Source organism: Ammospiza caudacuta, chromosome 8 (assembly GCF_027887145.1).
Source record: "Ammospiza caudacuta isolate bAmmCau1 chromosome 8, bAmmCau1.pri, whole genome shotgun sequence".
NCBI lineage: Eukaryota > Metazoa > Chordata > Aves > Passeriformes > Passerellidae > Ammospiza > Ammospiza caudacuta.
The window spans coordinates 23,256,705-23,328,793 of NC_080600.1; the positions used below are offsets into that span (position 1 = coordinate 23,256,705).

Here is a 72,089-nt window from a genome sequence, read left to right on the forward strand (position 1 = left end):
AGTAATAGTTCTGGTTCCAGGATGACAGACTCTCATACGTTTCACTAGCAACTTCTGATACTGCCAAACAAACTCCAAGTTGTAGACCAGCTGTACAAGTCTTTTTTAAAAAATACTGCATTAGTCAGTCAATTTTGCATTTTCATTTTCTTGCTGAAATGTCCTTATGTATGTATATTGATGGATTTTTAAAGGTTGTGTATATTAGCTTTCACTGACTAAAAATTATTTCTGACACTTTTTAGAAAAACATTGACTTCTGTTCCCAGTTACAGCTTTTTGTTTATTAAAATAAAAAATACAAATTGAAAAAAATTTTCTTTATGGCTGTGTTATCTATCTTGCCAACAACTAACTCTAAAGTAGAATTACACAAGACTATATAAATAAATAACATTTAATAACAGAAGGGGTTTTTTTAACTACCTTGGCAAAAATGAATCGTGACAAAAAGACTGGGGATTAATTTACAACTTATTATTAAGTCACCTCTTGAAGATACTCTCAACACACCAGCAAAAGTAAATGGGTTAGTAATAAGACTATACATCATGCAGTAACAACAATCTGAATCCATCCTAACTTCCTGATATTAAATTCACAATTTCTGAGTGCATTTTTTGCTGTTCTGTAATAGTTTTTAAGTTAAGCTTGGGCAGTTACTGCAAGGTCATAGTGCTGGGACTGATTAAAAAGCACTGTTTATTCTCTGCTCAGAGAGGCTGTTGAAAATCCTGACCATACTTCTGGGTTTCCTAGTCACTAACTTGGCCATGAGCTGGTCTCGGGAGCCTGGGACTCCACACACTCAGCCCAACTGTGGACATACGAGACTGTGCTCACTGTATCATCCTCAGCTCTTATTACATTAAAGATTGTAACAGGAAAGTAGGTTTGAGGTTTTCTGGCCTCATTCAGACTCCTTGGAACACCACACTAAGGGAAACCATGAAAAAGTAATTCCTTGGGAGAATTTACAAGCTAAGGGTCAGAATCAGTGTCTCAAAGTACACACTGTCCCGTGACCCTGCACATGCACTCAGATGTGACGGGAGGCCGAGCCCAAATTGCTCCCCTTTACAGGAACCCTTCACAAGCTAAGTGGTGTTACAGAGAAACAGGCCCACTAATAATCATTCCTGTATCATCATATACTTATGTAACGCTTTAAACATATTTCCTGTCTTAGTTTAACAATCCGAGAGATCCCAGTTTCCTTTGTGTTGCGTAACACGAGACACAGACCAGCAAACTGACGTTGAGGGGAATCTTATTAATTCTCCTTAACACGATGAAAATAAAGCCTGCTGGTACAACGTTCGATCCATGCCAAGGCTCAGGTGCCCAGCTCACGGCAGGTACTCCCGCTGGGAGGACGTGGTGCATTACAATCAAACTCGCGGCCTTATCCGGGACGGGTTTTGTTCTGCCTTAGAGACCGCGGAGGTTCTCGGTTTCCCCGCCCGGCTCGGGCAGGTGCGAGCCCGCCACAGCGCTTATGCAACGGCGGTACGGCGGGGTCGCCCGCCGAGGCGGGCGCTGCTCCCGGCGCTGACCCGGGCTGACCCGGGCGCCCGGTCCCGCGGGGGGGCGGCCAGCGGCAGGTCCCGGGCAGCGCTCGCCCGGCCGGACCGGCTCCCCTGGGGACGCCGCGCCGACATCTTAGCGCCGGAGGGACAAAGCGCGGCGGCGCTGTCCGTCGGCCGGGCGCTGCTCGGCTGCCGCTCTGGAGCCGCGGCTGTCCCGGCCGTGAGTGACAGCCCCGGCGGGGAGAATTCGAAAGATCGCAGCGCTGGCCCGGAGCCCCCCGGCACAACAGCGGCGGGGGCGCGGGGGGAGGGGGGCCGGAGGCATAGCGCCACCGCCGCGCAGCTGTGCCTATGCGCCGACCCCTGCGGGCGGCCGGGCCCCGCAGTGTCAGGGAAGCGCGGCGGCGATACCGCCTCCCGGGACGGCGGGTGCCCGGCCGGCGCGGGCCGCGGCCTCCCGGCGGGTCCCGCTCATTGTTCCCCGCACTAGCCCTGGCAAACAGGAAGCCGCCCCGGCATGGGGCGCCCCCCCCCGCCCCCGGCGGGTGACTGGCAGCCCGGGCGGCCCGTACGAGCGGCGGCGGCGGCGCGGCGCAGCCAATGAGGGCGCGCGCGCGCGGGCGTGGGCGGGAGTTCCGGGCTGGCAGGCGGGCGGGCGGGCGGCGGTGTCGGCCGGGCCCCCTCTCCCGCGGCAAGCCCCACCTTTCGGCTTTCCCGCACCGTCAATCAAAATAGGAAAAAAAACCCGGAGTAGGCTCGGGCCGCCGCCGCCGCTTCAGCCCGCCGTGAGCACAATAAGCATGTCCCCGGCGGCAGCCGCCTAGCCCCAGCCAGCAGGGCCTGTGTGCGAGCCAGCCAGCCTGCCTGCCTGCCTCCCGCCCAGCCAGCCAGCCGGCCGCTCGCACTCACACCATGACCGGTACGTACGCACCGACCGAGCCGCCCCGGGGGCTCCCCGCTCCTGCTCCGGCCCTGCGCGTCCCCGCTCCGGCCCCGGAGCGTCCGTGTGCGAGCGAGGCGAGAGCGGCACTGAGAGCAGCAGCAGGAGGAGCAGGGGGAGGAGGGAGAAGAGGGGCAGGGGCAGCAGCACGGGGAGGAGGAGGAGGAGGAGGAGGAGGGCTCCGTGCGGGAGGGCGGGGGGAGCGCTGGGGTTAGGGGGGGGAGAGGGAGGGAGGGAGGAAGGGAGGGAGGGAGAGAGAGGGAGGGGGGTGATCGCTCCCGTCAGTGACTCTCCCCTCCCCCTCCCCGCTGTGCCCGCAGCTCCCGAGAAGCCCGTGAAACAAGAGGAAATGGCTGCCTTAGACGTGGACAGCAGCAGCCACAGCGAATATCTCCAGCACGGCAACGGCGCCGCCTCGGCCTCTGCCGGGGCGGCCGCCCCCCAGGTGAGCGCAGGCCCGGCTGGGCCCCTTCCCCCCCTCCCCCGGGTGACACGTTGTGAGCGGGGCGCGGAGCCGGTGCCGCCGCCGCCGCTTCCTGTGTGCGCGTCTGCGAGGAGCCCGGTCGCTGTCCCGCACTAACCGCCACCCCCCTTCTCTCCCTGAACCCGCCCATTGTGGGTAGGACGCGCAGCCGTCACCGCTCGCTCTGCTGGCGGCCACCTGCAGCAAGATCGGCCCGCCGTCGCCGGAGGAGGATGAGGCCGCCGCCGCTGCCTCTCACTCTGCCGGAGCGGTGAGTGCCCGCCCCGCCGCTCTCGCACGGCCTGCCGGGGGGAGAGACAGCACAGCCAGCCCGCCCGCCCGGGGGGAGGGACGGGACACACGGCACTGCCCGCCCGGGGGGAGGGACGATAGCAGGGCCGACCTGCCAGGAGAGGGGTCCCCGGGCTCCCCTGCCTCTCCAGGAGGAGCCGGGCTCCCGGGAGGAGGAGGGAGCCAAGCTCCCCCCTCCCCCGCCATTGGGAGCGGCGCCTTCATTTACTTTCAAAAACGGGGGGAGGCGGGAAGCCTCCCTCCCCCGACCCTGGCACCGGAACGGCTCGCTCGGAACCCGGAGAGGCTGGGAGGCAGCTCACCTCCACCTGAGCGCGCCCCCGGTATCCTCGCTCGGCTGTCAGCCTGGAGCCGCGCAGCCAGGCGGGAGCACAAAATGAAGGCTGGCAGTAGGGAAGGATGTAGTGAAGTAAAATGGCTGTTTAGAAGCGAACGCTGCGGTGGAAAGCTGCTTCCTGTATCGCGCTGTTTTTCTAAGGAGAGTTATCATGCGTTCCTCGTAGCGTTTTCTGTCCTTATCTCTCATGCGCCGTTGCCTCTGAAAGGAGCCTTGATGACCTCGGGACCTGGTGTGATGAGATGGATCTTGCAGGCTAGAAATGTATTCTTGCTGAAGCTAGTTTAACAATCCCCATAACAAAAGCCTAATGAAAACTCATCTTCCTTAATTGGTCTAGCTAAATCTCGTGTTGACATATGCTCATAAAATTCAAAGCGATTATGCATTTCTAAATAACTGATACCTAAAAATATTCACATATTTAAAAGAATTGTAAAATATCTTCTAAAATGACGTGATGTCATTTTTTGGCCTTGGCCCTTGGAAAATTGCACATATTACCTCTAATTTTTTTTTTTTTACAAAAACATCTTTAAATTTAGGAAAAAAAGTGCCTTTTATTTTTCTTCTTTTAAAGCAAGTCTTGTTTTTTAAACTTGCTGTGCAACAGCATTGTATGGTGTTAGGATTTTGCAAATAGGAAGAAAAACTGCAAAGCATTGTACTGGTGGATGAAGTGGCTTTGTCAAGGCTTTAACAAGTGTCAAAGTGTTACTGATAGAAGTTTCTAAACACTTGCTAAACTTTAAAATCATTTTCATCTGTACATTACAGCTTACTTTACATAAGGGAAGCTGAAGCAAAATAGCTGTCTGAGGTCATACAGCAGGTTGTAGACTAATGACAGAGCTCAAAAATGTATTAGGATTCCAACCCCTTTTAAGCATCCTTTCTGCCAAACCTATTTGTTTGCTCAACCAGTGTGTTTTAAAAAATGTTTCTAGATGTTCTAAAGTGCCTGATAGCACTAAGATTTGTTTCATAGTACTGGATGCATAGAGTGCTGAAGAGCATAAACATACTGAAAAACAGATGATGGTTAAATGATTGCTTACTTTCCTGTATTGATCTTTGAGATTGTTCTTGCTGTACAGCTGGAATTGTGCATCTTGGGGATGGATTGATTGATGAGGAGGAGCAGTAGGTCTGACAGGATACTAGAATGCTGGTGCAGGGCACGTGGTTCCTGGCAGTTCAAAACGGGCAAAACAGTTTTGATGTGGTACTTCTTTACTCCTATTAAGTTAACATGTTGTTGTCTTAATGTTTAAGAGGCTTTTCAGGGGAAAGCAGATGCAATTCAAGAGAAGCCAAAATCTTAGTTAAAAATCTAAATGAATATAAGCTCACTCACTACTTTCCATACGTGCAGATAGGCCCTTCCTACATATCTTCTGTGAGTTAGGTTATAGCATTCTGGTAATTTTTACACTCCTACAACCTAACTCTTGAATGATTCAGAATATTTTGGGTGGAAACTAAATATAAATTGAAGGAGATACCTAACAGTAGCTGAACTAGACACTGGAGTTAATTAATATGACCTTAATAAAGGGAGGGGAGGGACTAAAGGCCCTGAAATACATTCCTTGTGAAAAACAGAAGAACAAAAGAGATTTGGTGCAATAAAGAGTTTTTTTTCCTGGTCTTCTGTGATTATCATATTGGAGGGTGGAAGAAAGGAGGAAGCTAAAAAGTCTTACATTGTAAATACCTCATAAGTGGTATGGAAAATGAAATCTATATGCACAGACGAATATAATTCTCTTCCTGCAGTTTGTGATGCTCATCCCTTTCCCAGGAGTATAGGTCAATCAGTTTGAGACCTCTGCATGGGTGATGGTGCCTAATGTAGCAGTGAGAGGGCAGCTCTTTCCTGTTATATTCTATCCTTGGACTGCAGTTCTGACTGCTGAACAGCTGGCAAACTCTCAATCTACACTAATGGATAGTAGAAGTCAAACTAGGTATTTCCTCTTAGAAGTGCTTGAAGAGCTTGCATGTCAATGGATAGCGATACTGTTGTTTCAGGGTTGTTTTGTTACTATTTTACTGACATTTGCTTGGTAGAAACTGGCAGGGCTGGAGCCAGCATGCTGGGCTAGCATACTGCTTTCCTGGCTGAAATGGTATGCTGCAGCTGCTCCCCAAGAGACCAGCAGTATGATTTAAAAGCAACAGCAACACTCCCCTAGGAACGCAGGGAATATTGCGTGTTTGGGATCTGGGGAAGAGCTGGAGCAAATGTGATTGTGTTTGTAATGATCTAGCTGGCCCTGCTTTGAGCCCAGGGGTTGGACCAGGTGACCTTCAGAGGTCCGTTCCAGCTGAAATTATCCTGTCATTCTGTATTGGTATCTGAGTCCAGGCCTACAGTTTGAATGCTCATTGCTGTAACACCACTGAAAGGATTAGTGAGGAAGTAAAACGACTAATGGAAATGGCAGCTGCTTGTAATGAAAAGGAAATGAAGAAGGCAATTGAGAGAACTAAACCCAACCCTCTTCTCCTTTCCATCCTGTCAGTGACCTGGCAGGTTGTCTTTAGACAGCAAGGTTTTCAGTTTGGCTGATGATTCTGGTTGGAACTGTATTTCTTTTGGATGAGAGGCACTAGCAGGCATTACTGCTGGTCTTGTCTTTGTGCATTGATGAAGATTGCAGTCTTTCAGCTGTGACACTGTGATTTACTCTGCCTAATGATCAAGCAACCCCAGTATGTTATCTCATGGTGTTTGATATTAATGTAGATGGCCTTGAGTTTGTGGCTTACTTACCTGAGCATCTTTTCCTTGGTTGCCATACTGCTGCATCCATGGCTGGTTCAAACACTTGCCATGGCAGCTTTGCTGTGTATATTGCTGCCTGCTGGTTTGTGTGAGAGCCTTGCTGGGATGCTGTGTGCTACTGCCTGACCTAGAATGACAACTCATGTTTTGGCCTCTAAGGATGTCTTTCTCTCTTGGGAGTTCAGAATCTGAGAAGTTTTAGTTTGGGTCTTGCTTTTTCACTATTTATCTTTGACTAATAATTCCACTTCAAACTTCCATATTTGGGATTCTTTTTTCATTTAGTTATAAATACTCTAGTTTCATTCCAGTTTAAACATCTGCAAAGATTTTAGCATTAGGTGAAAATGAGAAGCAAAGCAGAAGATGGTAAAGCTTTACATAAGGGAGGAAAAAAAATAGCAGACATATTTAGGTCAAGCAGAGCCTTGATGGTCAGCTGTGTGCTTGTACCATGATCAGATGACGGTTTAAGAAGCTGCAAAGCTGAGATGATAACCAGTTGTTTATGTTCTCTTACTTCATTGTAATGCAAAGCTAAAGGCTGTCTTGGGGCTCTCATGCTCCCTAGGGCCATTCTTGTGGTTGTGCTGGGTGAGCAGAGGCTGCAGGACTGCTGGGAGGTTGGATGGGAGGGCTGGAAGGCGAATTGGGAAGAGTGGCAGGCTGGCTGAGAAAAGTGTTGGCTCTGACCGCCGCCAGAGAACGGGAGCTGTCAGAGATGGCTGCCCCAGCTGGGGTGTGTAGATGCATCTTGTGTGAAGTGGGCTGCACTGATCCACTAGTCTTTTTTAAAAAAAACGAGGTTGGGAGGAATTATTTATTTGATTTATTTGTGTTATTGCTTACCAACAAGATGTGGAAAACATTTGGACAGGTTAATAATTTGCATATGTGGGGAAAGATGAGTATAATTCCTCTGCAGTAGACAAAGCATTTCTGTGTATCTTGGACAAGTAATGGCTGGAGTGTTTTAAGACTGCTTTGGCATAGCTTGAGCTTTAGAATTGACTACAGGTGCTTCACAGAATTTATTGAAAGTCTGAAATTATAGTTGGTTTATGTCTCAGAAGATTAATCAACTGAGGTGCACCTAGTTTAAACTCAGTTTAGGAGGAAATAGGGATAGTGCTGACAGGATGGAGAAAGAGGAAGGTGTTTTAAATTTCATGTTTTCCATCCACTAGGCAAAAATATGCCTGAATGCCACGTGTGTCAGAGTAAACCATACTACTTGGGTTTCTGGCCTGTATGGTCATTTTGAGGAAGTTCAGAATTACTCCGACATCCATCTTTGCTTTTGTGGGTGATAAGATAGCTTCCTGATGCTAGGTTTCTGGATGTGAACAGATGCACCAGAACCTGTTCAGCCACTATAGAAAAGTCTGCCTGGAATTGTCTTGCTTCTCTCTGTTCTCTTCTTTTGCAAAACAAAGAAGTTTCACTAGAATGTGATGGCTAACAGTGTATTTGTCCTGCTGCTGTCCAGAAGCTCACCTTTTAAAATGTTCTTTGGTTTTTGTATTGCAATTATGTCTTTCTAATACTGGATCAGAGCCAAGTGTTGAAGTTATTTTAGAAGGTGCTTCAGGGATGTTCTTAAAAATTTTGGTTATTTCTCCTAATAGTTTTGGAGAAAGCAAGAAAATGTATGGTTTAAAACATTTCCATATTTAAAAGCAGCATAGACAAAAAAGTTCTCGAATATTAAACATTAGCAAGAAGTGTAAGATTTCATAGAAAGTGTAGGCTGGTAGGGATGTCTGGAGAATGTCTGGCTGCCCCTCCTAGCTCAAAGTAGAGTCAGTGAGAGGAAGTTGTTCAGAGCTGTGTCCAGTGGGTTTGAATACCTCCAAGGTGAGAGACTCCACTGTCTCTCTGGGCAGCGTGTTCCAGTGTTTGATAAACCCATGTGATATAAATCACATAATGTCAGGCTTCTTCTGACATTATGGGGGACAGAGTCAAAAGCCTGACTAATGTAGTGATGAAGAATATGTCTTGCCTAAGCCCATCTGCCAAGCTAGTCATTGGGCATTGTGAGGTGAGTTATTTCAGCATTATTTCCCCTTCCTAAGTGTAGGCTGACTACTTCTGAACACTACTGGTTTTTTTACCCTCAAGATTATTTTCAATTAAGGTTAATATTTTCAAGGTTATTTTCAAGGTTATTTGCTCCAGTGCCTTCCAAAGATCAAGCTGTAAGGCTGACTGATCCCAGGCCCTCTTTCTTGTTCTCTTTGTGATTTGATGGACCCTTCAGCAGCTGAGTTAAAAGCAGGAAGAAAAACCATTCCATAGAGTGCTAGTTTGGCATGCAATTACACTGAGATTTGTATACATATATAGATTTAATAATTAATAAACAAAAGATAATAACTTATGATCTAGTTAAAAATGTTTACTAGTTTCTTATTACTTCAGCTTCCTTGTTTTTGCTAAGGTCAGGGATATTGTATTGTCTTAATTTGGAAAAGTTCTGAACTTCTGCTGATTGATTAAACTGTTGAAGTTTTAGGTCCGGTTGTCCATGTCAAGCAAAAAGATGTAGATATTCTTTAACTGAGATACAGTTAGATATATTTCACCAGTTGGGAGTTTCTTTTAAAATAAGATTTTAAGCAGCCCCAGATAATGTTTTTTCCTCCAAATGCTCTTTGTTTTTCCAAACATTTGATTTGGGGAGAAGTATTTCTCTAAATTGAGTGGCTTCATTGGCAGAGTGCTCAAACATGCAACAGAATTAATTTCTCTTAACAAACAGCTTTGTGTCAGCTGAACCACAGTGACTGATGTTGAACATGTTTTTAACCTATGGCAAATACAAGATAGAATGTATTAGCTCATACTTTAATGAAAGAGTTGAAGCAAGTGCATTTTATCTTGTATTTGTAATGACCTAAGAATGCACAGATAGTTTACTGTAGCTTGGTAAACACATGGTATTATTAAACCCATGCATTAGAACCCTAACTCTTTCCTAAAACAACAATTTGGATGAGGCAGTGTCCAATCTTCTTCATTAGGTGTGTGATTTTTGAATGTTTAGGAGCTCGTGACTCATTATCTTTCCACCTCTGGTTGTTTGGCTGATGCTTTTGCTCCAGGGCTAAATGGGGCCAAAGGGACTTTGTGAAAAGTGCAGTAAAAAGCTGTCCACCAGCACAGATAAATGTTTGATGGACTTTTGTAATAAAATACTGATGGCTAATGACATGTGCATATTTGACATGTTGAGATGCAGGTTTCTACAACAAATACCAGTTTTTACAGGGGCCTTTCTCTGCTTTCCTACTCTCCATTTTACTTTGATGAAGCATATTTAATTTTTATTAAGTCCTGTCATTCAGTATGGTTTAGATCACTTCTGAAAGGTATTTTATCTTCTTTCTCGTATCTCCTCCCACATTTGACTTAATGTTGCTGCAATTTTATCTAAATATATTGAACAAGACAATTACTAGATTTTTATTTATCATGGCTCATGATTCTTCAGGGATGAGACTTTTCTCTCAGGACATCTCTTTATTTTAGCCACTGGAAATTATACAAGGCCTGTTAAAGAATCAAAAGACAGGCTGAACAGTGGTTGTAGCTTTCACTCTTTGTTGGTACTTGACCTTTCTTCAGGTGGACATATCATTTGATTTAATTCATCCTATGCCTTGTGTCAGCTACTTTCTTTGCTCTGTTCCTGTCTCTTTTTCTTGTTTCCTGATGCTGCTTCCAGTGAATTCCCTGTTGCTTCCTGTTCTCTCCTCCTTGGCTGAGTTGTGCTGAACTTTCCTCAGATCTTTGTCCCTTCCTTTTGAAACATCCTTTGGATTGCAACAGTCCGGCCTTCTCTTAAAGGAGCAGCTGCCAAATAACTGCTGCCTGAGTACCCGTTGATAAGGAAACTGTTGCTTTATCTCTACCCTCTCAATAGTTTCCTCTGAGAAATGCTGGCTGAGACAGCAAACTGGTGTGTTTTGAATGTAAAGCTCAGTAAGTGACTGCGCTGCAGATGTTGCTGCTCCTGTATCAGTGGCAGAACTCCTGAGTTACTACAAAATTGCTTAATTGCCTGAGGACATAAAAAATGGGTATTACTCTTTAGTTAGTAGGAAAAGAAGTCCAAGAAATGTCTTCTTGTGTCAAGAGACTTTGTGAAAGAACATAACAGTCAATCTTGTTATGACAGGCTGATAATGACCATTTGAGATTAGAGATCATCCTCAAATACTCCTTACCATACGGGGTTTTTTCATGCTTTAATGCTAAAAATTTTGATAGCTGCCAGATAGCTTCTTGAAAACCCCACCCTCTTTTTGCTCCTCCCTCCACAAGATTCAGCTGGTGGTGTCTGATACAGCCAGCTGTAAGAGCAATGTGAATAATAGGCATTTTATGTTGTGTGTGTAGCATAGCTTCATATCCTGAACTTCTCCATGGACTGACAAGTGCATCTAATAAAAGATTGGCTCTGTTGTGCTAAAATCCTTGCAGAGCAGGTTTTGAGGGAAGATTTCACTAGATCATGAAAACGTGAGATGTGTGCCCAACATGAAAATGCCAATATGGAAATCAACATATGTTTTGGGAGAAGAATAAAGTAGGTCATTTCCATATCACTAAGGAGACAGGTTCCCTTTGAAGTATTTCTGTGGAGGATATTACATATGAATAGACATTGACATGTTACTGCATATTAGATCAGTCCAGTTTAACCTAAGCTTTCAACATTTGCTTGTACATAGTTTTCAATCAGTGAGAAATTACATCAGACTTGTAATGGTTTATAATGCTTTTCTTTTTTCTTTTGTTCCAACAGCTATCAACACATTATATTATACATTTATTTTATAATGACACACTTTAAACATATAACAGTCAAATTTTTGCTTTTGGTATTGTATGACTGATGTTTACCCCTGATTTTTATAGATCTTCTGATATTTTATGAAACCTTCAGTTAATAGGTATTTATATGCTTGTGAATTGTGTAGTTATGAACTTTCTAGCAGCATTTCATCAACTTTAAGCAACATTAAGCACAAGTCTATAAAGGTAATATGGTAGCAGAGGAAAACAGAACTTGTTGCCTTCTTCTAGGTGAGATACGTGACATGGAATGTTACATGTTTTTCTTCTAGTATTGTAAGTTACAAGCTTGAAAGACCAACATTTTTTTTTAAATTATGTTTTTCCATTGGTTTACTGTAGTATGGTTAAACAGATAAGGACACACTTTACTTCATATTTTTTAGATTGATGGTTACTTACAATACCAGTCTGGTTGACTATGCAAATCTGTGCTAGGCATTGCAGGATGTTAAATCTAAATCTTAATACTCTATTCTGAAAAAGCTTGCTTTGGTAAAGAAAGGTAAGTACAATTTACCTTTTCTTTACTGAATGAAAACCAAATGCATAATAGTTTCTTTAGGCATCTGGGGTCTACTCTGAAACACTGGCCTTTTCTATTGTTCCATCTTAATGAAGCAAGATTTTTTTTTCCCCTCCTAACTGAATGCATATGACTAATACAAATATGATTTCAGTGTAAAAGTTCTTAGTCTAGAAGTCTTCTTCCTTAGCAAAACTAACTCCTACAAGCTTATAAATACTAGAGCTTTGTGTTAAGTGCAGCAAACTGAGGTTGTCCTATCTTTCCAACTGTGTGCCTACATCACTTCTTAACATTCTCTATACTGCTGGGAGTCACAACATGCACAAATAGCAGAGTTGGAAGGCAGGGAGCTCCAGGAGACAGAGGCAGCTCTGGCTTCATGGTGGTTCCTCCACGCGTGTGCAGTAGGTGCCTAGCTGGGCAAAGAGTGTGTCTGAGTCTCAGGTGATGAGAACTCCAGCAGCCCCTGCCAGCTCCCTCCTTCCCACAGCCAGGGGTTTGGGTTACCCAGCAGCCCTGCCACCAGAATAACCCTGCTGCTGGTCACCTGACAAAGCCATGACACAGGAGCTGCATTTGACATGTCTGCGAGCAACGTGCAGCTCATGAGCCACAGGCTGGCTACCCTGACTTAGGCAGCAGATCCTTATAAAAATCTGTATTTCAAGTTTTGATCCAATTGTTGATGGTCATATGAGCTGTACTGCATGTTTTCCAGTAGTGTGTCAATATCTAGTGCTGAATTGCATGACTGGTCTAACACGTAGTCTGTACAGCATTTGTTTTAATTTTTTGTTTTCTTTTTTCTTTTTATTCAGACAGGGGATTTGGCTTCTGTGCAATTAGCTGGAGCTCCAAACAGATGGGAGGTCTTGTCTGCAGCTCCTACCACTATAAAGGACGAAGCTGGTAATATAGTACAGATTCCAGGTGCTGCCACAGTAACTTCAAGTGGGCAGTATGTCCTTCCTATTCAGAGTTTGCAAAATCAACAAATCTTTTCTGTTGCACCAGGATCAGATTCGTCGAATGGTACAGTGTCTAACGTACAATACCAAGTAATACCCCAGATCCAGACAGCGGATGGTCAGCAGGTTCAACTTGGCTTTGCAGCCTCTTCTGATAATAGCAGTATAAATCAAGAAACTGGTCAAATTCAGATCATTCCTGGCTCGAATCAAACCATCATTGCCTCTGGAACATCTTCAGCTAATATTCAGAATATCTTATCTGGTCAGTCTGGTCAAGTCCAGGTTCAGGGAGTTGCAATTGGTGGTTCGTCTTACCCTGGCCAAGCGCAAGTGGTTGCTAACGTCCCTCTTGGACTGCCAGGGAATATTACTTTTGTACCCATTAATAGTGTTGATCTAGATTCTCTGGGACTTGGCAGTGGTTCTCAAACCATGACAGCAGGCATTAATGCAGATGGGCACTTGATAAATACTGGACAGGCCATGGATAGTTCAGATACTTCTGAGAGGACTGGTGAGCAAGTTTCTCCTGAAATTACAGAAACTGCCGCTGATAATGACTTATTTGTGCCAACGTCATCTTCATCACAATTGCCCGTTACCATAGACAGTTCAAGTATATTGGAACAAAATGCAAATGACTTGACCACAACTAGTGGTCAAGTTCATGGTTCTGATCTTCAGGGAAATTACATCCAGACATCAGTCTCTGATGACACGCAGGCTCAGAATATTCAGGTCTCCACAGCACAGCCAATTGTACAACACATACAGCTACAAGAGTCGCAGCAGCCAACCAGTCAAGCCCAGATTGTACAAGGTATTGCGCAACAGACAATCCATGGTGTTCAAGCAAGTCAAAGTATATCTCAACAGGCTCTTCAAAATCTTCAACTGCAGCTGAATCCTGGAACTTTCCTAATTCAGGCACAAACAGTGACCCCTTCTGGGCAGATAACCTGGCAGACATTTCAAGTGCAAGGAGTGCAGAACTTGCAGAACTTGCAAATTCAGAATGCACCTGGTCAACAAATAACTCTGACTCCTGTGCAGACTCTCACTCTTGGTCAAGTTGCAGCAGGTGGTGCGTTGACATCAACTCCAGTTAGTCTAAGCACTGCTCAATTGCCAAATCTACAGACAGTTACAGTAAACTCTATAGATTCTGCTGGTATTCAGCTGCACCAAGGAGAAAATGCTGGCAGTCCTGCAGGTATTTATTTTACTCTTTTACAAAAGATTGTTTTTTATTACTGCATGTTGTTGGTTTAAATGGCGATAATCAGAACATCATTGTCTTGCTGTTGAAGCCTACAAATACAGTGTGTTCAACATCGTGATGATAGATTTTATGTAAAAATGCTGGTCAGTTAGAAACTGTGACTTTAAAACATAGTCCTACCTCACTCCTTTTTAGCATGAGCTCATGTAATTCCCAAATAGTTATATGAGTTAACAGCACTTCAGTGTTTGTACTTAAAGGTTTAAGTACAAGAGAAGATTTGTATACTAAATTGAAAAGGGGGAAATCTGGCTGTCAGCTGCCACTCTTCTAAGGCATCAGTATCGTTAACATACCCGTTCTTCCTAGTCCTGAATGGATGACGTTTCTATGGAAAATACAAATATTTCTGTTGATGCAATTTTTTTTCCTCTTGAAATTTTCAGACCCCCTGAGGTGCTGTTATTCATCTGCTCTTTCATTAAGTTAATTTCCTTCTGATTTACTATCAATGTTACTATGATGTAGGGAACTTGTGTAAGGGTCAGTGAAACAAGCATATATCAAAATGGAGGCTATGCTTAAGAGTATGTGTGAATTTTCAGTACTGCTTACTTGTATTACATTTTATAGTATATGAGTACCACAGTGTTTTATCTTGGTGGAGAAGAAATATTGTTTTCTTAAAATAGGTGTTTCTTAATGTGAAAAGAAATAAACATGTTTGTTTATTTTTGATAAATTTGATACAGTCCATTCCTAATTTCAGGGCATAACTAGCTAAACAAAGAGTAAGAGATTATTGTGGTTCAGGAGGTTTTGCTATACCAGAAGCCACTCAAACACATTATTGGGTTGTGCTTAGGCTAGTTATGAGGGGCAGAGTTGCACAAAGTAGCTTGGGAATCACTGTTTTACTATAGTCATGTGATCTAGCCCTCTGGTTCATCAAGATAGTGAAGCATAAATATTTAAGTGAAGCATGCATGGTTTGTATGTCTATTTTAGCTTGTGAGAAGAATGCAATGTTAAGTGAAACACGCCTGGAAGACCTGCTGAGCTTTGTTTCAAAAGGCTACTGATTATAATACCTATATAGTTTCTGATACTGCTGTATTCTGTGTCAAGAAGCTTGCTTTCCCATTTGAAATCTAAAATTTGAATTGAAAATACTGTGCTGGGATGTTTTTTAGTTAATTTTGTTTTGGAATTTACTTCTGTATTATGAACTTACCATCAAGTAAAGTTATTCAGATCTAGATAAGCCTACTTTTCACTGGCTTGTAGACAGCAGCACCAAAGGGATATGCTCTGCTCACAGCATTTGCTCTTCTGTCTGATCTTGATTCTTAAATTTTCTGTTTACAGTGACCACAGGAAGTCTTGGTTTGTCTCCATCACACATTGTTAGCTCCAAGGACATAGATGTCAGTAACAAAAGGCATATAATCCTGCATGTTAATACAGCTAAACTCAGATGTCAGAATCTAAGTCTCAGAAAAAGAGCCCTTTACTAATTATTATTAGCTCTCTGGTTAATACAAGGAGGATTTTTTCTGAGATTTATATTTAGTATAGGATCATGTAGCTAATGATATTGCTTGTGGACTAATGTAGCAGAATAGCATGTTTATATAGATTTCTTCTTCAACCATTTCATATAATGTAGTGTTTATTTTGGAAAACTTTCAGGAACTGAAATGTACCAACTTGGCCTTCATATTTCTGATCCTGTAAGTTTTGTCAGTTTGGAAGAATTTTAAAGTTACTGGATTTTCCCCCTGCCCTCAAGCCATTGTCCAGCTAAAGGAAACTTAATGATGTTAATAAAATTCTAATTGTAATAGTGTCTCAGCTAATTTATTAATGTAGTGAATCACTTTGGAATTGGTTATTTCCTGGAAAAAATGGCTTGGGATCAAGCCATATATATGCATATATATGCAACCTATATAAGACCTTTACCAGGTCTTGTATAGGTTGCAATAACTTGTAATAGGATGCTGGATAATTTATTTTACATACTTCTTTTGACCAATGCAGTAGCACCTGAAGACACTAGCAAATGACATGAAAGAAGGTAGCATTGGCTTGAGAATGGACTTTACTGCTTATCAACTCAGACACACTCACCTGGAAGATTCATTCATTTTAATAGAAAAAAACTCTAGCCTACAAACAGTTTTCCAGGTCTACAGCTGGAATCGAGTCAAATGGATTCCTTTCAAGAGTTGACTGAAGTGTCACTCCAACACTGAGGTCTTCATTCCTACATCTCTCTTCCCAGCTGCTGTTCTGCAGGAGTGTACACAGCTCCTGAAGGACTCATCTTGCTGCTATTGACCCTAGAGTCAGGGCTGTAGCTGGCTTGCCCAGCTGGTATGAGTGGGAGTGGCTGCCTGTGTGTGGTGGCAGCTCCATCCCATCCCATCCCATCCCATCCCATCCCATCCCATCCCATCCCATCCCATCCCATCCCATCCCATCCCATCCCATCCCATCCCATCCCATCCCATCCCATTCCTGCCGCATCTGACGGCTTTGGCATGCCGGAGTAATTCAGCTATTCTAAATTTGACCAAAAAATTGGCTGACAGTTTTCAAGGTAAATAGTTGCCCAAGAGACAATTTATTATGTGTCTGCTGATATCTGGTGAGGCTTTGGTCTAATATCTGTTTCCTAAAACAGTCTAAATGCTGAAACAAACAAAATAAAAAATGAAGTATTCACAGTTTTACTTGCTGGGATGGTTGTTTCAATGTTTTAGTGTTTCTGATGAAGTAGTGCAGAGTGCTACTTAAAGCATAGCTTTCTTCCAGCATCTAGAACTTTTCAAACAGTTTTGATTGGTTTTCAGTGTTTCACAGCTTAGTTTTTTTCTTTATAACTTTCAGTTTTTAACCTTATTAATTTTAATTTGAATTATGCAGTTTTTCCTTCTAAGGCATTCTTTATAACAAGACTTTGAGACAAGGGCATGGTATAATTTTGAAATAGAATCTGATTTACAAAAGAGAAAAGTCTTATGAAATGCATGAAGTAAACTGAAGTAGTGATGTTTAGTAAATATTTTTATCTGTCAAAGTCTCTCTCTGGCTATCCAATTTTCATTTGAGGCATTTAGTTTATTTAGTTTTTATGTTAGAAAATCAAAACAGTTGAAACAATTCTTCCCACTATTTTCTTAATATGAAAATTAAATTGGAAACGGATGAGTTTAAGTTAGTGTGGGAATTAGAGCTATTTATGTACCAATCTTGTGTAAATAATTTGCTGTCAGCATGCTTAAATTACATTCCTTATTTTAGCATCATTTTCAAAGGAAATTAATAAATTGTGGAAGAATTAGATGATCATGCTTTTTGTGTTTCGCAGTTGTGCTTATAACAGCACATAGTAAATTATCTCACTTAAAGTTTGCAGAACTTCAGTTAGTCTGGTTAATTTTTTAGTGCAATATCTATTGTGGAATAGAATGAACTTTTTTCTTCAAATTCTTGAAAATATTGAATTGTTGCGTCCTTCCTCTACATTAGTACTTCATGGGCTTTTCTCCTCTTTGTTCCAAAACTGCTTATTAATGAATTTTCTTCACAGCTGGTGGTGGGAAGGTGAAAGTTTTTTGCATGTATGTTACTCCTAAGTAAATATATGTCATGTGTGCTGAGTGTCTGGGAGTGCAGTATAGATCTAAGAGCTAAGGGGGTTAGCTTGAGTTACCTTAGTCTCAGATATGCTCAGGATGTTCACAAAAGAGTATATTACCAGTTTCAGGTACACATTCCTTTTGCAAGATACCCTGGCACAAAATGAATACTCTCATATACCTGTGGGGATCTCTGGCAAGTATCCATGGAGTGAAAGAGGGAAGAGATTTTATTTCCAGTACTGCTACAATGTAAGAAGAAGGCTGGAAACTTGTCTTCTGTCTTTTTTCGGTCTCAGCACTTTAGGGCCATTGTTTCAGGTCCTGTGCAGTTTTCTTGCCTCTTGAACCTCCTGGCAGGATCACATATTTTGTTCTGATGTCTGAGATCAGAACCAAACTTGTCGCTGCATCTGGCTTATAGAAGGTATCTGAAGTTTCTTGCAAGGACAATGACAGTCTTTTTATAATGCTAGGAGTACTCACCCGGACCCTAGTTGTGATTGCCCTCTTGAAGATCAGGCTGGGTTGTAGGTGGGTTGTCTTTTACTGCTTGTAGAAGACTCATATTTTTTCAAAAGGCAGTAATTTCAAGAGTAAAAGATAATAAAAATGCACATTGTCAATGGCATTGTCATAATTTATCATAGAGAAATAATAGTTCTCAACCTGCATCTAAAATTCATGCCAGTATTTAATTCATGTATTCCAAGTATGTCTTGTACTTCATTTAATCAAAGTGTTTTCCTGTATCCTAGTAAGACACTTGCTGTGCAGAACTCTCAAGTATATTATATCAACAACAGTGTCATCATTGATTTAAATAAAAAAATTAGTTTTTAATCTAATTGTTCATATAATTGCATTTTGAGTGCACTAATTCTGTCCCTACTTCTTTGAGTCTTTGTTTACTCTTTTTCAGTGTTATCTCAGTATTAACTTTTTTCAAACTCACTGGAGCATTCGCATGGCCAAAGGCTCACAGCATTAAAACTGGAGAGCTCTTCAGCCTTCTCTTAAAAAGAGTCAAATGAAAATTATCATTCTGTTGATTTATTAAGTGTTTACTTCTGTAGCTGTTTTTACTGTCAGTGGGAAGCTTTTCATTGTCATCTAGTAGTAGGACAATTATTTGGCTTTTACTTAAATACAGGACAGAAACACTTAGTGAACAGTTTTGTCTTCCTGAATTACTGCTGACAATTCTGTTGTTTGACCCTAGTAGCAGTCAGATACTCTTCTATGTGGAAACATTTCATCCTCCTGGTCAGAGAATTCGCTGTCCTCTTGCTTTCCTTACATATTTCTGGAGTTAGCGGCTTCTTCAGTATTAAGCATGGTCAACTCTTCTTCCTCTATTTAGTTAGACCTTCTTAAATTTTCAGCTTTGAGGAGAATAGAAAAAGTAAGTGCATGCTGGATCAGGCATTACTGTCTATAAGAATCCAGAATCTGTAGACATCTCAAGTGAGTACAGTTACTGTAGGGCAAGTAACTGTTCCTTGATGCATAGTGTGTTCCTTGAGGTAGCACTGCCTGAAGAACTTTAATCATTTAAATACTTAAATATTTGCTTTAGAGTAATGTATAGGATCAGTTGGCAATACACTGTGTGGCATTTCTTGCAAGGAAACAAATCTGTTACTGTATTTTTAATAATTTTGCTGGTACTGCTTGAGTACTGTAAGGTCCTGCTCTTAGGCTTGCACACCACAGTTATTTTTCCTCAGAAACTTAAAATCTGATTTAGAGCTGTTGAATCTAGATGACAGTCTTTTTTCTGAGTTGAGGTTCACCAGTATTTCAAGATGATGCTTTGCAGTGTACCTCATGTTGCCTTGTAATTTATTGTGTAATAAAAATGTCTAAATTCACACTTAAGATTTGGGGGCAAATCAGAGTAGAAATCATTATTTCTGTTGAGTTTCCTGTCTGAAAGGCTTGAACAACTGGTCAGCTAGTAGAGGAAGTTTAATTTAGATAGTTCAGTTTAGATGGGGAAGAACAAGAACAGTGTCTTAGGAAATTTAAATTCCAAGGGAATGTGGGTTGAACTGTAGAGAAAACAGAAAACAACACGAGAAGATGGAAAGGAAATGGAAATTAACATCTCTTTTACATATCTTTTCTTGGGAAAGGTAGGAAGGGAAGCCCCTATTTGGAAAAATAAACAATCAGAAACAATTGAAATGGCAGTCAAATTGTGATTTTATGAGGAAATTTGTGGGAAGGTATGTGCAGTGCTGCTGAAAATCTTTTTTCACTTCAAACCATATTTCTGCTTCTCTGATCAGGAACTTGTAAAGCTTGGCTGAGTGAAAGCGCAGGGTGGCTTTCAGCATCTAGGAAGAGCAGCTGAACTGGAAGCTCACAATTTGCAGACTGTTATAATGTAATAAAGTGTGCCTTTGTGACATTCTGCAAAGGCAGATATATTAAAAAATCTGTGTCCTCTTCCCTTTTCAGTTTACCCCTGTTTCTGTGGCTCTTGGGCAAACTAAAACTTTTACCATAGATGAAGAAATTCTTAAGTTCTGTTTGAAACAGACCAAGACATAATGTGAAGATTAGTTGATGCATTCATCTGATACCTGGAGAAGTAGGTAAATGACCTGGGTATAGCAGTGGACAACAGTATTTCTCTCCACCTAGATTATAGTTCACGTGTACTCAAGAATAGTTTAAACTGTGTTTCCATCTGCATTGTTTCATCCTGTCAGTTCAGTTACCCTTCTCTGAAACACTTTAAACAAATCTCTTGCTTATTGGTTTTATTTGCCAAATGTACTCAATCTTGTTCCGTATTGTAGCCAGCTCTGGACCTTCTGTGACTATGAAATACTACCTTTGGATCAGAATTATTCACCAAGATCCCAATTTCCATCTTGGAAAAGCCAAACCTAAACCAAATCTAGCACACTAGACAGGAAGCAGAGCTTGAACACAATATATGTTTTTCAGAATCTATTGGCAGTTTGAAACAATAACTTTGTCTAAAATTCCCCTTCATGCTTACCTAGAACTAAGTCTCGAATTTAAAAGTAAGGACATATAGAGATTTGAAAGCATGGAAATAAAAGACTAATGAAGAAAATGTAACCTTTGTTTAGCCTTGGTAGAAGACAAAAATAGCCTCAAATTTTCTAGTGTTTGCATCATCTTGTCATGACTTTATGGATTATATAAATTATTTTAGGCCTCTTTTTTTGCAGAGTTTATGTGAATTCTCTCAGTTGAGGCTGAATTAGAATAGAGCACATCTAGAAGGGCACTGGGGAGACATGTAGTCTCTGGTATCTACATGAATTTTCATCTCAGATACTATTGCATTGGAGAACACTTAATCTCCAGCTCTTCTCCATAGTTTGCCCTTTCAACAGCTTCATGAGTGGCCCTCCTCCTCCTTCCAAAAAATACTGGTGGAATTTTAACCTTATCTCTTGAAATAATGTAAAAACCTATTTGGAGGGCAACAGACTCATTGGTTCTGAGGACCTCATATAAGGCAATCACATTCATTGTGAGTTTTGATGCAGTTCACTCTCTGCTATACTACTCCTGGAGAGGTTATATAAACACTTTATCTATTGATATTTCTTCTAGTTTTGTTTTGTTTCAAGTATAGTCTACACAGATAAGTATTAAAAAGTCCTGTCAGTAAATTGCCAGTTTATGTTGTACTTTTCTGTGTGCCAGGAGTAAAAGATATTCCTTCTGATGAATAACTAAAGCAATAGCTACACTTTCTGCCTTACCAAGATAACCAGAAAGCACAGCACAAAATTAAAAACACAGTACTACTTTGTCTTCATTTCAGTTTTGCATTTTTTAGAATAATGCTATAAATTATTGTATATCTATGCAAATTGTTGTCTTCTGCAGTATCCTCAACTGTTAGGTGTGTTTTTCTGTCCTTTTTTTTGTCCAAGTAAGTTTCCCAATTATGCATCAATCATTATAGAACTATTATAAGTCTCTGTGCTGCTGAAGGAATGGTGGTGACTGGGAGAAACTGGGAATAAACAGAGAGATACTAATGAAAAAATGAAAGGAGCTCATGACAAAACCTTGTAAAGTGGAACAGACATTGCATAGAAGGTAGAAAGTCATGGATACTGGCATGCAGTAATAGACTTTTTGGACATGCTTCTACTCTTATGTGTATCTCTATTATTAGAGTGTGACTTTGGGAGGTCAGTGTAATAGGAGAAATCATACGGAATGTTTGACTTCACTAGTGGAGTTGGGTCTTGGGAGCACAGATCCATACCCTAATTTGTTCCATTCAGCTTTGCATATCTCTTTGGAAGTATATCAATTCAGTCTTAACTGGATTCAGCTACTGACTTTGCAGGCACACTGTGTAATGTTAGGGAGATCATAATGAAATTACCTTTTAAAAACTGTATGTTATTTTATTAACAGTACTTTAATTGTTATTTTAAATAAAACAAGAATTTATACAGTGTATACTTTGTGTTACTTGATTGGTAAGAGAATTTGGAGTATAATGTGTAACACACAGTCCTAAAGAACTGGTTGGAGACTTGCATTGGCCTGTGCTGGCAGCCTTGCTGTACTTAAATTCCTATTATGTGTCCTTTTGTGCAAGAGTGAATCAGGCTTCTGCTTTTTTCTAAAGTTGCTCTAAAATGCATTAGTATACTTAGTAGTTATTTGAAAGATAATTCTGTAAACTTTGTTTTATCGTGGTTTAATGTTTGCTTATATAAAACCAATTTTATTTATAACATACAGATAATAAAGTTATTTTTTAGCCAAGTCTCAGAGAATAGCTTAATTTGTTAGCAAAGTAGTTTGGTGGCTCATGTAGAAGACCAGAAGTCACCACAGGTCTTCACATGAAAGATATTTATTATGGTGCTGTCTGAAATTGTGAACTTGTGATGGTAACAGTGAGGGTGTGCAGGTGACTTTGGGCAAGCTTATCACAGTTGTACCCCATGTGTAAAAAATCAGCAGATGTGACTGCTTGCTCCTGGATTCCCACAGCTCAGAGCCTGTCCCATTCATGCAAACTTAATTTCTAACACTGACTTTTGCAGCCAAACTAGATAAATATTCTAGACTTCCCTGGTTTTGACCTGTAATTCTCTTCTGAATGCAGTGGTTTCGTAGAGAATTACTTTAACTGTAGTTACATCAGTGATGAGGGTGCAGGGCAGTCCTGTGTATGGTTGTATGTGTGCAAAAGAAAGGCAGACTGTGCTGTTGGGGGTGACTAGGCTGAGACTCTATTATCATCAAGCAAATTTTTGTGTGGCAATATCCTTTATCTCTAAGCAGATGAATACTGGACATGACTTTGAAGGTAGACCAGGTAACTATTACTCTTTACATATTTCATTATTGGTTTATTTCCTGATCTCTGCTGGGACAGGATGCTCTTCATCCTATGACCCAGCACAGTTTTTCTTATGTTTTAGCAGGTAATCTGCAGCTTTGTCTTCATTACAAAGATATGATGGCTGATGCACTGACTCCCAGAAAGAACTCAAGAGTGGCCACAAAGCTCAAATGCTTAAGCTTTCAGTGTTTAAGGATAAAAGTCTACATGATAATTGGGTTTGTTTTGTTGGAAAAGCAGTCTCTTGAATGTGTCCAGAAAGATAGACAGATGTTAATTTGAAGCTTAAAAACAAACAAACAAACAAACCAAACACTACATTATGTTTGTTTGCTTATTAGTTTGTGCTAATAAGTGGCTAATCATTTTCACAGAAAAAATTCAAAGTAGACTACTCTGCTGAACCATGGAAGGGGCATTCTAAAATAATACATACAAACTGTCTTTTTTTGGAATTCAGACTTTGAGTCCTCTGGGAATGCAGAATAGTGTTTGAGGGGAAGATGTTCCTATTAAAATGTAAATTTGTTAAAACAGTTGTTGTTATGACACTGTAATTAATTCTTGGATTAGATTGAATGAATGATCTGTAGGGAGAGGGTACACATATTTGCAAATGTCCATCCTATAAGGAATAATTAGGAGGCCTTTTTGCATACAAAAAACTGCTAAGACCTACTTTGGCTGCTGGTATATCAAAACATTGATGTGGCTTATCTGTTACTTATCTCTGTCTAATGCTGCTGAATAACATTCTTCTCTAAATGTTTTCTATGTATTGTGCAGAAGACATAAATTTCAGATGAAAAGGGGAAATGGAACAAAAACATTAATTTATTTGTTTTCCTTAGGTATCTCAGTCTTTCTCAGGTGAAAACCTTTTATTAGATTGATTTCTCACATTACTGTATGTATCTCTGTGCATGCTAAAACCTTCTGAAGACCATTGAGGAAGGCTGTTGCTACTACATGTGATGCTAATTCAGAAATGCTGTGGAAACAGAAATGGCTACTCAGGATCATTTGAAACATGTGTTTACATTTTCTTCAACCTCTGTCCAGCCTCTTGTTCCTCAGTTTTTCCCAAGTTTCAAGCAAGCAGTAGTCTCCTGGTGACAGCATTCCTCACCAAGAACAGTTCAAACTTAAACTATAATACTTTGTGATAGCTTATCTTCAACTTTGAAATGTATAGTAAGATAAACTTTTAACTACAGGTTACAAGGGCACAGAAGCAATGTCAGAATGCACTTAAGGTTGTTGACTTTTGACTGGCATAGTGCTCTCAAGAATAAAAACATTTGATCACTATGGTTTCCTTTCTGTCTATTTAATGGGTTACTTACAGATCTGTGTTTGTTCTTTTCCCAGATATTAGGATTAAAGAAGAGGATCCTGATCCAGAAGAGTGGCAGCTCAGTGGTGATTCTACACTGAATACTAATGATCTAACACATTTGAGAGTACAGGTTGTAGATGAGGAAGGGGACCAACCACATCAGGAGGGGAAAAGACTGCGACGAGTGGCATGTACATGTCCCAACTGCAAAGAAGGTGGTGGAAGGTATGTAAAGTTCAGTGTCACATCACACATTTAATGATGAAAAATGAATAATGGGCAAGAAAAAATGAGCTTTTGTTAACAGCAGTTATCTGCAGTGAGAGGAAATTACAGGCTTATGCAAAGGAGACTATGCAATAAAGGACTACCACTTCCATTTTGGGGTTTGCAGATGAAAAAGCAGATTATTCCATCCTTTCTGAGTTACTCCTATGAGATCAGTTGAAAAAATCTGGAGTTAGATGTCACCTAGTACAAGTAAGGGGGATAGAATATTGCCCTAAAAATATGAAAATTAAATATTTTGGAATATGCACATCTGTAATTAGCTTCCTATCATATGTCAAGAACTTGATTAAATCCTGTGTTCCTGAATTTCCTCGGTGATTGAGCAGTTTTCCACAGTTTAATTGCTTTGGAGTGTTACAAAAATACAGTTTTCCTGGTTTTCTTATTCACTGGGTTCCTAGGAAAAACAAGGTTTGTATAGTATAGCAAGGTTTGTATAATATTTCTAAATAAAAAATTTTGAACTGTTTTCAGTCAAAATAAGTGAGACTTGAATAACAAAGAGGTACTAAGTTCCAATTCATTAAACTTCAGTGTTGCATTGGAACCTATGCTTTATTATTGTGCATCTCATTAAAATATTACTATTTTTTTGTTCTGAAGATTTTATTTTACTTCCAAACACTTATTTTGAATGCCTTGATTATGGATATGAAAGAGATAGGGTAATAAGCTGCCTTTTACGAGTGAAAATATTTAGTTGTGTTTGTGCTTGAGATAATTGTGCAGGGGCTTCTTTCCAATATGCTAAAATTTGTCCATTTTGATAACAGTTTCTTCACTAAAATGGAGATCTTTATTTATTTGGGAACTATGGTGTAAATTACTAAAATGTCTTTGAAGAGCCTCTCAGTGTCCAGTGGCGCTAAGAGTTCTAATAGCACTGGCTGAGTTATTTCTCTTGTCAAGTCTCTTGTCAGTTCCTGCTGCACATTCTAAATACCCGCCTTGCAAGCACAGGGAGGTGATATCTCAGGTAGCCGTGCTGAGTGAGCATTAAGTGTGTTGAAGAGAAAAAGACTCTGATACATTTACATCACCAGCAAAGGTGGTGATAATATCTGTGGGTTATGCAGCATCTTTGTCCATCAGATTCCTCTTGTTAAATTTCTATGTGTAGTTCACTGCAACATGGCACAGACATTTCTAAGTTGTTGGTGAACTCTGGCTCTGCTGTGAAAATCTGCCCAAAGTACACCCTGGGTTGAGATTTGTTTCATTTCAGGAGAAACTCTGGGAATGTGATTTGCACTGCATGTGCTCTTAGGAAACAGAGATTCCAGGTGTTTAATCTTCCTCATGCTCTATTCCAAACTACAGTGGTTTAATTTATAAATCTATACTGTAAAATCCTCTTCCTTCTGAGTGGAGTTGCTATAAAATGAAATTTGAAAGTTTCAGGCCATGAGAGAATCTTTTTGAGAGATGGTTTGGGAAGTCTGGAGAAGGGTGTAGTCTGTCTGAAAACTCAGATATGTGATTTTTGGGAAAGAGTTGAAGTAAGAGCTACGACAGAGTTAAGATAGATGAGAATCTGAAATCCCCTGTAAAGGAAGGCCTGGACACATCAAACATATAAAGTAACGAGGAAAAGTAGGACAAGAAGTCAGGATGTGAGAAGAATTAGAACTGGAAGAGAAACAGGATAATGAAGGAGACAATGGTGGGGAAACAGAAAAGAGTGAAAGTGCTTACAGTTGCTAGAGCAACTTTTCCACCAGAATGCAGAATTCCTTCAGAGTTTGGGAGAAAGGAATAAGCCCACTTGAAAAAATATTTGAGTGTTAATATTCCATAGCTGCTAGAGTTACCTGTTTATCCCTAGTGCTGGAATTCTGAATTTTGATTAGTCTTTCAACTCTGCTCGTGATTTGCAGAGTTTCAGATGGTAAAACATTTGCTTTTGTAAATTCTTTCAGATAGCATTCGTAATTCTTAAAGTGTTGTTAAAGTTGCAAAATTTAAAATCGGGCAAATGCTTAGTTAAGATATTTTGGGCAACTTTAACTTAATTCCTTGTGCATATACATTATCACTTGGTTTCAAATTACTTGATTGCATACTATTATTTTCAAATGGCATTGGTGCCGTTTGATGGATGGGATGGCTGACAGAGAATGAATCAGGGCTGTCTAATGATTATCACCTGCTTCACTTGTTGCAGCAGCTGGGAGGTGTTTAGGGAACAAGACACAGGACTGCAGCAACAGGGCTCTGAAATTTTGGAGGTGTAGATCTATATACCCCACTTTTTCCACTGCAGAAGTACTGAGTTCATTGCTGTGAAGAACTTGATTGAGCAGACTATGAACATGTAGAGTACTCTGAGAAAATATGCTTCTACTACATTAACCTTGACGCCTCAAGCTGGTGCATGTTTGACAATTTTGGCCTTTATCTCTTTCTGCCTCATAGCTGGAGATACAAAGTGATTGCACTAGTTGAGGTTCACCATACCAAAATGTTAAGATGATAAGATAAAGCCATTAATGTTTTCTTAGAGACTGTGAGTGTTGTCTGTACCTATGATGAGGAATAAAAAAGCCCTGGAGAAATGAATGATTTTGTATTTAGCGTAGTACAGAAATAACATGTAACTATTAAAACAAGAAAAGTACTTTAAATCAGTGTGGAAAAGCTGAATAATGTTTCACTCAATTAATACTATTGCTCCTATGCTCTGAATGGAGAAGGAAAAGGAAAATGGCTTCACATATGCAGACTTCATCATAATTTCATTTATCATATAGTGTTTGTTTTGGTGTTTCTTGCTGCTTGCTCTGGATTCAGAGGCCAGTTGAGAAGTTCTTTCTGGTTTTTGTTGTTGGCTTTTGGAATTGAACTACATTGCAGTCTTCAAATTTGTACCAGTTTTGTGAAGTGGGAAGCCACTATCATCTTGGCCTTACTTGGTGGGAAGGGAAGAAGATGATGTATTAGATTTGTAAATTTATATCTTTTAGCCCCAAGCTTATATAATAAATGGGGAATAAGCAAGTGGACAGAGACACACTTGCCTCAAAGGATGACTCTGTTTCCAAATAGAATGTATTAGGCTTCTAGTTAAGGTGTCTGAAGTTAAGTAGAAAGTTTAGTTTCCTCTCAGTAGCACCTAGAGATTTCACCCTCCTAACAATTACATCTGGAATTGCATTGAGATATAGCTACTACTGTCTGATATATAGAGGAGCTGTGCTTCTGAGTACCACTGCAACTCTGTAACTCTAAAAACCACATTCTTCAAATAATTAATGAGTGTGTGTTTTAACCTTGAAATACTTAATGTTATTGCTGGAAATACTCTGAATATAAAGTCCAGTTTCTCAGTGGATGAAGGTGTTTCCTGCTGAAACTCTGGCAGTCTGCCTGGTTATTGAGAAACGTCATATCCAGTCTTCATAAAGCTAAAATGTACTATGGAAATACTTTAATATTTTTAGTTTTTAAACTCCACTCAAGGAGTAGGCTGGATTCACATACATCTATTCAGTGATGGTGGCTATTGGCCAGCAAGAAAGGCCTCTCAGCATCATGTGTTAGGGCATAGTGCCAGACTGTCACAGCTGCAAAGTGTCCAGAAAGAATTTGGCTTGTATCCTGTTAGTTTTAGAGTACACATGAAGCAAACATGCAGGTGCCCATATGAAGTTGTATAGAATAAATACACTTAGTTGCTAATTCACAGTAGTCTTATGAGTTTCATTCTGTGGACTCTTAACTTTCCCCTCACTTGGAACTTCAGAGTGTGCTAAGGAATTCTGTCAGCAGTTAGGCGAGGTGCTTACAATTGTGTCTTCTGTAACGGCTATGCACAGTAATGACCATGAGTTGAACCTTGGTTTCCTTCAGTCTAGACTTGAGGTGCAATGAAGCCATTTCAAATGATTGACCTAGAAATATTAACATTATTATGAGGGAATTTTGATGTCAAAATTGAATTTTGATGAAAAATTGATTCCATCCAATTTTTGTACTATATCATGCCAAGTTACAAAATATTTGTACTAATTTATGTGGAGGGGAAGACATTAGGGTTTGTTTGGAGAAGACGTGAGGATAAAGTTCTTAGATGATTCTCCTGCTGCAACAGGATCAAAAGCCTTCTGGACTCTGCTTCTATTGAATTTTTCTGAAATCAAACCTTGTATTTGTCATGACAAATAATTAGTAGGTACAGGTGATGTTTTTATCTTTTGAGATAAAATGACTAATGAAACACTATGAAGATTGCTCTATATTAAGAATTTGTAGAAACATTTCCAAGGACTTAATGGGATTTTATCTCCTTTCTTTTCTGGACTGTCTGTAATGTTTTGGGTACATATGTGATTAGGTTGGAATCCCCTTTAGATACTGTGAGTTTCTAGAGTGAGTTCATTTTTGTGCATGTTCAGAAATGCTTGTGGCAATTGCTAGCTCCTTGAAGTATGTACACACTTTATCCTGAACCTTTGTTAGATGTAAATCAGAAGCTAAAGCACCCAGTTTAAAGAAAAAAATTGCCATGAGGAAGCAGCTGAAAATTGTATAATCAGTCATGGAGGATGGAGCACCCAAGACTGTAATTTCAGAGTCCACTTACGGTGTTCTAAGTTAATGTTGCTGATGAATAAGGTGGCCTGATGCCTGGCTGCATTTTTCAATCTCCTCCCTTGTACCAGCATTTACCATTCATATAGCTATGTTGTCAGCCAGACCTATTCCCTCAAGTGCCCCTTTCAGCAGTAGCAAACTCTTAAATTGGCTAAAATCAATCATGATGCCCTGCACTGGCCAGACTGATCTCTTTCTCTGGGTCTATCGCTTGTGATTTGATTAAAAAAATAAATTAGGCTGTCGTATCAGGTGCTTCCCCTGGTCACCTGCCATTTCAGTGAGACAGCATCTTAAAATAAGCATCAAGCTTAGTCTGGATTATATGATCTGTGAATTCTGTGTTCATTGTGATGGATTTCTGTTTTTTAACTGGAAAACCAAGGAATTCATTTAAACGTCAGTAAGAACAGCTTTCACCTCTTTTAGTGAAAGCATTCAGGTTAGTCTGCTTGCCTTCAAATCCCAAACTGATTCTCAGGTTTCCCCGAGATGCCAGAAGTCCCATCTGTTCTCTACTCAGTTGCCAGAATCTCCAGTGTCCATTTTGGCAGTTGCAGTACTTTGTGTTTTTCTTTGCCAAAACTATCTTTGATATGGTAAAAGCCTGAAACTCTGAGAAGTGTAAAATAGGGACACTTCAGCATCAAAGTGGTACAAACTGCTGTAATAACTGTATTTCCAACTTCATGTACATGCATGCTTCTTAAAGATTATGCTTCTATCACATACATTTCACACACAGCTGAATTTATCATTTTCTGTGGAGCTGGGATGGCCTTATAGAATTTGTTTCCAGCTCCTTATGAAGTGTTCTGGAATCCAGTTGTATTGGAAACAAGAACATGAAGTTTCTTGGGTTGGTTTGCAGATCTGTTGTGGTATATGTAGCCCCATGTATGTATATGACCAGTATTTTGGAGGAATGTATTAGAATTAATAACTTCTCTCTCTCTCTCTCTCTCTTTTTTTCTTCTTTTTTAAACAGAGGCTCCAACTTGGGAAAAAAGAAGCAACACATTTGTCACATACCAGGATGTGGCAAAGTATATGGGAAGACCTCACATTTGAGAGCTCATCTCCGCTGGCATTCTGGAGAGCGTCCATTTGTTTGTAATTGGATGTTCTGTGGCAAAAGGTTCACTCGCAGCGATGAGCTCCAGCGACACCGAAGAACGCACACAGGTTTCCAGTCTTTGATTCTGGTGTATTTAGCTAAAGGAGTGATATGGACTGAGCTTGGATAAATAACTTTTAAGAGGAGAACAAATCTTTGAATTGGATTGATTTTAAGGCAGTGTGATTTTTCTAAAATCAGCTAAATCTTATTTATACACTTGGGAATCTCTGGTAGGTCTGAGGAGAAAACACACGCCTCTTGATTCAGAACTGACATTTAAGCTGATGTTTAATGTAGCTTAATCAGAATACTTTGATTCAGGCTCAGAAATGCATTTCATTTGTTTGAACCAAATTATAACTCTTTTCCTATCTTAAAACTTCAGTAAGAACAAAAGAGAACTAGGTGGCCTGGGGATTAGATATCATTCCTATAATCAATGAAGGGCATATGATGGTGCAGCATTCTACACCTTTTAGTTTCATGGTCAGACCACTGATTAGGAACTTCAGGTTCACATTTCTCCTTCTGTCTAATACAAAGAAAAGGAATTAATGTAGATACTCCACCTTATCAAGGAGCACTTAGTTTAAAATCTGTTGTTTGTTTTATCTGTTTTCTTACAAACTATATTCATATTTGCATTCAACAGGGCGTTTACCTTTTAAAATCATATTGGAAAAACCTGTAGATAGATAATTTTTGTGTTTATCAGCATTTACGTTGCTTAGAAAAATGTATTTGGATGTCTGCGAAAAATATTCCATGTTGTTCTTAGTGGTGTGCTTTTGTGTAGACATTTTGGATGCTAAATCCAAGCTGGTTACAGTTTGTCTGGACGGACAGACTGATGGTTTTTAAAAATGGCAAGTTGAATGATCCAGTTCAGAGGATGTGGTTAATCCTAGTGTACCTGCCTGCCAGTAAAATGTAGGGAACTGCAGGGATCTATCCTTTGACTTCTTATAAGATTTTTATCATTGACCTGGAGGAATCAACAGAATTCTTCTGTTAACCTTCTTAGGTTTGTGGATGACCCCAAACTGGGGTGACCAGTCAATGCACTTGATGGCAAGGCTGCTATTCAGAGAGATGGAGACTGAAGGAATGGGTTGACAGGAATCCTAGGAAATTCAGCAAGAACAGTGACAAAGTACTGCACCTGGGATGGAATTAACACTTAGGATAACGCAGGCTAAGCATGGAGAGGTTGGAAACAGCTCTTCTGAAAAGTACCTGGGAGTCTTGATAGACAAGTAGAACATGGTCAAAGGCCAGCAGCAATGATACCCAGAGCTGTATCAACAGAAACAAGTACCCTGATCACAGGGATTGTTCCCTTCTTCTGTTAGTCTGCATCTAGAATATGGCATCTAGTTTTCAGCACCCACTATAAGAAAGACATTGATGACAGGATTGAGTCTTCTCTGTCCACCATTTGGTAGGTTTTGTTCTCCTAGAAGTTATTTATTGGTAATAATTGCAGTGAGACTTAGTAGCCTGAGGATATGAGATGGCTATATTCTCTAGCATGCCTGAAAGATCTCTCCAAGCTCAGTGACACACAGAAAATTAAATCAGTTCTTATATAAATTGTATGGGATTTGTATGGGTGTCAAGAAATGTAACACACAAGTTTATGATGTTCAATCACTTTCTCCCTCAGTATAATTCTTGTTAGAATTCTGACTCTAAAAAGCATTAAGTTTAATTTTAAGTGTTCTTGATTATTTTTTTTTCTTTCTTTGATAGGTGAGAAGAAATTTGTCTGTCCAGAATGTTCAAAACGCTTTATGAGAAGTGACCATCTTGCCAAACACATTAAAACACATCAGAATAAAAAAGGTATTCACTCTAGCAGTACAGTGCTGGCATCAGTAGAAGCAACATCTGATGATACTTTGATTACTGCAGGAGGAACAACACTTATCCTTGCAAATATTCAACAAGGTTCTGTTTCAGGAATAGGAACTGTTAACACATCTGGCACCAGCAATCAGGATATTCTTACCAACACTGAAATACCTTTACAGCTTGTCACAGTTTCGGGAAACGAGACAATGGAGTAAATATTACACAAGATACCTATTAATTGTGGTTATTTTTATACAGTAGTGAGAAGAATATTGTTCCTAAGTTCTTAGATATCTTTTTATTGATGTGCAAAAATTTTTGGATTGACAGTAACTTGGTTATACATGACACTGAAATGCCTTACTTTGTATGATATTCCATAGTATATTAAAATGGTAAAATTGCATGGGTTTTGTAGGTACTTTTGGAATCTAGAAGAGAAGAAATTTTACCAAGTTATATTAAAAAAAAAAAAAAAGAATTTAACGATGGAAATGGTAGTCTAACCAAATGCATCAATCCTGTGTGGTTTAGTGTAAAAAAAATGAGAACATGTTGGTATTTATCTATTGTAAGATAAAAGAAGTTGATGGGTGAAAAGAAATCACATTATGATAAAAGAAATTTTGTAATTTTCTTGATGACTGGAATTTTTATTATGCATAACTGACAAATCAAGTTTCCAAGCAAATGTTACATAGTGTAGGCTTTACTTAGCTCATCAACTTGTCATTTTGAAGCTAATTATTTTAATTAGGTTAACTATGTACAATATTTTAAGCATTACTCTTGTAAGATTTTGCAAACTACATTTTAACATGGAACTCTAGGGATAGTCACCTTTTAAATCCTATTGAAAAGCCATGTTTAAGATTTAATTTGCCAAAATGATGTCTTGTTAATATTCTTTCAATAACCAAGGTGGGCAATATAACCAATGTTTAAAAAGCTTAAAATGTTAAGAAAAATAAATATGTATAGGTTGAAGCATTTGGGTGGTAAGGCAGATGTTATAGTGAAGTATATCCCTTCTTTTGAACATTGGAGGACCAAAAATAAGGTGTATTGCGTCTCAGCAGTGATTTTTATCGAATCTTTTTCCAAAAAAACCATCTGTATGGCAGGGCCTTAAAAGCCATCATGTAAATTACCAGTAAAATATAACATATGCAAATACAAAAGAAAAATCACTTCCATATTGACAGTACTCCCAAACATATGGGTATAGTCATAGTGAACTAGGGGGGTTATGAGGTTTTTGTTTGTTTGTTGTTTAGTTTTTGGTTAGTCAATCTGCATTTAAATATCAGCCATCTTTCCTTCTTTGCTTCTTCCCTTAAAAATTGTATGTATCCAGTACATTTAACTGATAAACATATATGTTTTTTATTATGCTGAATTTTCTTTTTATTTTTTAATTACTGTTTATATTTTCAATTATAGAAAATGTACAAAATGAAGTTATATAGCCAGTCTGTAAGTGCTATACCATTTTCAAAAAATGTACAACAATAATTACTGCAGTTCACCTATTTACAAACATTTGGAAATCTGTTCATTTGTTATTCTTAAAACCACCTCAAATTTAAAGGCTACCTTATTGTACGTTTAAAGTGTATTATAACAGTGTGGTAGTTAATAAAACACTATTTTTTTTTCTTTTGACTTGAGTTTACTGTGCTTCTTGTTAACTAACAAGGTGTAATTTAATAATGTGTCTTAAAAGCCTGAGATGTTTTATTATTTTGCAGTAGGTGGTGGGAAGCAGAAACGTGTTTTCTTTCCCTATGGACACAGAGATGGTAATTTTCCACCTCCTCGCTCACAAACCCCCATGTGTACGTGCATGGACACAAATGTGCTGTGTTGGTGTAGTGGGGATGTTTTGCTCTCATGTTGAGCAGGGCATGAAGAATATGTAGGCCCCATCCTATAGGCTGTGTTAAAGTCCTCTGACACATGGAGTGTTAATGAGGAGCTGTGACTAAGTGAGAACTATGAGATTAAGGAGAGTAATGGGTGTATATAATGCTCTAATGACAGTGAAAAGCTTTTATTTCTGAGATCTAAAGTTTTGGAGTATCAAATGACAGAGGACAGACCAGGATAATTTAGGATAAACCAGGCACAGTTCAGCCTAGAAAAATGAAAACTGGAAGTCATGTAGGAAAGATTTTCTGAATTTGCAATTAGGTGGAAAAAAAATTAATGCAAATCTTTTAGAGATTCAGAGCAACAGGAATTGACAGGTACAGAGAAAAGGGAGTTAATTCAGCATCAGTTTAATTGTCTGTTTAATAAAATGAAAGGATGAAATTGGTTGGGATGAGAGCAGCAGCTTTAGGGAAGACAGTTCTGCTTAGACTTGCAGTGTTCCGTGGATGTTGTCAATATATTAACATGCTCTGAATCCGCTTCCTTTAGGCAGGTGGATGGGCTTGGTTTTCAAAAGCTGTTGTAGTGTACAGAGCATATTAATATGTTTCTAATACTTGGGTTCTGTTTCTCATCTCTTAGCCATAAGTGGCTGCATTAATGCATTATTTTATGTGGGAGGGAAGAGGGCTATTTCCTTATTCAAACTGCTTTTCACAAGTTTTATGGAATGACACTTTTACTGATGTTCATATGTGGATGAAGCTGTTTTGGTGTCAAGGGTTTTGATGCCTCATTACTGAAGATGAGACTGCTTTATTTCTCAGAGTTTTTATGTTCACTAAATCAAGTGGTTACTTAGTGTTTAGGTAGCACATTTTATAAAAAGCTATGTTGTTGTTAAGCTTCAGAAGGTAGATGTTTTGGTAGAAACTAACTCTGGAAGTCTCATGGAAAGCCTGCAGGTAAAGGACCTAATGGCTCACAGCCATAGTGTTTGTGTTGTGGGATAGTATTTTCTGAAAGCTCCCTGCTCACCTCTAGGGCAAAGATTCATGAGCCCAAGATCTTTGGTGTATCTAGGATTGTTGCTACCTCCTGGCCTTTTTTCTGGTCCTCTAGGCATTCACGTGATACTAAGACAAAAGTGTGCATTTTGTAGAATGCTTTCCAGTTCTTCATGAGTTCCTGACAATGGTTGCTTGGTGTGCTTCTTGCTTCTTACTGGTACAGTCTTACATTTTACATACTTATTTTCATGTCAGGCTTCTCGCTTGTTTGGTTTCTTGGTAAGGTAGCCTTTAGATCCTTGGTTGGTTTTTATCTCTTACAGTCTTCTGTAATCACTAAATAAGAAGATCTTAAAACTGTGTCTGCCAGAGAGCATGAGTATGAGAGCATCCTGTATTACCAATTTCAGTGATTCAACTTTCAGTAAGTACAAGGCCTGTACATACACTTGCTATAATCTCAGTATTTTGTTCATTCCTGAATGAACTAATGGTTTGATCCTTGCAAGTTGCAAACTAACACTGATTCTTGCAGAAAACAAGAGCTTTTAATCATTGTTAATTACCAGGTCAAGGAGCAATAATGACTAAGGACAGTATCATCATCACTGAAAGGCTTGTGAGGAGCCAGATTTCTGGCTGATTATGCAGATTATGCAGATTTTCTTCTGACAAGGGACTCTGCAGAGCACTTTTTTGGGCTTTTCTAAAAAAGAAATATCAGGCCTTAGTTTTAGGCATTTTGGGCAGCTGGAATCAGGAAGATAAGCCTTGCCAATGGCTTCAGGAAAGCTCTGATATGTTCTCTCAAAGTTGCTCTGAGTGCTGGGGAATGAAGGAATGGAGTTAATAGTCACCTGTCAAGAGTGGGTCTTGCTTTCTTTAGGTAAGAGCTAATGAACAGCCGGCTGTCTTTCCTCAGATTTTTACCACTACCATTAACACCAGGTGTGTAGGGCATGTACTGTAAAAAAGGACAGAGGATGACATGGCTGACTTAACTAGACAGGAATAGAGCCATTTTTCACAACAGGAGTACTAGTGGTTGGCATCAGGTTGTTCTGTGCTCTAGTTTCTAAAAGATTGTATCAAAAGGAAGCATTTTTTACAAGCCATTTTACATATAATTCCTTCTTTCATCTTGGAACTAAGGAAAAAGAAAGCCATTTCTGACTCAAAACAGCGTGTCTGTAATTCCAGAGCTCACTTTGTCATCTTGACATTGTACAAGCCTCTATTTGGACCAGTTGGTACCCTTCTCAAGCCTTATTATTGTGGAGCTGGCAGAAAATGCTATGGAAATTACCTGCAAGGAAATAACCTTCCCTCCCCAGCTATACCTTCTCTTGTGTCAGAAGACTCAGTTACACAGATTCTGAGCTCAACATGAGATGGACACCACCAGGAAAAGGTTCCAAAGCAAGATTTAGAACTATTGGTTGCTTGAGCACTGCTTTTCTTATGGCCTCCAAAAGTTCAAGTCTTGACCATGCTCCTGGCATGCCTACAGATATAACAAAATTTACTTCTGTATATACCTTGCAACATAGCTGCATTTGCTACAAAATTTGTTGAAGAACAATAGCTTCACAAGGATTATAGGATGACAGATGACCATAGCAAATAATTTTCAAACAGCAAAAATTTGTTCATAAGTGGTATCACATAATCCAACACAGCTTTCTCTGTAAAGGTCTTTCAGGTAAGAATCATGTGGCCCCTGACAAGAAAAGAACCATTGAGTTGAGTAACAGACATGGACAAAATATTGCTGAAATTTCATGTTATCTAAAGGAGTTCCTGACTTTCACGTATACTGGGTAACCCACCTATGCACGTTCTTAAGTTCTATGTTTCTGTGGAACCTACTCCTCTATGTAAAGTAATCACAGAATTTTATTTATCATTTATGCACAAACACTACAAATGGCTACTTCATCACAGTTGCTTTCTAATTGGATGTTTTTCTTCCATCAGGATTTTTGATTTGACAGACAAACACCAGAAAATGTAACAGAGGAAAAGACACCAGATTTGCAGGGAAAATCAATGGGATTCTGTTAATGTAATTACCCTGTGATGGAGGGATCATGATGATGTTAGGTGGGACTGTTCTATTTACTGCTTAAATTGATTTTTGATTTCTGTCCTCTGTCTAGGCCATTGCATGAGTCATTATCAGTATCTCAAGAAAGTAGTAGAATACAAAAAAGATTGCTTCTGCCATTGTTGTTTTGGAGAGTTTAATTCTGTCAGCCATTCTTCACTCTAGAAGAAGGTACTAGACTGTGATTCTAGTACTACAAATGGCACTGCTGGAGGGTTTAGTGGTGAAAACTATGGATCTGAAAGGGTAGTAGCCATGTCTTATATTGTTAGCTTGGCTGCAACCTGCACTGGGACCTACTTTTCTGAGCTTCTGCTATTTCTATTGTACTCTTTGCCTGTTTCTGAGGTGTTGAGCACAAGCTAATCTGGCACAGCTGTATCCCCGAGTATGTAAACACTGGCTCTCTGTTGGGACCTCAGCTATAGCCTTGCATAAAGAAACATGTAATATACAAGTGTGGTTGAAAGAAGCAGACACAGGGCTGTCACACTTTTCAAGAGCAGCATGGGGGAGCAGCATAAGAAGACCTGAGGTATGTGACTTGGTAAAAAGCAGCTTCTGCCAGACACCGAACAAGCAGGTAAGAAAAGAGTGTTCTTGTGGGCTGGTAGGAAGATTTGTGAGCATGAGGACAAAGTGAGGATGGTGGGAACAGTTGGGTTGGATAAGTTACTTGGAGTATGGTTGCAGAACGCTGTGGAGACAAACAATAGTAAGAATTAATATAGTTTATGGATCCTAATCTCTGGTATTCTAGTGAAACCTTCTGGAGTATGGGTTCCAGACAAGTGTGACTGCAGCCATTTGGGGGGGCTGTTAATGAGTCAGACAAGATGCAATAAAGCAAGGAAAGGGGACTCAAAAAAATTAATTGAGAGCTGCATAAATTTTTTTTACATTCATGATGCTTTCATAGCAGACCTTAATGGTTTTTGATTCTTTACTGACCTGTGCACTTGTCTGTCTTGTAATTTTCCTGCTAAGTCATAGATACCATAATCCAGCAGAAGCCCACATGCTAGACTGAGATTTGCCATAGTATGCACTATTTCTTGAGGGCTAATGAAACTTGTACCTGGAAATGTGCACTACTATAGGTGATTTATGATGGAGAAAACCAGATATGCATTGAAGCTTGAACTGCGCTGCTTCAGCCACATTTTGGCTGGATCCTTTTATTTGGGGTACAAGGATATTGTGTCTATCTTAGGAACTAAGTACAGGAGAATGGGTAGAGCCTGTGGCAGCATTAGGCTTGTTTGCCTCACTTCTGTGGCTCTTTTGCATGTTGGTTTTATTTATTGTCTGAGGAAAAGGTCGTTTCTCGGTTACCCAGGCCCACAGGCCTTGTTTCTCTGCTATGGTGAGGGCCCTGGCAGCCGCCCTGGCACGCTCCAGGCCCCACAGGACGCTGGTGGCGAGCACAGGGCCCACAGCCCCACAGACTCCCCAGACCTCATGGCCCCACAGCCCCTCAGACCCCACAGTTCCACAGACCCCATTGTCCCTCAGATCCTATGGCCTCAAAGCCCCACAGACCCCATGGCCCCTCAGTCCCTCAGACCCCACGGTCCCACAGACCCCATGGCCCCTCAGACCCTATGGCCTCGAAGCCCCACAAGTCCCACAGGCTCCACAGCCCTATAGCACTGCGGCTGCCGCAGGCCTGTGCACACAAACAGCACATGCAGCACACCTTGAGTATCATTATGGCTTTTGGGGAGCATCCCAAGGGCTGCCCAGGTCCTGCTGAGAAGGAAAAGGACAAACAGGAGCAGGCATGGGCAGGGTGTAACCGTGTGGTGTCGGTGGCCTTTGTTTTTAGTGGTGTTTGGCCATTGTGCTGCCATGCCAGTGAGACATGAGGCAGTGCCATAGGCAGCCTCGTGTTCCTGACGTACATCCAGAGCTCTGTGTGGGGATATTTGTGCCAAAGCTGCCATCTGAGGTAATGGGATTTCATCGTAATTTTTCCATGTACATTTTTACTGTTTTTACTGCTGTTTTTACTACATGTAATGTGTCCTAAACACATAATTATTTAATAGCTTCCAAAGGAGCTATTCAAGTTTTTTTTTCTGTAAAAAAGACACCTTTTAAAATGATATGAATTCTTAATGTAATTTTGGGTCTTTCCTTACATTTCTTACAACCAAAAAGGCCTCCCCAGTCAGTATTTACTTGAAGAATTAAAATAGTTCAATTTTCAGCTGCACTAATTAGCTTTTTATGGGACAATTTTGTATTTGCTTGTCAGAGATTTGGAGTGAGGGGTGTTTTCCAGCTTCCCTGAAAGTCTTAACAAGTCTTCAGAGGTAGAAGTAGCTATAAAAAATATTTCAAATGCAGGAGGATTGAAGAATGTGGCAAATTTTACAGTTTTCCTGTTCAGTACACGTACAATACTGAAAACTAGTGAGTGGAAGTAATCATGGTCAGCTCAAACTTCAGGAGCAGAGTGAGGGAGGTGAGCTGTCACCTTCCAGTGTTAATCCCCTCACTGCCTTAGTTTTCAGCCTCCTTTAATGCTTGTCTCTTCTGCAGCTCTCCAAATTTCTTAGAAGCCTCTTTGTTCCTCTTGCCTTCTCAAGCAAGAGCAACAGATGTTTCCTGTCTGTTTCTGGAAGGCAGAGAGCTTTGTGGTAGAAATGGTCAAAACTTTGTTCTGTCCTGCTTATGAGTGAGACTGTGGGTTAAAAAACAAACTGAGCACCCTGTTCTTGAATGCTGAATGTGTAAAAAGGGGGCAGAAGTAACTGGCCTGATGTCACTTCAAGGGATCTTTACATCTGGGAATGTTAAGGTAAAAAAAGCTATTTGTGAATTTCTCTTGTCCAGTCATTGCATAGGTTTCAAAATTTGTTCAAGACTGCATTATCCCATCTGTGTAATTTCATGCAATAAAACCTATACAAGTAAAGTCTCACTTCTATGAAAATATGTAATTAAGTTTAGAAATTTGTAAATAATTTATTGCTTAAACACAAGTTATATCTTTTTGTTTTGGTATGTTTTATGACAAAAGTCATAAAGGGTTTGCCACATTAAAGCTTAGTTCAGCATTACACCACAAAAAGTAAGTCAGGTGAAACACTCTTATTATTTTGAGTGAGGGCTCTAAATTTTTGCTCAATGTTCATGACTTTTCTCATACTTTAGAAACAGACTAGTTTTAAAATTGAGCACCAAACATTGTAAGAAGATTGTAGATTTCAGAACCAGAGCATGAAAGCAGTTGTGAAGGATTACAACAATTTTTTAAAAATTAATAGTTATCTAAGTTATTAAAAAATTACCACCAACCCTCCCCCCGACTTGGCATGTCAAATATAAACAGTTTGCAATCTGAATGTTTAAAGACTGGTGTGTGCATGCAAAATGTGATTTGTTTTTTAAGTGCAGTGTTCAGTACATATTAGTGATCCCTGCAATTTAAACTGACATTTCTCTTTGAGTATGTTTTAACCTGTGCTTAATCTGAGGAACACTTGATGTAGCATAACTGGAAAATGCCACAGAGGCCAAAAGTTTTCTTTTCTTTTCTCATTTAGTTTCTGTTTGACAGCACACTTTTTGATATGTCCATTTAGTGCGTGAAGATTACTTGTGCATAGCAGGCAAATGAAATATGAATTTACAATCCCAAGACTTGAAAATGTATTTGAGGATTGTGACGTAATGGGGCTTTGTTGTTTATCAGTGCTTGTTAACTAAGATCCCTATTTATTGAAGCATGGAAGTTTTGTATGTGCTAAGGAAGAAAAATGGAAAGGTCCCTGACAAGATACAACCCTGAGCTAGGAGTACAAACTTTCCTGATTCTCTTCAGCCAGGTAAGCATAAATACTTGCATGAAACTGTTAAACTTTTTGGTTCTATTCTCTCTCATTCTTTTCATTTCAAGAAAGACTACAGAAGGCATGCTAATGGCAGTCTTAAACATCTATACAGTTACTTCATTTGATCTCAAGGATTGTCTTAAACATCTATACAGTTACTTCATTTGATCTCAAGGATTGTGGTGGAATCTTATCCCCCTGGATGTTTAGGAGATGCAGAATTTCATTCAAGGTGTTTATTAATTTGAGACAGCTGCTTTAATGGAAGCATCTGTCACGTTTGGATCAGAAGTATACTGTTTCTGACAGTCATCTCTTTTCTTAATATTTTATTTCTCTCTCTCTTCCTTATTATTTATTTTCCCTAACTTTTATCTCTCAAGAGTCCTGTCTTTTCTCCCTCCCTGTTGTAGAAAGTATAAAGAGGATATTATTTTAGTCTTTCTGAGGAATTTTTAGATCTTACACATAAAAAACTTTGTACAGTGCATTATTGACTTTTGCTAGATTCCTTTTGATAAAATTTCTGCTGTTACCATCCAGAACTTCAAATTGTGGAGCAGTTGTCCTTCCGTTTTAAAAGACTTTTGAACCTCAGAATATGACATGAACATGTGACCATATTTGAGAATATCGTGGTTCAGAATTTGGGGTTTGCTCTACTGAAAAACCAAGTGTCCTTCTGAAAAATCAGCATTCATCTCAGGCCAAGCTTGGCTCTCTAAGTATTCAGCTGTATAAAATGGCCATTAATTTGAAAGTTGTGCCCACCTATGAAAAAAGAGATGTCTTTGACTGCTATAAATGTTATGGCTGGAAATCTGTTAAATAAATAAAGCTGCATAGAGGAGCAGAGGAGTACTGGCTACAAAGGCAGCCCAAAACCTGTGAGCTACCAGCTTAGAGATCTGCTAATTACTGTTGCAGAATGGGACTGTTTCTGAAACTATAAAAGCACAATTAAAGGTACAGCAAGCAAATAATAGCTTCAGTACTCTTTATGGAAATAAAATAATGCTGAAATGGAGGCTTTTATATCTACACAGAAGGGAATGAAAAATCAGGAGAATATAGAAGGATACCAAAACTCTTAATTCAGTTTGAAGGAAATCGTACAAGAATCATAGGCTCCCCTGATTGAAAGAAGGAAAAATGTTTCCTTTCCAAAAGAATATTATGTGGCTATTTAGAAAGAAAAATAAAGTAATTTTGTCTATTATTTTGAATTTCTTATATAATAGGGTTTTTGATTTTCTATTTTTTTCATCCTGTCTCTTAGATTCAATTATGTTCTGACTTCCTCATACTCAATTTGGCCTTGCTAGAAAAAAGTTAAATGGTATGGTCAGCCCACACATCTATTACAGAGATTCACTTCGACTGGAGTAGAGGCAGGTAGAAAAAAATTCTTCTGACTAAACCTTTTTGGGACATAACATAATGGACCTTGAAATAAAAGGTGGAACTTCCTAAAAAATGGTGTTTCTTCCAAGACTACTGATGGAGGGGAATGCTTACATTACAAGAGAAAAAATATAGCAGCTTTGGCAGCAAAAATTGAGAAAAGAAGCTGATGGAAACAAATTGCTAGATGAAATAAAAAATATTTGGCAAAGAAGCAGAGGAACACAGATTCTGAAACAGCCCTCAAACAGCTTACTATCCTTAGAGGCCAATTAAACCTGAATCAGTCAGGAAAGACAGAAAGAGCCCACTGCAAGCTTAATGAAAATTTATATCAGGCAAAATAAAGCCCTGAGATTATTGTCATATAAGGTGTAGAATGCTAAGAGAAACAAGCTAGCTTGGCTATTAATGATACCAGAGTGGTATTTACATTTAAAACAAAATACATTTGTAATGTCTTTGAAGGTTTTATGTGTTCATCTGTATGCTAACAAAAAATCAGCTCCAGCTGACAAAATATTTTATGTAATGAAGCAAATATGCCCCCAGGTTCCAGCTGCCCAAATCACCATTTGAAGCTATCTGAGTAAGAAAGAAATTAGCAAATATCTTCAGAAAATTGCTAGCCAGCTTAGAGATTGTGTCTTTTAAATACTTCTAAACACCTTTCTTAGCAACTTGTAAAGACTGATTGGCTTTTGCTTTTGGTAGCTGATGCATTGCTTAGCAAGTGCTGGCTGAGGCAAATCTGTTAAATGTCATTGTTGTACATTATAGTGGAAGGATTTAATCACTGACAAAGACACAGGTTAGAGTAAGGTCACCAGTTACTCAAAAAATAGATAAAGTTATGTCTCTTGCTCTGTCTCTTGTCCCCGTGCCTTGGATCTCTGGCAGCCATTTAGAGGTGTGGCAATTGAAGGCCATTTTACTGGCATACCACTTTATAGAAAAAGAAGCTTCAGTAGGAAACTTGTGTTTTCATTTTCCCCTATAAGTCTCCCTAAAGGGTCAAATACAAAAATAAATTGGAGAGATTTGTAACTCAGAGTTAAAATCAATACTTCTCAAATTTCCACTCTTCAGACATATAATTTTAGCATCTTCAAATGAAGCATATACCAAACCTCTGGTGACCACCATCTTAACTGTCTTGAAAGTGAGTTGTGTTCTGGGTTGACAGACACCACTGCCTCTCTTCTTTCACAGGGTGCTCCTATCGTAGTGAAAAGTTTCAGATGGACCCTGAATTTATAAAACTTAAGAGGCAAGATCTAAACTCCCCAAATTACAAAAGGGAACAAAGGAGTAATTTATATTTGATCTAGAAATAAACATCCGAATTATATTCCATTTCACATTGTTTAGTTTTCTTAAGGGCAGAGAAAAACCAATGGATATAGGCTCAGTAGAGAAGATTAGTCCTCATCCACAGGATTTTTTTTGTTTTTTGCATAGGATTTCCCATATTTGCCTTCAAAATTCAATGGCAAAATTTTGAAACATTTCTGAACCAATTTCTGCATGCTTTAGGGTAATCCATTTTATTCTTCTTTCTCTATATCTATCTGTTGAAGTACTTCCTATGGATATAAAATGTTGTAATTGCTTTTCATGCTCTACAGTTTCTGATTCCCTTACAAGTAATATATAATTTAAAATATTTTTAAAAATTGAGAATGTAGATATCTATCACTGTATACAAATTTTAAAAGTTAGCATTTGACTGAATTTTGCTGTTTATTTCTCTGCAATAAAAACTGCTATTCCAATAATTTTTACTTATTGGTTGATAAGGACTCAATTACATGAAAGTTCAGATGTAGGCCCAAGTGCACTTTATCCTCCTGTTAGGATGTCTGATAATCACCACAACCTTGTTGTTCCTTGTAAATGAGGCTGTTTCTCAAAATGTCTTAAGTCCTTATAGAGAGCACTGAATCAGCTTCCTCCTTTTGACAGCTGGCTTGCCTTGTGTAAATACCTCCAGTAAGGTGCACATCAATGCAATCCCTCATGGATATGTTCACTGCAGCCCCAAGTGCTTCTTTCCATGTGTAAGCATTTGAGAGTACCTTGGTCCTGCAATGAGATATATCAGCTAATGACTTTGTAATGTGTCCTGTCACAAAACAGACCAGGAATTGAGCATGCAGACTATGAATTGACTCTTCATATGTGAGCAGCTGGAGTGCAAGATGGGTTTAAATGCATGCTACCATGTTATCCTCATATCTGTGCAGTCATTGTAGACCTCCTGCTGCTGAGAGGTTTCTTTCAGAAATGTGAGCATTTTACCCCCATCATCTCCCTAAATTATGGCCCTGCATTTGATTTACTGACAGATTCCACTTGAACTGAAACAGTTACAATGGCTGGCCACACACAGTACCTGAGGATGTGAAAATACATTTTGAAAAGCAGCAAAGTAAAGCAACACTCTTGAAGAATTAATGACAGCAAGAACTTATTTACCCTTTCCCCAAGAAGAGGTAACCACAGATGGAGCCGAAGAACAAGTACTCATTCTTGATACTGTGTCTGGTTATGAGTATGACAAGAAGACACATATGAAATCCTCATAATATTTTTTTGTTTAGTTTAGTGAAATAAAAATAAGGCTTTCTTTTGTTTTTAGAAAGAAACTGTAGGGTTTTTTGCATGACTTTGTTCTCATGATGGCCAGTAACACATGGCAACAGTTCTAAGGCTGTATCTGCTTTTTGTACATTTACCAACGCAGCAGTTCTCCGACAGAACTAGAATAAGGGCATTTATATCCATATATATATATGAAAAGTATGGAAAGAGTATATATATAAAACTTGGGTGGCAAGGAATAATTTTGTTCCTGAGATATAAATTTGAAAGGGAAATTCTTAAGGCCTGTTTATCATTTATTTTTATGTTCTCATTAGAATTAAAATACCAAGTGATTGCAAAATATTCAGATCCAGAAGAGATCGTTATTTTTATCTTATTCACCCCTCCAGAATTCCCATGCTTGAATTCAAAGGAAGAAGATCCCAATCTGGGGCTTTTTTATTTTTTTTACTCTGCAATCTAAACAGTTCACCTTTTCTCTTAGGCCTCATCACAGAGTTACATGAAGACCGTGACACAAAATTCTTTTGGAGAAACAAAGATGCAGAGGAAGACAGTGAGTATTTAGTAAAGGGAAGCAAGGGTTAAGGCCTGGAACTGCAGAACAGCTGGAATATGTTAGTTTTACAGGAAGTCAGCCTGGAGAGGGAGTGTGAACTGCCAGCAGGTGGCTGGGAATGGCTGGATAAGGAAGTGGTGGGACTGGAAGAGAGCTCTGCCTCTCACTGAGATGATTCAGCCAATTTCAGCCTGTTTTTCTTTGTAACAGGGGACTTTTGTCAAAGCCCATTACAGTAAATTTAGCATTTCCTTTAAATGTAACAGGTTCTGAATCTAACCCTGCTTGTTTTGACAGTTTTTGTTCGCCCTGCCTCTTAAAGCTTTACCTTGTTCTTTCTCAGGTGAGGAAGAAAAAGCTGGTTGGTTGCTAGACAGGCTTCAAAGGGTGAGACACTCATGTGTCCCTTAGAGAAACTGCCTCCAGATCAAGCAGACATTGTTTTGTTAAGAGGAGCTGCAGCAGACAAGTGTGGGAAGAAGGGTCTGCTGGGGTTTCTCTCCCTTCTGCAGCAAGCAAAGTTATGCTGACAGAGACAGCTGCTCTTACCACAGTGATGCTTTGCTGTGGTTTGCAGGACTGGTCTGTGTCCTCCAGAAGTCCTAATCATGTTTTGCTGTGAGTGGCACTGTACAAACACAAGAAGCTGGCCCTGCTCCAAACACCTTGCAGTGTAGGTGTAACCAGGAAGCAGAAGAACCAATGGAAGTGCAGATCTGGGAGCACAGCACAGCAGTTTTCTCAGCATTTAACTGACACAGTGGTACAATACCCAAGCCAAACCAACCAACCAAAAAAAAAAAAAAAAAAAACAAACCCAAAAAAACCAAAACAAAGAAACAAAGAAAGTTTGAAGGAACGATGACCCTGCACAATTATTTCTGAAAATCTCCTCCTGAGCATGAAGAGCAGAGTAGCTAAGATATATGTGTTACTATTTGACCATCCAACAGGATGACGTTTGGCAAAATTAGAAGAAACCAAGATGGTAAGAGCTTGGAGAAGACTTTTATCTATATAGATGGTTGGGAAAAACTTCACCTCGTGCACTGAGCATCAAGGCTCTGTAATTATTGTATATAGCTATTAGAGGACCTATAGAGAAGTGTAAGTTGAAGATATCTGAATTATTTGTTTGAGGAATCAGCAGGATGGCAGTATTATGACAGGAGACCTTGTGCAAGGTTAACTTGGAGAGACAGAAGGGTGAGGATAGTAACAGCTCTGTTTCAGCCACAATGATATTCAGCTAGTGATCCAGAGACAGCTGTCAGAGAAAGGGTGAGAATGTATGTACTGAAAGATGCAGGTGTTAGGGAACTGAAGTACTTTGTGTTGACATGTGTACATTAGAGGGAATTATTTTTGAAGTCTAAAGCGGTAATATCTGGGGCTGGGGGAAACACTAACCAAAGGCAGAGTCCAAAGAAATTGCAGTGTAGGTGTAAGATTAGAGACTTCAGATGCAGGCAGAGGAGCTCAAGAAACAAAACACCTGACAGAAATCTGGAAACTCATAATCACAGGAATTTATCCATAGAGTCCCTACAAAGGCAGGCAGACATTAGAAATAAAAGAAAATGTTAAATCCCAGTCAAGAAAGACCAGCACATCATGAAGAGTTTTGCTGAATTTTGAGGTCAGCTCAGATGGTGTAACTCAGAAAAAATTCAGACAGAAGAGATGGAAGCAAGTTTAGAAAGTACATACCAGCATCATACAAAGGTGAGCATATTGAGGGTTGGTGGTGGTTAGGAAAATATTCTACGGAGAATATAAGAAGGCTTTTTATAGACAGACTATCTTAACATTTGAAGGAACAAACTGCAGCCAGAAATCCAATTCTCTCATAAATTAAATACTCATCACTAAAGTGGCCTTCTGTGTATTGTTACATGGCTATACCCTTGTTGGTAAATTTTGCTGTGCCTTTGTTACTTTTTCAGAGTAGTATGTAAAAAGTTCAGATTTTTGTCAAGGCTCAGCACTTATTAATCTTGATGTTTTGTTAATAATAAATCCACTTTCCCCCAGCTTATATTTTCATAAGTGGACAAAAGCAATTGCTTCTGAGAATTTACAGAGGTGTTAAATAGAAAATATGGTTGAGAATTAATAGTTGTTTTCATTACTTGCCATAATTCTTATTCCAAGATTGGTTTAATTGAAACAATAGCACTGTACTCCAATGAACTGTATTAATCCAGTAGAGTAATTGGCTATCTAATATTTTAAGAAAACGTTCAATACAGATTGCTTTCTAAGAGAAAAACCCAGTGACCTCTTACAAAATAATTTTGGCAAATAGAAAATGAAAAACTGCTTGGCACTTCTTATCAGGCAAACTACTGCTTTAAACTCTTGTATGGGTAATGAAGTCACAGTCTGCATAGGAGCTTTCGTGACAGTAAGATAATAAATACTGACATGGATAAATTGTCATGAGTTGAACAAAAAAATCTCTGTCAAATTATCATTTTGATGAGGATGGTGCATTTGATTATAATGAAAACAAATGTGCTGGTGGCTCCTTGCAGCAGTAATTTTGCTGTCCAAGATGACAGAGTTAGTTCTGAGAAACTTTTTAATTGTTTTATCCACATAATGGCATACTGATCACTTTCATGTCACTGGGCAAGGAAATAATCTTGACAACAAAAGCTAGATTTCATGCCAGAGGTACCACTTTAATATTTAATTCTTTATTTGTGGCAGCAGAAATGTTATAAATAGTTGTATATCATGATGACTGGCACAGTGGGATCCACATTGTCCACGCCTTTGAGCTGGATAGGCGCCGATACAGAGAGTATGTACAGACACACGACGTGTGTTTAAAACAAAAATGTTTGCAGGACCCCTAATAGTGTGGCTATCTAAATATTTTCCTTGGACTGCTCAGAGGGTCTGCAAATGATACCTGGATTCACTGTAGCTCACCAGGATTGCCCCCATTGTCTCAGCAGGTGTTGCATTCTTCACTGCCACCTATCTCCAGGAGCGCTATGGATGCAGTTGTAGTAGTTAGAGCTTCATTCCTAAATTATCAACCTTCCAGAGTTATTCAAGTGGGGAGTAAAAGTGGCTGAATGATGGTGCCACATCAACATTCTGTGTGCTCTTTGAAACAGAAGCAGATTTGCTTGAATATTTGTTTAATAGCTTAATTAGATCTGGTTAAATCTTTACTTTTGGGGATACACTGGGCATCCCTAAGTGCATGAAACATGAAAGCAGATCCTGTCTGTCTTGGTTTTTGTGAGCAGCACTACATCAAATAAAGAGCAGTGGCTTGAAGGGCGTAGTCTGTTGATCGTTCATCTGAACTTGATTAACTAAACAGATAGAATTAAATCTGTCATTTTTTAATCAAAGATGTGAATTTGAAACTTAGTGGTGGTCATGCACTTCATAAAAATGATAAGAATCAAATTACCCTAGTTCCAAAAGCTAATGTTAAAAATCAAGGTAGCTAAGTGGCATAGGGTTTTTTTATACACTGCATAATATTTGGAAAACACATGTATAGGGAAAAATTTACTGTTTGGTACCTTATTTCACTGAATATTTCAGATAATGTTCTCAAAACCTCAGATGATTATATTTATTAGCTCGTATATTTACATTTATAATAATTTCTATTCATTTAGATCTAATTTATAGTAATTTAATTTCAAAAAATGTTCTGCTTATGCTATACTTTTGGTTTTAGTAATATCAGAAGATGAAGAGACTGACCAGTTTCTTTGTCATTTAGCCTGTTACATTGCTACTGAAACTTTTCAACACTGAACATTTCACTGATTCCCTTTTCTCTGCCATCTGTCTGATCTGGCCTTTTTCCAAATAATGCTGCTTTCCCAGTGGACATGGTTGTTCTGGTGCAAGAGTTTTCAGTCAGGGTAAGGAAAATTCACATTTTGTTCAGTTGCTTCTTTGATATTGCATATAAATATTGAATGGCCATATAAACTCTACAGTTCGTAGATTCTAAGATGCACACTAAAAATACCTGTTTGTCACAAACTCTAACTTGTGCTATATTTTATTGAAAACCTGACACTGTCTGTTAAAAATATTTGATTTTCTGTCTTTATGTTTTGTGTAAGTTTGCTTATTTTGACAATTACTTTATTACAGTACCTGAAGAATGAATGTTTTGAAATTTGGTTGTCTGGTGAAAAAATGTAAAGTTCCAGATTGCATGCAGCATTGTAAAGATGTTAATTCAGCATTTTGGAAATAATTGTCTTAGGAAAGATAGTATATTTTAGAAGCAGAACAATTAGGCCGGTGCCATTTAATAGACTGTCAAGTTGGGCACAAAATCACAAATCTCTTCTTGACTGATATCTTAGGAAGTCTAGATTTATTTAAATTATATGTTTTGGTCATATATTGCTTTAGGTATTACATCCGAGGACATCAACAGAGAAATTACATCCTGTAGATCTAAGAAAATGCAATGAATCATTAAAAATACATATGAGAAAGCATTTTTTTAAGTTATTGCACAAGTGCAATACAAGTGTATTTTTACATTAATGCACAAGTGCATTAACTGTTGAAAAGGCAGAGAGGTCTCATTTCACCTTCTTCCCTTACGCTAGAATCACTTTCAAGCTAGCAGTTAGTGTGTTTTATCATGAGCAATTGTAATAAAACCTACCAGATACTGACAACTTCTTTTAGGAGGAGCATATTACATTATATTTTGAACTGTGTGGATCATCTCTGAACAGTGTTAGAATTTCTTGTTGGACTATTAACTCTGGGTATACCAGAATGCACTTCACAAGCTTCACTTTTTCTTTAAGAGAGAGAAACATCTTAGGTCACCTGTAGTCCTGGTTTCAAGAAGGATTTTCATCCATTCCACTGAAAGAGTGAAGCAGGATTTTCATCCATTCCACTGAAAGAGTGAACCTTTGGCTTTCAGGATGTGTGGCTGTGTCAGTCACTCCCAGCCCTTGCCTGGGATGTTGAAATAGCTGTCTTCTTCTGCAGGAGCTGCAGGGCAGCACCGAGCCCTGCGCTGCTGGGACAGCACCTTGGGATTCGGTCCTTGCTTTGAGAATTCACACGGAGGGCAGCTGAAAGGTGTCAGCACTACTTAAGTCTCCCCTAGGCCATAACTTGAAGACTTGCATTTCCTTTATATAAAGGCCCTTTTCCAGCTCCCTGGCAGTACGAATGTTGCATTCCCTTACCCTGTTCTGAACTGCAAGTGTGGGAGTAGTGAATGTAAGCATCTTTTGACCTGTGCTGATACACTGAAAGAATGACTGGTACCTGGCAAAAAGGAGAGTCAGGAGTGCCTGAAATCAAGGCAGCCAAGGACAGCAATTTCATTCCAAAGGCAGATAAAATTGATAAAACTGACATGTTAAAAGCTTCCTACTGAGTTTCTGCCTTGATAATTCAAAAAGTCTCCCAGGAGAAATAGAAAACATTAATTTTCTGGGTTTCACCTGGTATTTCAGAAAGTATATTTTCTACATCACTGTAGATTTCTATAGCAAGAAAACTCTTTCTCGTCTTTTGGGGGCAACCAAGTTTAGCACATAAAGCAATTTTTTTTTAGTTTATTTATAAGTTTATAATTTTTCTAGTGTTGCTGTGAGTTTTTATTACACTATTTGAAAGATCCCCAGTGATCAACATTCAATGTAATCGTCTGGAATTGTGTCTGGATTCTATTTTGTGCAATTATGATATTGGCTTACCACATTTTCTTTACTAAGCAGACACTCAGAACTCATAGTGCAGGATGTAGCTTTACAGCCAGTTATTACTCTGGTAAGCTATTTGAAAAAAACCCACCAGACTTTAACTTGCATGAAAACAAACATATTCTCATGTAAATTCCTGAAGAGAAAACTGACAGATTAACAAGTATGAAACAGGGAGTCTGCTCTCTTCACCAGAGTTTGCCCAAAGGCTGGGAAGCAGCTGAATTACTGGATAATATTAATACTTTGTTTTTACTGTGGAACAGATGTATGCTGCCAGATCTTTTTCCTGTGGGGAAAAAAAGAACACAAAACAACAACAAACACACTGACCCTCTCCACATCCCAAACTTAGCATGTTATATATGTTAGATATAAATAGAATATGATTGCTTTCAAATGTCAGCTAGCAAATTTGCCATCAATTCTTGCGAGATGAGAATCAGCCCTTGTATTTAAAGAAAGATTCACTGTTACTTAATTATATGAACGTTGTCAGAAAACAGTCTTTCTGATCAGAACATAGAAATCACATTGTGATGTTAAGTATATTGTTTTGTTGCAAGTGTTTTTTGGATTGACACTGTTGACACTGAGCCCTGTTTTTGTAGACTCAGTTGCTAAAAATAGATTTATGCATGGAATTTATTTTAAAATATTACAAGGTTTTTTTTTAAAGAGATAGAGATGTTTGAAGAGGGCAAAATCTGGATCATAGTACTTGTAACAAATGTAAAATGTTTGCTATTGCTTGTTGCTTTTGTAGACTCTTAATTTCCACATTAATCTGAGAAATGATTAACCTGTAGCATTGGATATATCTTACTGTTCTATTGTTCCTGGCAGTGTTTAAACCATCATCACTCCAAATGCCAGCTGGGAAGGACAATTACTGCTATTGATTACTGCCATCTTACTGCCTCTGCAAACCTGGGTGAGCTTGCTTGCTCCATGAGGAGCCTGTGTATGAGGAACTACCCTTGCCATTAGGGTGTTCTAGTCGAGATGTGCTGCATGGCAGCTCTGGTAACAGCCCCAAGACTGCTGCCTGAATGGTCCTGTGTCCCTGTTCTCTCTCCTGCCGTGCCAGCATCACTGCTGTTGGAGCTCTCTGGAGCTGCAGCACAACCCACGGTGTCTCTGCCTCCCGTGCTCGTTGCTGCCCCTCCACGGCAGAGCTCTTAATGAGTCTGAGGTGCCTCAGCAGAGCTGGCATGTGTCCTAAAATCTGGCCATACAACTGAGCCCTTGCTAAATAATGTAACTTTCCATATGAATGGCCCCTTCAAAGCCAGTAGGAGCACTCAGAAGGGCTAAAGCTCGGCATGTGGGTCAGCAATTTTAGTATGTCTTCCTCTTTTGCAAAGGGTTATGTGGATTTGTATTTTCAAATGCTGTGAAAGAGAAGCCCCTCCCACATCTAGAGCCATCCACAAAAATATTCTGGATAGCAAAGACAGCAGAACATGTCAGTCATGCTATCCTTGCACTACTCAGACATCTGTGAAAATTTCATGCTTCTGTGAGCAGATTCTCCAAAGGGCTGAATTTGGCTGCGTGTCTTTGAGTGCATACTTGCATTTTCCCTGCTGTGCCTGTCTGTTGTATGTTTTCAGTTGTCCTTGGTATTTGGGGAAAAAAAAGAAAAAGCACATATTAAATAAAACGTATAAATAACAGGAGACAGCAGGCTTAAAATGGTAAAAAGCAAGAAAAACAGACTTGTTGTAAACCTGGAAATACTGTTCCCAACTCCTAGTGTGTGCAGGAAATGCAGCACATATGGCACATGGAATCACCTGGAGCTAGGCCTCTCTGTTGCACCTTGGCACAGGAGAGCAGGAACAAAGCAGAGATGCAGATTGTAACCCTTAGTGGTCTGGTGTCTGGTAAGGATCAGCTTAAGCCTGTTCTTTTACTTGGCTTCCAGTTCACAAATATGAGATGTTAAAAATAGAATCATTACTGAATGATACATTTTGTACTTAAATGCACTTGATATCAGTGCATTTTTGTTGATTAGAAATTTTAAATATAATTCTTTCTAGCGTGTAGGAAATACATATGAATATAATTGTACCCTTTCTTATAGAAAAGTTGGATTTTATTATAATGACACTTCATTTATGATGCTCCTTGGAAAAGCTGTTTCTGATATTATGCTTTTAAGTGAGCTTCTCAGTGTTCCTTACAATCATTAATGAATCAGACGTTAGATAAAGACAGTGTAGGTATGGCAGCATATCATTATACAGGGGAGTAGAGTGAAGCATAAGGATGTAAATATTTACTACATCTTGCACAATGTTGAGGAAAAGATAGCTCTAAGGGTAGGATGATGTTTTTTACTGTTCATAGTGAACGCATCATACAAAGAAAAGAACCCTTGAAAATTCAAACCTTTCCTAACTTTTGCTCAGCATTGGCAAAGGATTTTGTCTGGGAAGGAATAAAAGAAAATTAAAAGGAAAAAACCTCAGAACATCTGATATTGAGTATGTGGAGTTTTTTTTGTTTTATTTTGGTTTTTAAAATTTTATTTTCCTGAAAAGCCTTCCTTTTTTTATTTCTTTTTTTTGTTGTTGTTGGTTTGGGTTTGGGGTTATTTCTTTGGTACTTTTTTTGCATTGTTTATTTATTTGGAAAATGAAGGAGGATAAAAATCTTCAGAATGATAGAAAATACTTGCAGATTGATGCCAATCCATGGGATTTTATTCATACAAGAGAGGTCTGTTTAAACTCCCAAAAGTTGCTGCTTCTGTCTCCCTTTCTGCTCTAGAAAATTATTTCATTTATTCAGCTCACTCTACCACGGATGATCTTGATACCACTAAGTATGTGCCCTGTTATACTAATGCATGTGCATCTCTGCTCAGTTTGTCTGTCAAAACGTAAAGGTTTTTCTGTATTTCATGCATTTCTAGAACAAAATGGGTATTAATTGTCATGCATCAAGCAAAAGATTTTTTACTCTTTTTTTTTTTTTTTTTTCTGGGGCATCTTCACTATCACAGGCTGATATTACACAGTTATATGATTAACTGGAATCTTGTGCTTAGAAATAGAGAAGTGCCAAGACTTTAAACTTGTGAGTATAATTACATATATTTTTAGAAATTGAAATGAGCTTATGCAGAGATTTTCAAAATAGACCTAGAAGGAGGAACAGAAAATGTCCAGCAAAGTGTATGCATTCAGAAGTTTTAAGAACATTTGTTATATTTAAAAGACAGAAATTACTTGGAACCCTAGAAAAGGCAGCAGCTGTTAGCCAGTGGAACTTTTCTTCTGCACAAGTATTTTCTGTTTAATAAAATTTCTGAAATGTTGCTATGTACTGGGATAATATATTTAAGCTGTATAAACAATAAAATACAATTTAATGTCTTTTATTTTTCAAAAAGTAGTGGACTTAGGAACATAGTGTAGTCTATGATTCATGAATTGTCAGAAGAACAATGTGTATGTTCAGTTGAGACAAGGAAAGCTAGAATGTTCTGACTGTAATTAGCAGTTATTGGGGAGAAGGACTCTGCTTTTCAAAATGGTTTGTTTGCAGTAGTTGAAATTTGATTAATGCAAATTATCCCTTTATCATATTGTGGCTGTTTGAAAAAAGTGGCTTTAGTACAGTGGAATTGGTTTCAAAGGTACTTGGAAAGAACATTTAACTATAAGCACGTGAATGAAGCTGTCTCTCCCTGTGCAGATTGATTTTAACAGCCACAGGTTCTGAGCTCTGCACAGAATGCTTCAGACCAAAAGTACTACAGCTGTTTTTGTCCTTTTTCTCCTCAGCTTATATATGCTGTGACAATATAAGGGTTTTGGATCAAAGCTGAATTGCATTTGACTGCCCTGGAGCAGAGAACAGAAGAACTTACATCTTGAAATTAAATGCAGTGGGATTTTCAGTGAAGGTGTTGCAGTGAAGACTTAAATTCTTAAGTCTGACCCTAACTGTTGCAGTCTCACTTTGGTCTCTGCACTGAGTTTGTGACCTGATGCCAAGAAATCCTCTCTTCAGGATAAAGTCACTACCCTGTCAGGTTTGCATTCTATAATATTCACCTTTCTTTGCTTTTTGTATTTATTATGATTAGATTTACATGTTTTAAATGTGTTGGGGGTTGCCTGAATTAGAAAAATTAGTTTTGATGACTTAATGGAAGAAAAGGAAGTGAAGAACTACAGATCTATTGAAATTTCCCACCTGAAATCCCAGGGATGAGGCAGGGGTAAAAAATCTCAGTGATGGCACTCTGAAGGGGGCGAAGAGGGGACAAATGTGAGATTTCAAATACCCTCAAATTCCTGACTGGTTTCTCTAGTTTTTGTATGATAGAAGATACAAGAAGTTGCCGACACCAGTGCTCTTTTAGAAACAGGATTTATGGAAGTTTTAGCTAGCCTAAACTGTTTTCAAAGGGGGCAGTTACTTTTTGGTTGTCTCAATCTTCATTTTTTATCACACCTATTTATTGGGTAAAAAACCCAGCAACATTTTTCAGTGTTAGTGACACATGAATGAATGGAGCCACTGATAGTTACTGAAAGCACTAAGTAGCCAAAATTAAACATTTTATGGGTAAAAGAGGTTAGCAGCAGCTTTGATATCTCAAACTCTTTTGCTGTTGTTCCTTAAAGATTTTCACACCAGCTACTCATTTCAGGTGCAGAAAACAGCACTTGGGAGTCAGAGAGCAAAAGTGTTCAGTGAGGAAGTTTATTCGTGAGGGAAGAGTTTCTTTGGAGTTGGAAGGCAAACACAAAAAAGTAAACACAGCCCACTGGATTGCAACAGGTTAGTAAATACAATGCTGTAGCATTCCCATAAAGCTCTTTCTGTAGAGGCAGCTGCTATGTGCAATGTATTGTGTTATTTTATTATTATCACATTTTTCTAAGTTATATGCCTTTTTTCATTTTTAGTACGTTTTACTTACAAAAGTTGTTTGAAGTTAGTGAATAATAGCACTGAGAGACATCAAAGTTTCAGAAAAGTATGGAGAAAAGGTGTTACAATTTAGATGAATCAGTCATTATTAAGGTGTTTTGGGATCTGCTGGTTTGGCTTCTAATGTGCATTCAGAACACCATCTTGTGGCCTAAGTTTCCAGTAATGTGTTGCAGTTGTGAACTATTTTCATGCCTCTCACAACAGTGCTGAGAATTGATACCTCTAACTCCCATGAACGTTGTGGCACAACTCCTACTGAGGTTTATAGAAGGGAGAGGAAGGATCATTAGTGGCTTTTGTGAAGTGCAGTGAGGTACTGATGAAATGATCTGCATCAACCTGAATTGCTTTTGTTCATTACATATGGAGTAATCCCTGAACAGAGAAGAGAGAACATAAATTATTTCTTTAACACTGAGGTGCTAAATTTTAGGTGGCATATTGTAAGTAAAAAAATGGCCTTTTGCAAGGACATTGACATACTACCTTTTATTCCTTTCAGCTTGTCTTTTTAAACTTTCTGTTGTTTCTTTCAATTCATGCAAAGTTGTCAAATTGTAAACATTTCCCTATTGACAAAATACACTTATGCCAGTAGTAAAGTGTTGGCATGAAAGGTTAATCTACTGTGGACAAGCATTTCTGAACTATTCTAAAATATCTCTTTTCTCACTATTCACAGCTATGGGCTAGCAGATAAATTCTAATCATTCATAGACAGCAACTGCTTAGTTCTTTTGCAGAGAAGTTGAGATGAGAGGGTTGTATTTTGCCATATGCTCTCACTGTCCTTCAAGCATTTCTTTGTGTGTGTCTTGTTTGAGAGTTCCTTAAGATGGAGAAAAGCAGAATTGTTCCTCAAAGAAAAGGATAGTACAGTTTTCAAGTGTTGCCCTACTTGTCAAATTTCTTGTGACTATCTCAATATAAGATGATATACAAGGACAAATAAAGGAGGTGAGGTAAAAGATTTATAAATGAAATAATGCCAGCACACTTCCTTCTGCCTGTACCAGACTCTGCCATACATTAATAATTTGGCCTTAACTTGTAAGAGAGAGATCCAGGTTTTTCTGTTCTTACACTTCAGTCACAGGAGCGATAGGTTAACTGGGAGGCCAAGTCAAGCTAAGCTATAGATAGATCGACAGACAGACATAGATATATATGTATAATGTTTTTATATGAGAAATACAGTGCTAAGTCTGGCTTTAACTGAAACATAAAAATAAATATTTTTTTATTTATTTATATTTTCTTTTAGCAACACAGTATTTATTTGATTTTCTCATTATGGTTAGCTCTCATGTGACTTTTCAGGCACTCCAGTAATATCCCTGTCTTCTTATTCTAGTGAGAAAAATACTTGTTTTAGCTAGGCTTCTTTCAATGCTTGATCATATGTGAATTGACAGAACAACCTACATCCTATTTCTATTCCTTTTATTCTGTAGATTTTTACCTATGCAACTTGCAGTAATTCCTATGAAGCTGTCACAATCTGTTCTATCCAAATTAGTTACAGATCCTGTTGTTCAGGGATCGTTGAGATGATAGATTGCTATGGTCTCTCGTGTTAATGTGTGCTTAGGGAGTCTTTCATTTACACAATAGACTTATTCAATTTTTGGTGAAATGTGGTTATTACTCTTGCACAGAAGACACATGCTTGATCTAGATATGGCTTGCTTTTTTTTTTTAATGTATAAAAATAGGGTGTCTCTCCACAAAACTGCTTTTAACCTTACAAAGTAATTGCCTTTACCTTACCTGAAGGACTGACAATTTCATGTACTGCACTATTAATAACATCTGGCAAGAAGTCCAGCTGCAACAGAGGCAGATTGAAGCATGACTGATGGTTAAGGTGCTGGAAACAGTGAAAAATTCACTGGGAAGTGTATTCCTATCTCCACTGGCTCAGTGATGTGGCACAAGTATGGTTAGGATAGTCTGGTACTGGTTGTGGACTTGTGTATGAGAAACTTTTAATATTTTAAGGGATTAGATAGCATTTTTATTCAGCCCTTTTAAATGAGGATGGTGTTGACTTTAAAAACGATTTCTTACCCAAGTGCTCCTTTGATGTTGTTATTTTAGTTTAGTTTAGCCATTTCTTGGTAAGTCATCTGTGCTGTGACTGTGTAGTGATGGGCTGAGGATCTAAAACTGAGGTAGGAGAATACAGAAAATAATTCTAAATATAATCCTGTCAGTGTTTGTTTCTGTCTCACTTCCTCTAATGGGATTGTCATGGCAGTAGGCTGTGCCTGCTTACGTAGGAGCTCATAAGGCTGAGCCCTCTGCTTGAGTCAGGAGTCTCCTAGACTATGAGTGTGTGGAGAACCTGAACTGAGGGATGCAGGGAGATCCTGGGAGCTGCTTTGTTCATAAGATCAACCGCTGCATCAGCTCTGCTGACTGCATCCTGGGCAGTATCTGATATTTAGGCTTTTGTAGTCTCAGTTGTACTTTTAGCTTTGACTGGGCGTGTGAAAACACATACCTTAGAGAAAGAAACTAAATAAATGGATTGTATCATTCAATTTCAGGGGATTTATCCACCCTATCTTGTCATTTTTACTTACATGAATAATTTTTGTTTAGACTTTCTTGATTTGAATGGGATTACTTGCATTAGTGATAATGTGCGTAGCAGGTACAGGATTAGTTCCTGTGTTTGTCAGTGGTGTCAAAAGCAATAGAATATACAGTAATTTGGTTACATTTTCAATTATAATCTGAAATTAAAGAGCTTTATTTTGGAGCTGTTGCTCTGAATTGCAAGTATTGATATTTGTAATTGAATTCTGAGATAGAACTTTCCATACATTTGTAATGCAGAAAGCTCTCTCATCATGTAAAATTCACTTGGCAGATGAATGGTCACCACTTAGTAACAATATTAAATCCTGCATTTCAAGAGTCAAAAGGACTGGAAGCTGCTTCTAGGGTAAAATATTTAATCTATTTCGTATCTCAAAATTCTATAGTGTGAAATTACTAGGCTGAGAAACATTTTGATAAATATTTGAGTACGTGCTGAGATTAATTTGTATTAGAATTATACTTTGAACTAGAGTAATTCATGTTGGTAGGACACCTGATGAGGCAGACATGAAAAAGGCTCCAGGCAAACTTCCAATGAAAACTTATCTGCCTTGAGCAATTTTCAGGACTCAGAGGTAAAATTTGATGTAGTGTGAACGGGTGGCAGGATGAAAATAAATCATGCTGCAGCTAGCCTCTTTTCAACAGCTACAGGTTTGAAGGTTTTGCTCTTTTTGGTTTTTTTTTTTTTCTTTCTTTTCCTTTTCCTCCCTTTTTTAAATTTTGTATTTGCACAACTTGTTTTTTAAACATTTATTTAAACCGGGTTCATGTGCAGCTTTTAGCCTTCATGTAATTAAGCAGCAAGTCTTGGGAAATCAATAAGTTTGGCAAATGTTATTTTTTCAATGTCCAAAACTTTTATTGCTGGATAAACACTATCCACATTTATATAAAAATTTATTTCACATGGAATATTGTCTCCTCAGTAAAAAAATAAATGGTGAAAGAAAAAGCTTGCAATAATTTGAATACCAGATAGAGGCAGATCATACCAGTCATGGTGGCTGCAAGTCACTTTGTATGCAGGGATGTCCGGGACTCCAATCACAGTGACCGGGACTCCAATCACAGCTTATTTGATAAGGAGGCAACAGTAGACAGTAATGCAGTCCTGGTGTTTGCTCACAGTAAGTGATACTGCAATGATACTACCTCTCTGAAACATAGGATGCAAAAAGTTTTTTGCTTTAAGGTACTCTGGCCATTTTGGAATCTGCACTATCTTCTCCATGGCCAGCTTCCTTACTGGTCTGAGTCGGTGGCTCAAGACTTTGCCTGCTCCTTCATCACTGGAAGTGTTCCAGACCACAGCAGCAGTTGTTTGCCTGTATATATATATATATGATATAAAATACTTCTATTATTTTTTCCCTTGAAATTACATTAAGGATAATCACAGTTTGGTGTTGAATAAAAACTTAATGTTCTGATTTACAGTAAGTATTTCTAATGTTTGGGTTTATGTTTTGTAAACTGCTGGATTTCCTTCAAAAGCAAATATAGCAAATCGTGAAAACCTGCTGTCATCAATTGTACTAGAGATTGTAGCTATGTGAGAGTTGGCTTGATGCCAGGAATGAAAAATGGGTACACAAATACCCAGGTCTGGAGAACCTGCCTTTAGAATTACATGAAGAAGGAGGAAAAAAGGGATGTATTTTTTTAGATGACCAAAGAGTAACAGCAGATTTTAGTCCTGTTGAAAAGAACACAAGATTAAGATATAGATGAAGGGGTTGTGAATCTGAAAGCTCATCTGTTTTTCTTAGTCATATCAGATGGTCTATAAGAATATTTAATTTTTCAGACAAAGCTCCTTGTCTTGTAGCTCTAGACACCCTGGCTACTGCTTAAGACACAGAAAGACTGTGAAGGAAAAAGGAAATGATATATGAAACATTACAGTAACAGTTTGACATTCTTGCAAAACAGGGGTTTCTGCTGAATGAACAATAGGCAGTCTGGTAGATTTAGATAATTGTCTTAGCATCATTAATAGCTTGAGTTAGTAGAGAGGATTTAGGAAATTGAAGTTGATATGTCCAAATACTGAAAATGAAGAACCAGATTTGCATATTTTTGATCATAGACTCATTCATTATTCAAGTCATGTTTTCAGCTGCAATAGGTGAGAGAAGACCACCGTAGACTGTAATGACAAAAGCAAGGGCAGAATTTGACTGTGACTCAGGGGGAAATGACTTATCTTTCCTGATTTGTTCTGAATCTTGACGCGTAGACCTCAAATATTCTAATTTATGTGAAAATGTCTTCTTTGGTCCCTCAGCTATTAAAAATTGTAATAATGCAAGAGCACAAGACCAGAAAAGGCTTTTAAAACTTATTCTCCTAAATAAGTGGTTCTAAACTCAGATTATATCCACTAGACCCTGTATTTTCTGAGTTGCCAGGGAGTTAGCCACAAAACTCACATTAAAGTCAATGGGAGTTACTAAAATTGGTGGGAGCTGTGTGCCATGATGGCATGTAAACTCTGTAAATTTCCTAGATAATAGCAATCAGAGTAGTGGTGGAAAATAGAAAGTATCAGAGTAGATAATATGTGACTAAATGAGCCAAATATCTAACAAATGGAAAACATGATGGAAAAGAGAAGATGGATGAAAAAGAGATGGTTGAATACATTGAGTTATGTAAGACTGTAAAGGAGAATTCATAAGGTTTCAGGAAATAGAATTTCTTGAGAAGCTGAGGGGAAATGGAAAGAAAGCCATCAGGCAGAATTGCTGTGAGGAACAGCTTCCTGCTGAGATACAAGAGGTTTACTTTCAACACTGTACAAATGCATCCCAACAAGTACAACAAACAAAAATAAATGCATCATAAAATCAAGAGTAGGGAGAAGGGGTTTCTATAAGCATACAAACATACCACATGTAATGGTATATTTACATAGAAGAAAGGGAGAACTGTGCAGGAAAAAGGAAAATATGTGAGAAAAACAGATTTTGTACAGCAGTTGAGGAAGAAAGCAGACAGCTGATAGGATATGGCTGCCTGAGAAACATGGGAAGCATGTACTCTATCTGTTGAAAAGGGTGATGCTGATCATAATAATTAGTGCAGGGAGAAACTAACTCATCACAGCATGGATTTTTTGTCTAGCAGTTCTGTTCAGCAAAATAACTCACTAGTTCTGTAAAATCTATTACAGTAAAACATAGGACTTACTCTGATCTAAATGTTGTAGATTCTCTAATTCATTAAGATTTCCAATCTATTAGAAAGTTTCAAAAGAAAGAGGGCCATTTCTACCTATAATTCTTTTAGTTCTACAAGATGCAGGTGCCTAAGACCCTTAGAAAATCTCACCCCCCAAAAAAATGGAGAAAAGCTCTCTCATCAAAAGCTATGATTTAGAAATGGTCTTCCACGGAGACAAGGAAATAAATAAGTTGTTGATAAAAACAATTTTTGAAACATTAGGGAGAGGGCAAAGTTTTGCAATGGATATGGAAAACTATAAAGTTAAATGTCTAAAAAAAGACTAAACAAAGCTTACTGACTGTTCATACCCATTCAACTCTTGAATTAAGAATGTTATTTTATGCATATGGTGAGACTGGGCCATAATTGCAGACTAGAGGAAAACCAAAGTTAATCTAAGACAAAGTACTTACTCTGTAGAGCTACACAGTGGATTGTTTTCCAAATGAACACATCCTTAGAACTTTTTAGATCTAAAAAAATCATCTTGTTTCAAAAAAATTGAGAAAAGATGAAGTCAATGTGGCTGTCGCAGAAGGGATTAAACTTAGATGCCCCATGAAAAGTTCCAATTTTTATGGGTGCTCTGTTAGCAGAACCTGAAGAGGCATAAAAAACCAAGACACGAATTTTAACAAACAGTAAATGGACAGTATGCAAAGCAGTTGAATTGTGAATTGCTCATAAGTAACATACACGTTTCTTATGACATTTCATTTAAAAATTTAACTACTACATTAAGTTGGCTTTATGCTTTGAAGAGCATATTTACAAGCAGTGTTTTACAGGTGGTCACAATTGGTGATTTTTGCCATCTTTGCAGCTGTGTAGCAAATCAGATGAACAAATGAGATTTGGTGTCATTGAGAGATTGCATAAGCTCTCCAAACTAATGAACTTTGCAGTGTAGTGCTCTGAGTACAAAGCAAAAGAAGCTACAAAACCCCCCAAGAACAGCAGGAGAGCACACGTAAAGGTTTTGAATAGATGCCAAATACTAGAAGGTACAACAGAGATAAATAAAGTACACAGTAAAGATGCAATATAATAAAATACTGTAATTTGGGCTGTCAGCATGAGTGTAGTGAGTTCAAAACAGAACAAGTGAGTTAGCTTTTATGGGGTATTTAACCACAAACTGCCATAAACAGAGACTGCTACTGGTAATACATATTCAAGTGCAGCAAACATATTATTGGGAAAAATTATATAAAATCACACTATAAATTTTTTTGTTATATTTATTGAATTTGTCTGCTAGGCATCTGCTATTTGCCTTTTGCAGACTTGACATCTGCAGAAGTGGTAGCTTCAGTGCCATTTCCCACAGTATCATGGAAATAATTATGACTACATTTCCACAGGATATCCCTGCCCATGGCAGGGGTTGGAACGAGATGATCAGTGAGGTCCCTTTCAACCCAGGCCATTTTATGGTTCTGTGATAACAAGACTTATTTTGGACATAGACAAAGCAGATTCAACAGGCAGTTCACAATAGTTCCAGAAATGCCTCCTATTGCATGTTTTTTTTTTCCCAAGTGATGTTAACAAAAAGTACAACCAGATCAGAGAAAAAAAAATTTCTCATCTCAGTCCATTATTTGGGTATGTGGAGAAACTATGACAGATGTGTGTCCAGTGCTTCAGGACAGCTGATTTCACCTATTCTGCCAGAATGGCTTCCTTACAGCTTTGTACCACTGCCTTCTTGGGCCGTTGCTGTAGCTTAAGAGCTGCAGAGGGTAGGTACTGTCTAAGAATCATCAATTCCTGGCCAGTGCCACGTGCAAGGCTGCAGTGCTGTCTCACAATGCTATGTCAGAGTATTGCTTCACATTTAATGATTGCTACTCCAGTGTCCTGTGTTGTTTCGGAAATGGATAATGCAAATACTTCATGCCCTCTTAAGAGGTATTTTCTGGGCATGTTATCTGGTCTGATTTCCAGTAGCACAAGGTATGGGTCTTTCAGCAGCTATTCCAGTCATCATTCTTAACTGCCTCTCAGAGCCACTCTTACAAACTGAGCAAAGGCAAAGTTTATTCTAATAATTAGTTACAGAAATAAGACAAATATTATTTTCTTATCTACCAATATATTATATAAAGTTATATTTCTTTTGTGATAATGTTTTCTATTCATTCTAAAGGTACCTAAATTTTTCCATTATTTTGTTTTCTATATTTAATTTTCATAGCTTTATTAAATTAGTTCCCATCATTCAGTTATTAATATCTTCCTCAACACCATTACTATTCCCACAAAATGTTAATCTTGCATTTGAAGAGGCAATAAACGTAACTGTAAACCAGGATTCTATGTGTATTTCCTAATGCCTGTATTTCCTAATTTACTTCCAAGCAAACAGACCCCCAAACCAAACCACCACCACCAAAAAAACCTCACAATCAAACAGACAAAAAACACCCAAACTAAAACAACAAAAAAAAACCAACCCCAAAAAAGCTCCCCCTCAAACAAAAATCCATAAACAAAAACCAACCCCCAAAAAACCTCTAAAATTAATTAGCAGATTATTCTGTTATTTTAACAGAATAACAAATGAGGGAAATGCAGGTTTTAGAGTAAAATGTTTTAGAATAAAATTGCAGTTCTTTATTTATTGTTCAGTGAATTTTCTGCAAATTTGCTGGTATTTAGTAATCTACTGGAAAGGCCTGCCACCAGCTCTAGCTTTTATTCCAGTTTTTCAGTTGTTCTGTCAATGTTTGATGAGGAAATTACCTGCTACAAAAGAGACGTTTGAGAATCAAAGATAGTGAGTAGGAAAAATTTCCAACTTCTACTTAATTTCATTATTATTTTTAGAATTATTAATTTGCTAATTTCATTAATTATTAAATTAATTAATCTAATATACCTTAATTAGTATAGTTCAATATATTTATGTCTCTAAAGAGATATGTTATATTTCAACTGGGGTTTGAAATAAATTTTATGTAATTAGCTAGGAATTTTCAATTGTTTTATATGCAGTCTAAGGAACACAGTAATTTTCTTTGCCTGTTTTCTGGATTATACTTACTAATTTCTCTCTTCCCATTGGACACATGCTGTATTTTCATAGGAGCTTAGTTCCAAGGGCCTCTTTTTTCCTTCTGCTATGCAATGTTGTTAGTAATCTTACTGTTTTACAAGTAAATACTTACAGACGTATTATATGATAACAAGAAGAGCAAATTTTTTTGGTTCATTTTCACACTTTGGTGATAGAAATTAAAAATCTTTTCTCCTTCAAAGAACTATTAAGATGCTTGGAGTAGTGTCTTCATTTTTAACCCTGCAATTGCTAGGATATAAGAGATTAAATTTTGTATGTTCTCTGTTTTTAAAGTAATAACTGTTCCTAAAGTAATCAGAAAGTAAGGAAACATATTTCCACACATACTGAAATTAGTCAAATGACTTAGGAGAAAGCTGAACTGAAATCAAAATAAACCTGCAGCTGGTTTTTGCTGATCTTCTTCTCAAAATGCTGCCATGGCTTTTGGAACATTCCACACATTTTCAGGTTAGGAACTTATGGCTTTCAAAAAAAACCAAAATTAGAAGTATTGAAGAAAACATGACACAAGCAGTTTTTCCACAATATTTTTAGCCTGATTGCAAGCAGACTTCATGGGAATTTAGTGATTTAGTTCATTCTGATATTTACTGTACCATTCAGAGTATTTGTTCTATTTTGCCAATCCTTCCAGCCAAAATGTAGGCCATGGAAATTTTTTAATTCTCCCTTTACTGATCAAGCTTGTAATGATATCTATTCCTTGTGTAGAAATTAGATACTCATGAGTATGGAAGATGACTTCTCCCTGAATTAGGATTTAAAAAAGCAGATACTATAAAAAGGAACTTGACAGTGCAGTAATAGTAGCAGGAAACTGGGAGGTTTTTAAAAAGCAGATGCTCTTGTGAACCAAAACACTAGTTCTGGAGGCTCTGAAATGTTCATGATAAATTTAAAAATACTTGAAATCTGAACACTTTCTCTTCTTATTTCATTGAAATTCAAATTATATTAAACTTCCACTTTAAAACGAACATGCAGATGCTTAGATTTTTTTTCCTTTGCAACAAAATTACCTTCTGATGAAATTCAGTGGAAGCAAAACACTTAAACTTTAGACAAATAGTTGACAGGCTTTATCCAGTTCTTTAGAATCCCAATAGAAAATAATTACAGCAGAGATTGCATAGATGTGCAAGAAAGCTGACGTAGCCTGTGACATTTTGGTTCTATTTCCTGTCTCTAAAAGCTCAGATCTGCACATCTTTATATAAGCAATTAAAGGTATATTTTGACGTGCATGAAAAATATGGAAATGTAGTCATAAAGTTCTCATAGGATGCTTTTTGGTTCTTATAATCCGTTCAATGAGCATTGAATCATACTTGTAAGTATACTCCTCACTGAATTTTTTCCTCCTAATTTCTCTAATTTCTGCAGGGGTCATGTGGAAGAGGAGGAAAATTTCTGCAATGAAGTTTGAAGAAATTTTTTCTCTTTAAAAAAAATATAAATAAAGGGCATATGGCTATCTTCGTAGCTGCAGCAGAAATTAGATTTCACAGTGCTCTTAAAGTAAGTGTCCAGATCTGCATGGTGACAAACCACACTGAGGTTTGTCACTGATCTTTCATCTTCATGAACTTCATGATTATATAACAGTATCCTCATTTGTGTTTATAGTTCTGTTTATAGCAGTTTATAACTGTTTTAGTATCATCCATGTTTACTACTGAAGATTTGCCAAAGGAGCCCCCTTGTAACTGTCAGAAAAGGCCCTGGGATTCCTGAGCAGTAACCAGACTTGCCTGCAGCCAGCCAGCATAAGCCCCGTTCTTCCTCTGCATTTCACAAAGTGGGAACGAAAGCATCTCTGTGCAGCACCTGAAGCTCCTCTGTAACATGTTTCAGGAAGCCCTTGGGTTTTTACCCAGAGACAGATTTAGGATCTGAAACTGCTATTTCTTTAATCACTGAGAGTGGATTTGGCATTTTATGTGTAGTTTATACAATCATAAAATGGAAATCTCTTATCATAGGTATTTTTGTTTCTTTAAGTTAAGGAATGGATGTAATACATCTTATGAAAACACACCAGTGACTGCAAGCAGTTTAAAATGGTCTTATGAGTTACAAGAGGCTTCTCAGGCATGGAACACATTTTCAGCACATCAGCCAATCTGTAGGTATTGCTCAAAATTCCTGTGGCCAGAGCTCAATCGGAATTAAAGCTGGCCAGAACCACGGGGGACAATAAAAAAATTTTTTTCAAATATATTAATGGCAAAATACAGTGTAGGAATAACATCAGCCCATTACAGGATGAGGATGGTCCCCTCACAAACAGGGACTTGGACAAGGCAGAGCAGTTTAATGCATTCTTTGCCTCTGTCTTCAACACAGATGATGGGCCAAGGCAGGGGTCTCAGTGTCCTGAGCTGGAGGACCATGACTGTGAGAATAATCAAGTAACTCTCAATAAATCCTGAAATTGTGTGGGATATGATGCTCCAGCTGGATCCTTACAAATCTATGGGGCCTGATGTGATTCATCCAAGAATCCTCAAGGAGCTAGCTGATGTTCTTGCAAAATCCCTCTCAATGATTTGGGATCTTGGGAGTCTGGAGAGGTCCCAGCTGGTTGGCAAACATTGTCCCAGTTTTCAAGAAGGGTGAGAGAGATAGGACCCTGGAAACTACAGGTCTGTTGGGGTCACTTCAGTGCCTGGTAAAGTTAGGGAGAAGATTATTCTGGGAAGTATTGAAAAACACTTGAAAGACAGTGCAGTCACTGGTCACAGCCAGCACAGCTTCATGAGAGTAAAGTCTTGCTTATCAAACCTGATTTCCTTTTATGACAAAGTAACCCACCTGGCTGACCTAAGGAAGAAGCCAGCTGATGTCATCTTCTTGGATTTCAGTAAGGCTGTTGATACTGCCTCTCACAGGGTTCTTCAGGACAAAATGTCCGGCACACAGCTGGATAAACCAGTCACTGCAATGGGTGAGCAACTGGCTCACAGTTTGGGCACAAAAGGGTTATAGTGAATGGGGTGACATCATCCAGTTTCAAAAGAGAGTGATGTCCACTTCCAGATTTCTACCAGTTTGGCTGCATTGTCAGTGAACTAAAATCTGAGTATTTCACACAGAAACTATGATAGAAAGACAGAAGAGGAGCTGCAGTAAGAGAAACTTGTCCTGTTTTTGTCCAGTCATCCATCTTAGGGAGAGTGAGAAATATTAAGTTTTATAGGCTATCCTGGAATTTTTGGTTTACATTAAAAGCCAGGTTCTTTACTAATGTGTAAATAGGATGCAGATTAAACTGATATATCATAATAAGAATGTTGAATCCACTGAGAACCTGGAATTAGGTGTTTTTAGGACTTGAAGACTGAGCACACATAACTGGTAAATTCAAATTTGGTACAGAACAGACTGAATAAAGAAAGAAGGAATCTGTTTAAAGATAGTTCTGATAACCTTAAGTAGAATAAGAGTTTTTCTTACTCTTCTTATACTGCAAATTTAACTATTTAAAATCTGTGCAGAGGCTGTGGGAGAAATGCTGCAAAGCAAGTAGACGACATTATTTGGAGAGTTTTGACAAACAACTGATGTCTGCCTCTGACTTGGCAGAATGCAGGTCTTTGTGACCATTATGAACGGGCAGAGAGAACTTGCTTAAACTATGAATGACAGAATCAGAATATTCAAGCATAATGTGAAACAGGATGTTGTATAGAGTGAGTCAAACACTTTTTTTGTCAAGGAGAAAAAATGTCAGAAATCCTTTCTTCTATCAATTGATTTTAAAAAAAACCCTATGAAGTACATTCAAGAAACAGTGGGAAAGATTTTCCAGATAGTCTACATGACAGTAGTATTTTGTATATATTTTGTTCTGGGAGTAGCTATTGTCACTAAATAGGTGTAAATACTTTTAGGAAAGCTAGGACTAAGTAAAAGCTAGAAATGTTTTCAAACATTTGCACTTTGCTGATGCAAATCTAACTCCATAGGGAAATAGTTTTCTGTAACGAGTTCCAGATGTACTTGTAAAAGTTACAATGAAAAGGTAATTATGTTGTAAATAGTGGGAATGCTTTTCTTCATCAAAGTGAGAGTTTCTTTATTCCTGGACTCAGTTAGCTGGAATAAGAAATACACTCTGGGAAGAGCAATTCTAAACCCCTGTTACTGATTCTCTAAATTACTCTTTCCAGGACAATGAGTATTTACTTCAGACAGATCCTCTTTCTGATGAATGGAAACTCTACACTGAATACAGAGAACACATGATTTTAGATGGGCTGTTCAAAGCTATCAAGTGTCTTCTTCCATATCTGAATGAAAACACTGAGGCAACATTTAAATCGACTCCTTTATGTGAAGTGCAGCTTTTTCTTAATAGCATTGAAATAACTTTTCAACTTTTTTTGGGCTAAATGTCTATGGCAATTTCTATGATATTATGGGGGAACTAATCAAAACCAGCTATATACTGTATCACCTGTAGATAGACTGTTAAATACTTTGGAAAAGACCCTTTTCAGTTATTCCTACTTTTGCTACTTTTCCTTTTTTATTTGTTTGTTTGTTATTTTTTTTAAGTGTCACAGTTGACCTTTCCTCTAGGCTACATTAGAATGTAATTGTTTTGCCAGCTGACTCACCCCTATCCAATGGCTAATGCCAAGAAGGCTAATATCTCAAGAGAGGGTGTGAGGACTTTTTCTGTCTGTTCCCGGTGAGCTGTCATATTTGACTCTCCATAACCTCTGCTTCTCTTGTTTTATGAATGTATCTGGTCATTTCCATCAGCCACCAGCACATATTTTTAAAATTATATTCTGGTTCACTTGCCAAATTGAGAGTGGCTTTCTAATACACACTGAAATCTGCAGCTGGATGGACTCTCTTCAAAGTTGGTTCAGGAATTTGCCTTCTACTTTCACTTCTGCATTGTGTACAGGCAATCTTTGGCTTTACAGTGCCTGTTTTACTGAGCATTTGACGTCAATGTTTTACCGAGAATTTGATGTCAACTTCTACATATTTCAGGCTGGGCACTTGTCAAGAACTGCTGGTTTCTTTGTGATTATAGGTTGAATGTTTGTTTTCTTGGTTACTACTTCTCATCAGGACACCTGATACTATTTCTGCTCCCAGTTCTGCTAGTGTAGCTGAGCTATGTATCCGCAATATTACCTTCTCTGTAAGCTCTGAGGTTATGTCCACAGATAGCTGACAAAAGTGTTTAGTGAATTACAGTGAAACAATTATGCTAGAAATTTAATGTTAATGCAAGTTTTTGTGCAAAAGTATTTTTGCCAGACTAGCAGGACCTGCGAAGTCTTTGTGTAATTTCTTCCTTTTGCAGGTTTTTCATATGTGGTGGAAAGAAATATCAATAAATAAATATATCAAAATATCACAGTTTACACAGGCAAAAATAGATTAAAATTGGTTACACTGTACAATAGTGAAAAGGAAATAAAGGAAAAAGTTGAACACAATATTGCATTTTTGGAGCTCTAATGGAAAGTGACACCGATGGCCACAAGGATCTGAATCGCAGTCCATCTCACTAGCAAGTGCTGTAAGTTAAATCAACATGTTGGAGAATGTGAGTAATAACAACTGTGCTATTTTGTCTCTAGCTGATGACAGTGGTACTTTGAATTTTTGATGTTAGTGTGATGCATGAAACAGAAATTATAATACTTGAGAAACATGTATCCAAGCAGTCATTTCTTATTGTTTCAGGGAGCAGACCGGAAACCTGCTGCTGACTGACAAGTTATAATTGTCATTGCCATCAGTGCAATATCTTGGGTCTTGGCATGTGACTTAGCTTTAAGGATGTCTTTTCTTTCTTGAATTTAATCTTTGTCTCTTCTTCTTTTCCACTTTTGGATGAGTGCTTAGCATTATGTAGATCAGATGTACACCCTGGAAGAAATAAGTCAAGTAGCTATGAGGAAGAGGGACCTGGCCACTGTCTCTGTTCTGGAACAACATTTAACAAAACTGGTACTCAGTGGATTGATGATGAAATTCTATGTGTGGAGCACTTTCTGCTCAGTGGACAATTTCTTAGAAGAGGGAAGTTGGAATTTTATTAAAATTCTGAGGGTCCAAAATGTTCATGAGACTTTCTGCCTTTTTCCAGATGATCTGAGCTAAAAAACTCACAGGAAGCATATGATTTGATTTCGCAAACAAATACTGAAAATGTCTCAATTCACCCCTGCCTCAAAATTAAAAGATTTTTCTGTGCATAACCTGAGTCAGGTTAAATCCCTTTACTGTAAAAGCCTACAGAGTAATCTTAACCTTGAAGGATTAGAGCACCCCTTTTGTGCAGGTAGGTCGGGTAATTAGCAGTTTAATCACTTTGCAGGAGTGCAAACTATCAGTGTCCTGAGTGCACTAATAATGGCCCTGACCAGCTCCTCCTGGGGCTCCTCCCCGCACCCAGGGGACTCCACAGAAGCTCATCCCTGTGGCCTCACTTCCTCTGAGGTACAGGGTGTTCCTGTCTTGCAGCCTCCCCTCAGCCCTGCCCCTGGGGGTGCTTGGACCTGGCTCTGGACCTGTGCTCCAGGTGTGGTGGACCCCACTGGCTGTGTGCTCTTGCTTGCCCTTATCTCTGTCTCTCCTACCATCCTGGCTCTACTTGCTGGTGGGACCCAGGATCTGTTTCACTGCTGGCTGGGTCTGGGCTATTGATGCACCCAGAATGAATGCCTGGCACTGCTGCCAAGCTTAATGCCCTCTGGGACTGGGCCCTTGGTTGATGAGGGTGTTTCTGCTTGTTTCTGCTTGGAGCAGCCCTTGGTGCTCCATGATGAGCATGTGCCTGTTTGCACACAGAGGTACAGGAATGGTGCAGAGATGGTACATGTGAATTGGAGGCAATCCTCTTGAAAATTTGAACCATG

At 38.6% G+C, this 72,089-nt stretch overlaps 1 protein-coding gene across 3 annotated transcripts; it reads left to right on the plus strand.

Annotated features, from left to right (window-relative positions):
• Positions 1-2,186: 2,186 nt before the first annotated feature.
• On the plus strand, positions 2,187-33,834 carry SP3 (Sp3 transcription factor). 3 transcript variants are annotated; one of them, XM_058809207.1, is made up of 8 exons: positions 2,187-2,448; positions 2,790-2,914; positions 3,093-3,203; positions 12,583-12,673; positions 12,779-13,948; positions 24,344-24,536; positions 30,184-30,380; positions 32,068-33,834. In XM_058809207.1, exons 1-8 carry the CDS (start codon positions 2,442-2,444, stop codon positions 32,382-32,384), a joined length of 2,211 nt encoding a protein of 736 aa, XP_058665190.1. In that variant the 5' UTR covers positions 2,187-2,441; the 3' UTR covers positions 32,385-33,834. The 3 variants fall into 3 exon arrangements, with proteins under 3 accessions (XP_058665190.1, XP_058665188.1, XP_058665189.1); XM_058809205.1 differs by having other exon boundaries at positions 12,583-13,948; XM_058809206.1 differs by having other exon boundaries at positions 3,102-3,203; positions 12,583-13,948.
• Positions 33,835-72,089: the final 38,255 nt, after the last annotated feature.

Bases quoted from the DNA above. Each gene is read 5' to 3' on its own strand.
- SP3 (XM_058809205.1), top strand. The intron at 24,537-30,183 runs GTATGTAAAGTT...TTTTTTAAACAG, and splicing joins TGCAAAGAAGGTGGTGGAAG to AGGCTCCAACTTGGGAAAAA. The intron at 30,381-32,067 runs GTTTCCAGTCTT...TTTCTTTGATAG, and splicing joins ACACCGAAGAACGCACACAG to GTGAGAAGAAATTTGTCTGT.